The 70,381-nt window shown below is 44.3% G+C and overlaps 4 protein-coding genes across 7 annotated transcripts; 2 read left to right on the top strand and 2 right to left on the bottom strand.

Moving 5' to 3' along the window:
- The first annotated feature begins 4,384 nt into the window (after positions 1–4,384).
- On the top strand, positions 4,385–10,112 carry bud31 (BUD31 homolog). Its single transcript, XM_068002862.1, has 4 exons — positions 4,385–4,561; positions 6,324–6,446; positions 7,439–7,605; positions 9,510–10,112. The coding sequence occupies exons 1-4, from the start codon at positions 4,468–4,470 to the stop codon at positions 9,558–9,560; spliced, it is 435 nt and encodes a 144-aa protein (XP_067858963.1). The 5' UTR covers positions 4,385–4,467; the 3' UTR covers positions 9,561–10,112.
- Positions 10,113–14,577: 4,465 nt separating this feature from the next.
- ptcd1 (pentatricopeptide repeat domain 1) lies at positions 14,578–30,506 on the bottom strand. 2 transcript variants are annotated; one of them, XM_068002864.1, is made up of 10 exons: positions 30,471–30,506; positions 30,239–30,294; positions 28,266–28,834; positions 26,663–26,803; positions 25,565–25,783; positions 23,797–23,898; positions 20,998–21,765; positions 18,752–18,868; positions 16,083–16,265; positions 14,578–14,919 (listed from the first exon to the last, which is right to left on the bottom strand). In XM_068002864.1, exons 3-10 carry the CDS (start codon positions 28,779–28,781, stop codon positions 14,737–14,739), a joined length of 2,229 nt encoding a protein of 742 aa, XP_067858965.1. In that variant the 5' UTR covers positions 28,782–28,834; positions 30,239–30,294; positions 30,471–30,506; the 3' UTR covers positions 14,578–14,736. The 2 variants fall into 2 exon arrangements, with proteins under 2 accessions (XP_067858965.1, XP_067858964.1); XM_068002863.1 differs by lacking the exon at positions 30,471–30,506 and having other exon boundaries at positions 30,239–30,450.
- Positions 30,507–32,613: 2,107 nt separating this feature from the next.
- cpsf4 (cleavage and polyadenylation specific factor 4) lies at positions 32,614–57,453 on the top strand. Of its 2 annotated transcripts, none has more exons than XM_068002866.1 (8): positions 32,614–32,942; positions 38,074–38,124; positions 38,865–39,017; positions 39,877–39,972; positions 48,831–48,924; positions 52,960–53,035; positions 54,020–54,193; positions 56,240–57,453. In XM_068002866.1, exons 1-8 carry the CDS (start codon positions 32,840–32,842, stop codon positions 56,306–56,308), a joined length of 816 nt encoding a protein of 271 aa, XP_067858967.1. In that variant the 5' UTR covers positions 32,614–32,839; the 3' UTR covers positions 56,309–57,453. The 2 variants fall into 2 exon arrangements, with proteins under 2 accessions (XP_067858967.1, XP_067858966.1); XM_068002865.1 differs by having other exon boundaries at positions 32,615–32,942; positions 54,017–54,193.
- Positions 57,454–60,457: 3,004 nt separating this feature from the next.
- atp5mf (ATP synthase membrane subunit f) lies at positions 60,458–67,835 on the bottom strand. 2 transcript variants are annotated; one of them, XM_068003654.1, is made up of 4 exons: positions 67,755–67,835; positions 62,097–62,204; positions 61,825–61,941; positions 60,458–60,624 (listed from the first exon to the last, which is right to left on the bottom strand). In XM_068003654.1, the coding sequence occupies exons 1-4, from the start codon at positions 67,801–67,803 to the stop codon at positions 60,596–60,598; spliced, it is 303 nt and encodes a 100-aa protein (XP_067859755.1). In that variant the 5' UTR covers positions 67,804–67,835; the 3' UTR covers positions 60,458–60,595. The 2 variants fall into 2 exon arrangements, with proteins under 2 accessions (XP_067859755.1, XP_067859756.1); XM_068003655.1 differs by lacking the exon at positions 67,755–67,835 and adding an exon at positions 66,297–66,397.
- Between the last annotated feature and the right edge of the window lie 2,546 nt (positions 67,836–70,381).

Raw genomic sequence — 70,381 nt, forward strand, 5'->3', positions numbered from 1 at the left:
CCCCAAACCTCCGCCCCATCTCCAGCCTCCCTCCCCAAACCTTCGCCCCATCTCCAGCCTCCCTCCCCAAACCTCCGCCCCATCTCCAGCCTCCCTCCTTAAACCTCCGCCCCATCTCCAGCCTCCCTCCTCAAACCACCGCCCCATCTCCAGCCTCTCCCCCCAAACCTCCGCCCCATCTCCAGCCTCCCTCCCCAAACCTCCGCCCCATCTCCAGCCTCTCCCCCCAAACCTCCGCCCCATCTCCAGCCTCCCTCCCCAAACCTCCGCCCCATCTCCAGCCTCCCTCCCCAAACCTCCGCCGCATCTCCAGCCTCCCTCCCCAAACCTCCGCCCCATCTCCAGCCTCCCTCCCCAAACCTCCGCCCCATCTCCAGCCTCTCCCCCCAAACCTCCGCCCCATCTCCAGCCTCCCTCCCCAAACCTCCGCCCCATCTCCAGCCTCCCTCCTCAAACCTCCGCCCCATCTCCAGCCTCCCTCCTCAAACCTCCGCCCCATCTCCAGCCTCTCCCCCCAAACCTCCGCCCCATCTCCAGCCTCTCCCCCCAAACCTCCGCCCCATCTCCAGCCTCCCTCCTCAAACCTCTGCCCCATCTCCAGCCTCCCTCCCTCCTCAAACCACCACCCCATCTCCAGCCTCCCTCCTTAAACCTCCGCCCCATCTCCAGCCTCCCCCCTCAAACCTCCGCCCCATCTCCAGCCTCCCCCCTCAAACCTCCGCCCCATCTCCAGCCTCCCCCCTCAAACCTCCGCCCCATCTCCAGCCTCCCCCCTCAAACCTCCGCCCCATCTCCAGCCTCCCTCCCCAAACCTCCGCCCCATCTCCAGCCTCCCTCCTCAAACCTCCGCCCCATCTCCAGCCTCCCTCCCCAAACCTCCGCCCCATCTCCAGCCTCCCTCCTTAAACCTCCGCCCCATCTCCAGCCTCCCTCCCTCCTCAAACCACCACCCCATCTCCAGCCTCCCTCCTCAAACCTCTGCCCCATCTCCAGCCTCCCTCCTTAAACCTCCGCCCCATCTCCAGCCTCCCTCCCTCCTCAAACCACCACCCCATCTCCAGCCTCCCTCCTCAAACCTCCGCTCCATCTCCAGCCTCTCCCCCCAAACCTCTGCCCCATCTCCAGCCTCCCCCCTCAAACCTCCGCCCCATCTCCAGCCTCCCTCCTCAAACCTCCGCCCCATCTCCAGCCTCTCCCCCCAAACCTCCGCCCCATCTCCAGCCTCCCTCCCCAAACCTTCGCCCCATCTCCAGCCTCCCTCCCCAAACCTCCGCCCCATCTCCAGCCTCCCTCCCCAAACCTCCGCCCCATCTCCAGCCTCCCTCCTCAAACCACCGCCCCATCTCCAGCCTCTCCCCCCAAACCTCCGCCCCATCTCCAGCCTCCCTCCCCAAACCTCCGCCCCATCTCCAGCCTCTCCCCCCAAACCTCCGCCCCATCTCCAGCCTCCCTCCCCAAACCTCCGCCCCATCTCCAGCCTCCCTCCCCAAACCTCCGCCGCATCTCCAGCCTCCCTCCCCAAACCTCCGCCCCATCTCCAGCCTCCCCCCTCAAACCTCCGCCCCATCTCCAGCCTCCCCCCTCAAACCTCCGCCCCATCTCCAGCCTCCCTCCCCAAACCTCCGCCCCATCTCCAGCCTCCCTCCTCAAACCTCCGCCCCATCTCCAGCCTCCCTCCCCAAACCTCCGCCCCATCTCCAGCCTCCCTCCCTCCTCAAACCACCACCCCATCTCCAGCCTCCCTCCTTAAACCTCCGCCCCATCTCCAGCCTCCCCCCTCAAACCTCCGCCCCATCTCCAGCCTCCCCCCTCAAACCTCCGCCCCATCTCCAGCCTCCCCCCTCAAACCTCCGCCCCATCTCCAGCCTCCCCCCTCAAACCTCCGCCCCATCTCCAGCCTCCCTCCCCAAACCTCCGCCCCATCTCCAGCCTCCCTCCTCAAACCTCTGCCCCATCTCCAGCCTCCCTCCTTAAACCTCCGCCCCATCTCCAGCCTCCCTCCCTCCTCAAACCACCACCCCATCTCCAGCCTCCCTCCTCAAACCTCCGCCCCATCTCCAGCCTCTCCCCCCAAACCTCCGCCCCATCTCCAGCCTCCCCCCTCAAACCTCCGCCCCATCTCCAGCCTCCCTCCTCAAACCTCCGCCCCATCTCCAGCCTCTCCCCCCCAAACCTCCGCCCCATCTCCAGCCTCCCTCCTCAAACCTCCGCCCCATCTCCAGCCTCCCTCCTCAAACCTCCGCCCCATCTCCAGCCTCCCTCCTCAAACCTCCGCCCCATCTCCAGCCTCCCTCCTCAAACCTCCGCCCCATCTCCAGCCTCCCTCCTCAAACCTCCGCCCCATCTCCAGCCTCCCTCCTCAAACCTCCGCCCCATCTCCAGCCTCCCTCCCCAAACCTCCGCCCCATCTCCAGCCTCCCTCCCCAAACCTCCGCCCCATCTCCAGCCTCCCTCCCCAAACCTCCGCCCATTCTCCAGCCTCCCTCCCCAAACCTCCGCCCCATCTCCAGCCTCCCTCCCCAAACCTCCGCCCCATCTCCAGCCTCCCTCCCCAAACCTCCGCCCCATCTCCAGCCTCCCTCCCCAAACCTCCGCCCCATCTCCAGCCTCCCTCCTCAAACCTCCGCCCCATCTCCAGCCTCTCCCCCCAAACCTCCGCCCCATCTCCAGCCTCTCCCCCCAAACCTCCGCCCCATCTCCAGCCTCTCCCCCCAAACCTCCGCCCCATCTCCAGCCTCTCCCCCCAAACCTCCGCCCCATCTCCAGCCTCCCTCCTCAAACCTCCGCCCCATCTCCAGCCTCCCTCCTCAAACCTCCGCCCCATCTCCAGCCTCCCTCCTCAAACCTCCGCCCCATCTCCAGCCTCCCTCCTCAAACCTCCGCCCCATCTCCAGCCTCCCTCCTCAAACCTCCGCCCCATCTCCAGCCTCCCTCCCCAAACCTCCGCCCCATCTCCAGCCTCCCTCCTCAAACCTCCGCCCCATCTCCAGCCTCCCTCCCCAAACCTCCGCCCCATCTCCAGCCTCCCTCCTCAAACCTCCGCCCCATCTCCAGCCTCTCCCCTCAAACCTCCGCCCCATCTCCAGCCTCCCTCCCCAAACCTCCGCCCCATCTCCAGCCTCCCTCCTCAAACCTCCGCCCCATCTCCAGCCTCTCCCCTCAAACCTCCGCCCCATCTCCAGCCTCCCTCCCCAAACCTCCGCCCCATCTCCAGCCTCCCTCCCCAAACCTCCGCCCCATCTCCAGCCTCCCTCCCCAAACCTCCGCCCCATCTCCAGCCTCCCTCCCCAAACCTCCGCCCCATCTCCAGCCTCCCTCCCCAAACCTCCGCCCCATCTCCAGCCTCTCCCCCCAAACCTCCGCCCCATCTCCAGCCTCCCTCCCCAAACCCCCGCCCCATCTCCAGCCTCTCTCCCCAAACCTCCGCCCCATCTCCAGCCTCCCTCCCCAAACCCCCGCCCCATCTCCAGCCTCTCCCCCCAAACCTCCGCCCCATCTCCAGCCTCTCCCCTCAAACCTCCGCCCCATCTCCAGCCTCCCTCCCCAAACCTCCGCCCCATCTCCAGCCTCCCTCCCCAAACCTCCGCCCCATCTCCAGCCTCCCTCCCCAAACCTCCGCCCCATCTCCAGCCTCCCTCCCCAAACCTCCGCCCCATCTCCAGCCTCCCTCCCCAAACCTCCGCCCCATCTCCAGCCTCCCTCCCCAAACCTCCGCCCCATCTCCAGCCTCCCTCCCCAAACCTCCGCCCCATCTCCAGCCTCCCTCCCCAAACCTCCGCCCCATCTCCAGCCTCTCCCCCTCTCCAAAGCCCTTCACCCGGTCACTGTTTGGACAGTCGCTGCTGGAGTAGTTTTAATGGAGACTCTCGCTCGCTCGCTCCGCCGAACATTCCTCCCTGTGTAAAATCCGACCTCCACACGGCATCTTCCCCACTGCTCACTGACAACATTAACCGTGAACTTCACTAGAAATAAAACCCACCGACATCATCAACAACAGGCCCACAACCGCAGGAAGACCCCCCCCACCACTGACCAAATAACCCGCCTGTCGTCATTAAAAAAAAATACATAATTGATAGCGGTGTGCTGGGTTTTTATTTCTATAAAATGGTGCTTTGATTCTGATCCTGTATTTATAAGCCAACAACATTAACTTATTTAGTGGCACGTCCCTCATTTCAACCCGGCGGGATTTGGTCTACTTAAATGCGCAATATTTAAGAGAAAGATAAAGCCAGAAAGGTTGCATGATTTGTCTTCCGATGATTCACGTAGAGAGATAGGCGGACTCAACACTGACTGGAAAGGCGAGTTTGAGAGGGTGGCGATTTGTAAAAGGGAATCGGCCGCTGCGACCAGCAGGAGGGCAGTGACGTATTATTTGTGCGACGGCCCGTGGAGGACCCTGGAGACGGCGGCAGGGCCCGGATGCGCGGAGCTCGAGCGCTGGTCTGAGGGAATAAAATGCCGAAAGTGAAGCGGAGCCGCAAGCCGCCCCCCGATGGGTGGGAGCTGATCGAACCCACGCTCGATGAGCTCGATCAGAAAATGAGGGAGGGTGAGTGGTGGGAGCGGGAGCGGGAGCGGGAGCGGGAGCCCCGGGACAGGGGCTGTCATGGTGTCTGTAACTCCATTGGATCATGGACCAGCAGGATGGTAGATGGGCCTTGACCTCCCCCCGCTAGCAATCCGAGGGTGAGGGTTGAGGGTGAGGGTGAGGGTGATGGGTGAGGGTTGAGGGTGAGGGTTGAGGGTGAGGGTGATGGGTGAGGGTGTGGGTTGAGGGTGTGGGTTGAGGGTGAGGGGTGTGGGTGAGGGTTTGGGGTGTGGGTGAGGGTTTGGGTGATGGGTGAGGGTGTGGGTTGAGGGTGATGGGTGAGGGTGAGGGGTGTGGGTGTGGGGTGTGGGTGTGGGGTGTGGGTGATGGGTGAGGGTGAGGGTTGAGGGTTTGGGTTGAGGGTGAGGGGTGTGGGTGATGGGTGAGGGGGGGGACTCAGTGTGGGTTAGGAGACGGGCAGCAGAGCTCAGGTTTACAGAGGGTGGAAGATGGGAAGCCGACCAGGGACTAGTCTAATTTGGAGGTAACAAAAGTATGGATGAGGGTTTTAGCAGCAGATAGGGCGGAGGTGGGTGATGTTACGGAGGTGGAAGTAGGTGTTGGTTGTGATGTAGAGGATCCTCAGCTCGGCATCAAATAGGACCCCGATAATCGCGAACAGTCTGGTTCAGTGGGCAGAGCGGGGGGTGGAACCGGTGACGAGGGAGCGGAGTTTGGGGCGGGGGGGGCGAAGACAATGACTTCAATCTTCACTGAGTTTAATTGGAGGAGATTTCTGCTCATCCAGGACTGGGATGGACAAGCAGTCTGACAGCACGGGCAGAGGTGGTGCTGAGGTAGAGCTGGGTGAAATGGGTGATCATCGATTCCTGGCACTCTGCCTTGTAGCGAATGATAAATTAACATGATGTGGAGATGCCGGTGATGGACTGGGGTTGACAATTGTAAACAATTTTACAACACCAAGTTATAGTCCAGCAATTTTATTTTAAATTCACAAGCTTTCGGAGGCTTCCTCCTTCCTCAGGTGAACGATGTGAAAAATTAACAGTGGAAGGTTGCTGAAAGCAGATTGCCTACCTGCCCTGTTGAGAAAGTTTATATCTGGGAAGTAGAGGAACTAGGAAGAAAAATAATACCTTTTCATTAAAAGAGAAACAGGTACTAAAATGGCATGATATCCTAAGCCTGTACTACCTGCCTCATTCACATACAGTTAGTGTAACTTGTCATCAGTAGTGTGTTTGTCAGTCTAATCACTAGATAGTTACAGATAAGGATGGCAATTTGACCAATTTTAGCTCATCCATGCACCACTGGAAAGTACAAGAGCAATATTCCGAACACATAGAGTGAAGAATAGCTATGTTGCAGTGAATGGGGAACTAGTGATCATAATGGAAGGATATCTGAGGGGGAAACTACTGAGTTTGCCCCTCAAGTTCCTGTCAACAAGTATGTGAGTTTACATGTGGGCCATTCATAAAGTCCGGCAATGCTGCTAGAAGACAGTACAATAATTGTTTTTTTCCCCATTTATATTAGGAATCAGTTTGACATTTTCTAGGTGAATGCTGTCTGCCTGTTGGCTAGTATGATCCCAATGTAAAGTGAGGACTGCCTCAGTGTACTCCAAGAAAATATTCCCTGAATCACTGTTGTTTTCTATGATGAAGGTATTTAATTGGAACAAGGGCTGCGCTAAACATCCAGTCTTGTAACTTGAGATTCTACTAAATTAACTTTCCATTTTTTCTTGCAGCTGAGACAGAACCTCATGAGGGGAAGAGGAAGGTAGAATCACTGTGGCCCATCTTCAGACTCCACCACCAGCGAACACGTTACATATTTGACTTATTCTATAAGAGAAAAGCAATTAGCAGAGGTATAAGTGTTAAATATTACAAGTCTGTTTCTTTGGCATTTGATTGTATTACCATTATTCCTAACTAGTGTATAAGGTTTGGTGTTCTTAAATGGAAAATTGCTGTTAAATCTAAGAACTACAGGGGGTAGTTCCTATTAAACAAGCAAGCTATTTTTGTCTCAATGCAAAATTACCCAATTGGGTCTGTCATATTTTGCTCATAATCACTCAGTTATAAAAATTGATTGAAGGAAAATCAATGTCTACTGTATTCAAGTTAGTTTCTACACAGAATACTTTACAAGATAGGTTAGAATGAAAAAGCCCTTTTGGCCTATTCCAGAATACCAACCCTAACATCTTCTATTTACGGCATCTTGTTGTTTAAGAGTCCAGTATCCATGCCTCACCCATCCAGGCTGGTAACCCATTCCAGCCCAGTTATGTACTTCTTGGCACCTGTTCCTAAACTTGCCCTTCACCACATCTTAATAATTTAAAAATTTTTTTCCATTTGTTCTCTGGATGTGGGCAGGGCTGCATTTATTGTCCATCGCTAGTTGCCCTGAGGAGGTGGTAATTGGCCTTCACCTTGAACTTCTGCAGTCCCTGTGGTGATTGTGCACCCACAATGGTGTTCTGTGGCGAGTGGCTCACCTGACACCCCAAAGCCGTTCCACCATCTACGAGGTACAAGTCAGGAGTGTGATGGAATACTTTCCACTTGCCTGGATGGGTGCAGCTGCAACAATACTCAAGAAGCTCGACACCATCCAGGAAAAAGCAATCCGCTTGATCGGCACTTCACCCACTAGCCTAAACATCACTGGTGCACCTTGGCTGCAGTGTGTACTATCTACAGGCTATTTGCAGGGCATGGTTGTATTTATCTCATTTTTTGAATGAGCTTATAAATGTGAGGTGATCGGTCCCTCAGTGGTTCACCATAAATAGGAGGGCTCTTATAAAGTGTGTGTCAAGTTTAGTAACATCACAATCTTGTTTTATAGAGCTGTATGATTATTGCATAAGGGAAGGATATGCTGACAAGAATCTCATTGCTAAGTGGAAGAAGCAGGGCTACGAGAATTTGTGCTGTCTCCGCTGCATCCAGACCCGAGACACCAACTTTGGAACAAACTGCATCTGCAGGGTCCCTAAGAGCAAGCTTGAAGTGGTGAGTCTCCTCTCTTCTGTAAAATTGTTCAGATTCCCCAAGTTAAGTCAGTTAACATGAGAGACATTTTAGTCTGACAGCTATTTGCTGAAATAATACTAAATCCTTTATACTTCCACTTGTTTGTGACCAGTTAGTATTTGATCCAAAAGTTTTTCATTTGCCTACAAAACAATAATTACACTTCAAAAATAATTTATTAGCTGTGAAGTGGCTTGGGATGTCCTGAGGTTGTAAAAATGTGATATAAATGCAAGTTCTTAACTTTATTTGCAAAAATCTACATACTCCAAAAAAAAACTTCCTCAATATTTCTTTCTTTAATAAAGATATTCTACAGAGATATACTTGCAGGGCAAGTCACTTCCCCATAATACATACTGTACTTCTAAATCTCCTGGTTATTTGTCATCAACACTTCACCACTACACCTTTGACAACCTGACATTCAAGATCAGGTGGAATTATGCAACTCCCAGGAATCATTTACCAATTGGGATTAGCAGATTCCTCAAAGCAAGTCCCCTTACTGTCCTTCCTAGACCCTAGACGAAAGGGATCAAAATATATTGTTCCCCAGGATGACCCCATCAGTGTATCTCAGATCCCATTTACTGCTGTATAAGTACAGACGTACTTTCAGGCCCACCACACCAGTATTTTACTGCATGAAGACGCTGTCGCTTTTTAAACTAGGTGTAGTGTTCATTGGGGGGCGGTTAGATAACTCAAGATTTATGTTTCCTTTCTCTTAAAACTGGAACAGAAATGCCAGTGATATTTGAAAGTAGCACTTCAACTAGATTAGACTTTGCTCAAAAGATAAATATCCATGATTTAGTATATGATCACTTGCATTTATATAGCATATTTAATGTAGAAAAACAAGGCTGTTTGCACAAGCATGATCAGTCAAAGAATGATGTCAAGCCAAATAAGATATTAGGAGGAATGACAAAAACCTTGGTCAAATAGGTGGGTTTTAAAGGGGTGAGAGATTTAGGGAGGAAATTCCAGAGCATAGGGCCTAGATGGCTGAAGGCATGGCTGCCAATAGTGGGGCAATGGGAGTAGGGGAAGCACAAAAGGCCAGAGGAAGGCAGAGTTCTTGGAGTGTTGTAAGGCTGGAGGTGGTTAGAGATAGGGAAGGGCAAGGACATGAAGAAATTTAAACATGAGGATTTTAAATTTGAAGTATTGGGATCGGGAGCCAATGTAGGTCAGCAAGGACAGGTGGATGAGCAGGACTTGGTGTTGGGACAGAATAACAGCAGCAGAGTTTTGGATGAGCTGAAGTTTCTGGTGGTTGGGAGGAGGACCAGGAGAGCATTATAATAGTCGAGACTGGAGGTGACAAAGGCATGGATGAGGGTTTCAGCAGCAGATGGGGTAAGGTGTGATGGAGGTGGGCAATGAAACGGAGGTGGAAGTAGGCAGTCTTAGTCATGGAGAGGATCCGGGGTGGGAGAGCTCAACTTGGGGTTAAATAGGATGCTGAAGTTGCAAACGGTCTGGTTCAACCGGAGATAATAACCGGGGAAGGGAATGGAATCAGTGTCGAGGGTATAAGAGTTTGTGGCGGTGCTGAAGACAACGGCTTTGGTCTTACCAATGTTTAACTGTAGGAAATTTTGGCTCATCCAGGATTGGATGTCGGATTAGCAGTCTAATAAAACAGAGACAGTAAAAGGGTCAACTGGGTGTCATTAGCATACATGTGGAAGCTGACCCCATGTCTTCAGATGATGTCACCAAGGGGCAGTATGTAGAGAGAGAAGAGGAGGAGCCAAGGACAGATCCTTGGGGACTCCAGAGCTGAATGTGTGAACAGTTCAAAATTCTTATGATCACCAATATTCAGCCTGAGATTGCTTTATAATGTTAGTTTATTTTTTCCCCCACAGGGCAGGATTATTGAGTGCACACACTGTGGATGCAGGGGCTGCTCCGGTTGACTTTTCTTTTCTCTTTTGAGTGAAGTTGGGGGGGGATTTAGTTTATGTATAATCAATTTTATTTTTAATCAAGGATGTATGGACTAAAATTAGGACAAGATGTACTGTATATGCTGTAGCTCTCTTCTAACCAGCATTGTTTTTTGGAATGGAGTACAATGGATTAAAACTTTTTTAAACCAAAGGTTGTGAACACTGTCTTCTTCATAAAGTAACAAGTAGCCAACGTCACAAATGGAGTGGCAACCAGGCCCACTCTGAAGCACCCTCTTGTAAAAGCAGGGCAATTGGTGCAGTGTGACTACACTTACCATGTGTAACATAAGCTTGGAGGCAGTCAAATCACTTGCCCTAGACAGCCATTAAGATATGATAACAATCACTTTGGATTGGTTAGTTCTGTTATACTAATTGCATCTATAATAAACTAATCAGAAAACTTGAAGACAACCCTGTTCTATAACTACTTTCTTGACCAAACTCTGCATATTTCAGTAATCTTATTGATCTGTACTATTGGTTACTGTGAAATAAAGTTTATTTGTTCATTTCCCTGCATTGTTTGTTTTATGAGCTTCCTACAAAAAGTGAATACATTTAAGAGTTGGAGTTTCCAAATCAATCCCAGGGCACAGATAGAAATGGATTTTTTTTTGTTTGAGATAGACTGCACTAATCAGCAATACCATATAAACCCTTTAGGCCCCTGTGTGGGGCTCCTAAAGTTGACCTCAGAAGGTCACTGCTTGTTCCTTAGCTGTGTATTTTAAAGACTTCTCCATGTCAATTTAATGCATTTTATTCAGAAGAATTCTCATTAAGCTTAGATCTGGTGCTCAATAAAAGGGAAGGAGAGACTAATGGTTTTGGTAATAAAACCATCTGCAAGTCTAGGACTATCCCTTTTTATCTGAGTACTGGATCTAATCTTATGGTGAGACAATTGCTTTCAAGTAACATACTCTGGGCACTGAGCAATCAATCCTCATGTGGGACAATACCCTCAGACTCCATGCACGTTTTCTTCTGGACTGAATTTCCTTAGTTAGTGAACACTGCGTCTTCTGCTTTGTGTATTGATTTCTTTGAGGGGAATGTGTTTAGGGATCTTTTAAAATCAACTTTTACTGTTTTCCCCACCACTAAAATCCTGGATTTTTTTTTAAGTGGTGGAGAGGTTAAAACATTTGAGGGGAAACCCTGATGTTTCCCACTGCTTTCTTACTAGAATAAAATCAGGTCCAGAGATGCATGCATATTGTATCCATCATGTCACATGGTCTGTATATGTCATGTTGAGGTAACTGATGTGATGTGCATGGATCTCTGGACCTGATTTTTTGGCAGGAGAATAAATGAATTCTATACCATTTTAAGGGGCACTGCTGTGAGGAGTATATTCTTTAGACTGACATTTGCTGCAGTATTTCACTTCTAGATGCCTATGGGGCAAGGGCAATGGTGAACTGATGCAGTTGCCGCACTGAGGTAATCAATCAAAGGCTGACTCAGATCACACAAGTATTGTGGGGATGTTGGCTGATGAAAGCAAGATCACTACTGTTCCCCTGTGCATAATCTCCCAACAACTGTTAATATTCTACCCAGTGGCAGGTAGTGATTGGACCCACAAATATACACCAGTTCTTCAAATTTAAATTAAACATAGTGTACTACCTAGGGGTTAAGTGACAGTCTGATAGAGAGCCCCTAAAATGGGTGTCTGATCACTGAAAATAATTGTATGTTGTCATTTAACAACTACATTTTTTAATTTTTAGTTTTATGTTTTTTCTTTGATTTTTCTCTAAACTAAAGAAAACCTGAAAATCCAAGGTGGTGAGTTGGCAATAAAAGAGGTAGGTTTTTAAGGAACGTGTTAAAGGAGGATAGAGAGGTTTAGGAAGGAGATGCCAGAGCTTAAGGCCTAGGCAGCTGAAGGCACAGCCGCCAATGGTGGAGCGACTAAAATTGTGGATGCGCAAGGGGCAAGAATTGGAGGAGCGCTGATAGCTTGGAGGGTGTTCGGGCTGGAGGAGGTTAGAGTTAGGGAGGGGCGTGGCCATGGAGAGATTTGAAAACAAAGATTGAAGCGTTCCTGGACCAGGAGCCAATGGGCTGATGGGAGAACGGGACTTGGTGCGAGTTAAGATACGGGCAGCAGAGTTTTTGACGAGCTCAAGTTTATGGGGGTTGAAGATAGGCGGCCAGCCGGGAGAGCATTGGAATAGTCGAGTCTGGTGGCTACAAAGGCATGGATGAGGGTTTCAGCAGCAGGTAAGCTGAGGCTGGGGCAGAGATGGGCGGTTACGGAGGTGGAAGTAGGCGGTCTTGGTGATGGAGTGGATATGTAGTCAGAAGCTCATCTGAGTGTCCTAGGCCCAACCATCTTCAGCTGCTTCATCAATGACCTTCCCTCCATCATAAGGTCAGAAGTGGGGATGTTGGCTGATGATTGCACAGTGTACAGTTCCTTTCGCAAGCCCTCAGATAATGAAGCGGTCTGAGCCCGCATGCAGCAAGACCTGGACAACATCCAGGCTTGGGCTGATGAGTGGCAAGTAATATTTGCACCTGATACGTGCCATGCAATGATCATCTCCAACAAGAGTCTAACCACCTCCCCTTGACATTCAATGGCATTACCATCACTGAGTCCCCCACCATCAACATCCTGGGGTTACCATTGACCAGCAACTTAACTGGACCAGCCACAGTCTGTGGCTGCAAGAGCAGGTCAGAGACTAGGTATTCTGCGGAGAGTGCCTCACCTCCTGACTCCACCATCCACAAGGCACAAGTCAGGAGTGTGATGGAATACTCTCCACGTGCCTGGATGACAGGACAAAGCAGCCCGTTTGATTGGCACCCCATCCACCACCTCAAACACTTACTCCCTCCACCACCAGCACACCCTGGCTGCAGTGTGTACCATCCACAGGATGCACTGCAGCAACTCGCCAAGGCTTCTTCAACACCACCTCCCAAACCTGCGACCTCTACCACCTAGAAGGACAAGGGCAGCAGGCACATGGGAACACCACCACCTGCATGTTCCCCTCCAATCACACACCAACCTGACTTGGAAATATATCGCCGTTCCTTCGTTGCTGGGTCAAAATCCTGGAACTCCCTTCCTAACAGCACTGTGGGAGAACTGTCACCACACGGACTGCAGCGGTTCAAGGAGGCGGCTCACCACCACCTTCTCAAGGGCAATTAGGGATGGGCAATAAATGCTGGTCTTGCCAGTGACACCCACATCGCATGAATGAATAAAAAAATATTGGATGCCAAGGTTGCAAACGGTCTGGTTCAGCCTCAGGCAGTGGCCAGGGAGAAGGATGGAGTTGGTGGCTGGAGAATGGAGTTTGCGGTAGGGACCAAAAGACAGTGGCTTCAGTCTTCCCAATATTTAGTCGGAGGAAATTTTTGCTCATCCAGTATTGGATGTCAGACAAGCAATGTGACAAATAAGAGACAGTAGAGGGGTCGAGGGAGGTGGTTGTGAGGTAGAGCTGGGCGTCATCAGCGTACACGTGGAATCTGATGTGTTTTCGATTGATATTGCCAGCGTATGGATGAGAACTAGGAGGAGACCAAGGATAGATCCTTGGGGGACTCCAGAGTCCCACCATAAACTTGCACAGAGACCAGAAAGTCACAGCAATTGTTTAGGTCTCTTGCAGCATTTGAACTCTAGAAAGATCAGTGCTCTCTAGATCTGGGATGTCCAAACTGCGGTCTTAGAGATATGGCAATCTAGCCAGCAAAGCTCAGAAAACACAGTCCTGTGTATGCTTATGTTTCTTACTGCTTTGTCCTGGTTGAATTTTATGGGGCTGAAAAGGGATTTAAACTATACGGGGGTGATTTTAACCCCCAGGAACGAATGGGTTGGGGGCGGGTGGAAGTTGAAAATAGTTGTTTCTTTGGGTCGCAACTGCAAAATTTTCGGACTTTGTATTCCTAGTGGGAAGCCTGTATTTTTACGTGCCCAACTTAAACCCGGAAATAAAGCCGGGTTGCAGTCGCAGGGGTTAAAATCACCCCCAATAAATGGCCCCGGAGGCTCCATGGTATACACCCATATGCCCCACAGACAAAAAAGCCAAGAGATCCCTGTCATAGATGACTTGTACAGTAACAATCTACATAGATAACTTCTGATGAGGTTTAAATCCAAAAATAAATAAATTGTTTATGTCCTCTAGTGTGGTTGTCAGGCTGGACTGCCTTGAACCTTTTCATGCCTTGAAGATAGTAGATGGACTCTGCTCTGCTTCTTGTCACAGTGGCATCCTTAGGATAGGAATTATAGTGAAACCTGTTGAATGGACACACTCAAAAAATGGACACCTGCAAAAAAAGACACTTACTGAGACCCCCAAATAACTTACATGGTAAAATATAAAAGAGGCACTCTGAAACTACGGACACTTGCAAATTACGAAGTACAGAAAGCCTTCAATGCACCAAGCCATTTACAACTTTAAAACATGGGACACAGCCTGTTGCAAAGCTGCTGTATCTGGAACGTTCACTGAATCGAGATCACTGGCACTTCCCCTTGCAGCTTGCTTCCTTTCTGCCCCCAAATTCTCGTGCGAGCACCGTAAGCCGGGCAGTGTAAGGCAGCAGCAGGTTTTGTGAAACGGCTGAGAAAACGCTCTATCTCTGGGATTGAATGCTTGCATGGCTCTGTCCCAGATAGAGATAGAATGGTTTCTCTGCTGCTATGGATGTTGGGCAAAGAACCCTCCATTCTACTGAATTTTTACAGTACATACAGTAGCCATTTTGAAAATAAGGACATCTGCTAAAAATGGACAGCTGATGCTAGTTCCTAAGGTGTCCGTAATTTACTGGTTTCACTCTTCTATTAAGAAGCTCTGGGTATCGTCATTGCTCCTTGTTAAGAGTTTAAAGAGCATTTTCTTTTCCATTGATTCAGGAGGTCCTTATTCCAATGACTTAATTTACTAGATTTGTACAGTCAATTACCTATTTGAGCACATTTACAGAATTGACTATGTATTTTTATTGTGATGTCTGGTGGACAGCTCCACCAACATCCAGGACTGCAGTACACAGAGTCTGCAGTGAATGAATGCAGTGGAAATGAAGGGCTGAAAGTTGATACTGCAAGGTTCTGTTACGTTAGCAATCTTCCACTTTATGCTGGTTTCCCCGGTTCCGATGTTTGCGTTTGGGTTAATTCTCTTGCTGGGACACGGCTCTTAATTCTGTACTTTTCCCATGGATGTGGCGTCTCTGCTGCAGGCATAAAGTTTAACCAGCGATAGTAATACCCACGAAAGCCATCAATCTTTTCCAGATACGTATTCTTTGACTTGTACTGGGAAAAAAGGGAAGACAAACCAGATTGTGAGCATATGAACTTCTTTATCAAAGCTTGTGTAAAATGCACAGTCGAGGATACTGTACTAATAACCTTCTACCCCATATGCTACTTGTAACAAGTGAAAGCCAACAGAAAGTTGGACGTAATGGGTAATCTAGCAGTCACATGGGTTTGGCTCATTGTCTCTCGCACTTTTAATTATAACTTTAATGTAGCTAAAATGATTGGGATAAATAATTTTCAACTATAGCAGTGGGTTACAGAAAAGTAAAAGACTTGTAGTAGGCAACCCACATCCTCTTATGACTGACAAAACCTTCCAGGCCCTAAAGGATATGTTACAGTCTTGAATAAATTTCCAAATATTCATTTCCTATTACTTTTTTTATTTAACTGCTCAGAGAATTCCCATAGGAATGTTTTCTATCACTGTTGCTGAGTTTTTCCCTAAAACCCTTGTGATTGGATGAGCTGTTAAACGAGGTCCTGTCTGCCTGTTCCAGTGGGACATTAAATATCCTACTGTTCTAGAGCAGGGAGTTCCCTCTATTCTGGCCAACATTTCTCTCTGAATCAACATGACCAAGCTCCAGATCAACTTACGTTTGTCTCACTGTTCTTTGTGGGATGATGCTATATTTCCTATGCACACTAAGGCACTTCATAAGCGTGTGATGTGCTTTGAAAAGACATTTCTGTGTGATAGGTGCTACATAAATGAGAGTTTTTAAGTCTGTCACTTTTACCTTCCAGTTCTGTCTCCAACCTACCCTTGCCTGATGCACTACACAAATTAAAACATACAGCATCGATGCTACTGAAGGCAGCAAAAACCCATGGGAAATATGATTTCAGCATATGCCTATGACACCACTCTGTCCCCTTTTGATGATATAAACTCTTTGTGTTGGCTATGGCACAGGTAAACTAGTGATCTCACAAAGAGCCAGTTTCTAGAGTTAGCCATGTTGCCAGAGGGAATGAGAGAATGTCTGAGCTATTAACCCTGGCTGCCGTCACATCCCCTCAGTGATCGGCTGTAGAGCACTTTGGCCTGGGAGATGGTTGCCTCCCCTTTTCTCTTTGCTTAAGAATAGTAGGTGCTACAAGAAAACCTCTCTTTTAACAAGAAAAACAGATTAATGCTCAGCACATACCTTGTCAAATTTTGGCGGGTACTTGACTACAAATTCCAACTGCCTGAGGACAACCTCGTTGGGCGGTACTTGATTTCTTGCCATGTCTTGTAGGATCTCTGTGAGGTAGACATAGTCCAGCTGCTTTGCTGCATTGTTGATCAGGGTGCTGTACACATTGACATTGGGGGTTACTCCAGACAGCTGAAATAATGAGAGTGTTTCAATGATCACTGCAATATAGATACTTTTGAAAAACCTGGGTGAAACATTAAAGGGGAAACGAATGTTCCAGAAGATGAGGTTAATCAAGCAGTAGTGATTCGGTGACGCCAAGGCAAGGATTTTTTTTTCCTTAAGACCCCTTGTGTTCTTTTGCTTCCGTGCAGGCAGGGCAGCAACTGACAGAAACTTCTCCATGGTCTCACGTCACCACTGGAACATAGGAACAGGAGTAGACCATTCAGCCCCTCAAGCCTGTTCCGCCATTCAATTAGACCATGGCTGATCTGTATCTTAACTCCATCTACCTGCCTTGTTTCTGTAACCCTTAAACCCTTGCCTAACAAAACTCTATCAATCTCAGTTTTGAAATTTTCAATTGACCCCCAGCCTCAACAGCTTTTTGGGGGAAGAGTTTTCCAGATTTCTACTCCCCTTTGTGTGAAGAAGTGCTTCCTGACATCACCCCTGAATGGCCTAGCTCTAATTTAAAGGTTGTGCCCCCTTGTTCTGTACTCTCCCGCCAGAGGAAATAGTTTCTCTCTATCTACCCAATCAAATCCTTTAATCAGCTTAAACACCTCAATTAGATCACCCCTTAATCTTCTATATTCAAGGGAATACAAGCCTAGTCTATGCAACCTGTCCTCATAATTTAACCCTTTTTGTCCCGGTGTCATTCTGGTGAATCGGCACTGCACACCCTCCAAGGCCAATATATCCTTCCTGAGGTGCGGTGCCCAGAACTGAATGCAGTACTCCCGATGGGGTTTAACCTGGGCTCTGTATAGCTGTAACATTGCTTCTAACCCTTTGTACTCCAGCCCTTTTGAGATAAAGGCCAACATTCCATTAGCCTTTTAAATTCTTTTTTGTACCTGTCCACTAGTTTTGTGATTTCTGTATTTGGACCCCTAAATCTCTCTGCTCACCCACAGTTCCTGGCTTCTTGCCATTTAGAAAATACTCTGATCTATCTTTCTTAGGTCCAAAGTGGATGACCTCACTTATCAGTTCAGCTGCATGGAGGCCCAAGGCCAGTGTGCCCCGTTCCCTGACTCATGTCAATCAGTAGTAGGGCACAATCCTACCATCCTCTCTGCTAAAGAATGTTATAGGGAGGGGTTGACAGGAGCAAAATTAGTGGGAAATTAGCTATATATTTTTTAAAAAATCTCTAACGGGTCAGTTAATTCACACTGAAATTTCTTGGCAATTCTTTAGAGTAAGTGGGTTCCATATTGTGTTACAATATGCTGACCGTGAATTTGGGAGCTGCTGACAAGGGAAGTCTCTCAAAACTTCATGGAAACTAAACTCTCACTGCAGCTTAGGCAAGCTCCTCTTTTGCTGCATTCTCAGTTATAAAACTAATATTTGACCCAGTTGGTGTCCTTTAATCCAGCTGTGCCTTTGTCCAGTTGTGAAACTTTTAGTTCATTGTTCATCCCAACACCTTAACTTTCTGCTAGTCACAAGCATAGCAACAGGATTATGTCATTCAGTCCCTAAGGCCTGATCTGCCATTTTATTTGTTGGGCAGTTCTTTTTAATCCCACTTTTTTTCTCCATATCCCTTAATACCTTAACTGTCCAAAGAAACATCTATCTTCGCTTTTGAACATCTCAATTGACTTTGCATTTATGGCCTTCTGGGATGGTGTATCCACAGGGTTATGATATTATAATATATTTTTGTGTTCTTGTTTTAAAAGAGCTTATGCTGCTGAATTATTTAGAACTATAGCCAAAGATGTATGAAATATAGCAATTTCAACAAAAATCACTTAATAAAGTAGGAACCATTGATTTTTTTGCCCTCTGTGGGATTAAAAAGGATATAGAAATTTGATTAAACCGAGTCCAATAATCTGATATTAATATACATTAATTGTTAACTCTGGTTTCTATCAATTCCACTTTTTATTATCTGGTTACCTGTCTGAGTTTGGATGACCAACTAGTTTAATTGCACCAACCTTCTCCAGTTTCAAAGAAATTAAACCTTTTTTCCTTTAATAATGTCCCCCTCTGCCCCTCCCCGATCACATATTGTTAACCAAATGAAATGTAACAGGGCTCTGCCATTCCTGTCTTAAACCAGCCACTTGGAGGTGCTCAGGAACAGTAGGGGGACTTGGCCTCTGATTTTCATTCTATTCCGGCAGGGGAAGTTCCCCCTCTTGCCTCCCTCCTCTCGTCACCCCCACTGAGATAAAGAATTCATCAAGACACAAACCTGACTCACCCAACCCAGGCCACTGGAAACTCTATTTTCTGTTATATATATTTTTTGACTATGTCGTCCTGTACAAACTATCTGCCCACTATTACAGAATCTAATCTGCACAAGACCTGGAAGCCACCAAGAATCTTTCCATTTACTGGAGGTGCTCTCGGGATATTTTCTCCTCTGTTTCATGCAAAAATGCCCCAGCTATTGTCAAGAATGAAGCGCCAGAGATTACCTTCATATCACGGAGAAGCTTCAGTCCATCACTGTTCTTTATGCAGGCTATTGCCAGGTTACAGAAGGTGTGCATGGTTGGCGATAAGCCTCGCTCAACTAGCACTGGCAGTAGCGCCTATAGAGAATAAACATGCATCATCATTGGGCTGGAAAAAGAGGACGACTTATAGCTCTGCTATAAACTCAACGGAGAAAGGGCTAGTGATCAAACGTGTAACTGGGTAAAATAAAGCTGTACTCTAGGTTCAGGGTTCAAATCCAGCCCACCCTGATGGGATGAGTCTGCTTCCTGCAAGACACTCACGTGAAATGAATTTGAGTACAGTAGTTTCAATCCAGTTTCTGGTGGCTATCAGTCCACACCACAAAACTGCCCCTAATTCAGCACTAATTGGCAATCTGAATTAGTAAACAATTTTACAACACCAAGTTATAGTCCAGCAATTTTATTTTAAATTCACAAGCTTTCGGAGGCTTCCTCCTTCCTCAGGTGAACGATGTGCGTTCACCTGACGAAGGAGGAAGCCTCCGCAAGCTTGTGAATTTAAAATAAAATTGCTGGACTATAACTTGGTGTTGTAAAATTGTTTACAATTGTCAACCCCAGTCCATCACCGGCATCTCCACATCAATCTGAATTAGGACACAGGATGGCTGTGGGTAGAAATGAAGAATGTCAGGAGGGAGTGCTTTTCTGAGATTGGGGCAGACATTGGCTGGAGAGTAGAGAGAGCTCGACGTTACACATAACCAATCTGTAATTGACTGGGTTTGCTTGATGGTGAAACTGGATGCCTAAAATTGGAAGCATTCCACTCCCCAGAACTAACATCCTCATCCTGATCTACACAAAAATTAATACTTCATACAGAGTTGTGTATTAATGAAGTGGACCAGTGGCGAAGGTTCTGGGTGGAATCATTGTGTGAACATCTGTACACTGTGAAGTGTTTTTGCAAAGGGCACGAATTGGAGGATCCCACTGTAACGTCTGTTAGGGTGTTTATCTAGATCCCAGTGGATCAGTTACTGTGTGCTGGTGTCAGGATTTCAAATATAGCTCCTATGAATCAGAATACTACAACACCATCAATCTTTAAAACAGCTTGGGGGAAAGAGACCTAACCACGAGAAAGAAAACATTAATATCAGAGTTGTGGGTATCAGTGCAGCTTTTACAACCTTCAGTTTCCCACAGAGCTTTCATATTTATATCCCTTGTAGTCAATAAAATATTGATTAGTAAATAAATAGCCCACACAATAACATGACATGAATAATTTCTAAGAAAATTACTCCAGAGAACCTGAAGAACAGCCAAAACTTTAAAAGCTGCACATAATAAAAAACATTAAGCAACATTTCCAAAACTCAGTTGCTCTTGATTAAAGGTTTAACGTCCGAGTTGGCTTGGAATATTATAGTTTGGAGGGGATGGATGTGGGTTTGCTTCACACATTTACCTCCTGATTTTAGCCATTCCATAGTCCAGAGGCTTGACACTTTCCTCACATGGAGGGAAGGAACAGCACAGGGAGAGTCAAACCAGTTACAAACAGACCTAATCTTGAGTTAGACCCAATTCGCTAACAAAATCACATACTAATTACTCACAAAATGATAATTTCAGCATTCAGCAGGGATGGCAAAGGATTGATTTTCTATTTTGAACAGTTGTGGATTTTTACTTTAATGTAGCCTTTAGTGTCTTTATTAATTGCTACCCTGCTATTTGCCTTTAATAGCTTTGCAGCAATTCCAGATGAAGTACCGTTTGGGCTCAGATTGCAGGCAACTGGTAAAGTGTACATCATTGGGGCTTCGACACATCTATCGCTTCAAAACAGTGTAATTCCATCAAAATCAGTCTCATTTATACCCTGCCACAGACATGTAAAGGACCGTCAGGGCTAATCTTTTTTCTCACAGACCTGTGCAGATTCCATTAAGGTTTCAGTCTCCAGGGGAGGGAGTAAATGGTGGTACATGTCACTTGATGCCACTCAAACATGATTTTCTGACTCACACGTTCAAGGGAAAAACTAGGAGATACTGGATTTGCAGAGTTTCCCAGCCATGTTTTGTTGCCGCTGGTTACACTACAAGCAACTCTGACAGTGCATGTTGTAAGTTTTTTGAACCTAATGCCTGCCATTTTTGTGCGAAGACTGTAAAACAGACACATTCTCATTATTGTGCCAATCTGTTATTAGCCTAAAGCTGGTTAGCCACACAACCACTTACCTTTGCACCCTCCAGGTCACCCAACTTGCTCTTTTTTCTAATGAAGGTGTTAAAAAATGAAATGTCTGGTTTCACACCATGCTCATCCATGAGGGCCAGCAAGGAGGACTCAGACTGGCTCTTTGCTTCCACTACGTCAGCCAACAGTGTGAAAGTTTTAATATCTGGCAGCACACTATCTTCCTTCATTTTACTTAGAAAGCCACTCAAATATCCCATCAGTGCCAGTCTATCAGGCGGTGTAGCTACTGATCCCAAAGAAATGATGTTCTTCTTGTTGACCTGGATATGGAGTAGATTAGGTAGGAGGGCACTTTGAGGAAGCTTGCTGGAGTCTGAATCAACCGGAAGTATTTGATTTCTGAGAACTAGTTCCAAAGATTGCTCTTCGTCATTATTGGATGGCAGGTTTGGTGCTTCAATCAGTTTTGATAAAGTTTCATTACTGTGCTCAGCCTCTGGTTCAGAGACGCTGCAGCTAGTTGGTGCATTCCGCTCAGGTTGGTCAGAAGCTAGTCCCAACATCTGTTCTTCCAATAAGCCAACAACCAAAGTTGTTGTGTTTTTGCTGCTCTTTGTCCCTTTTTGGCCTTTGAGCTTCTGAACTCTTCTGCGCTGTTTCAAGTGCAACATGCCATCCTCATCATCTAACAGCAACCGAGAGGCCACTGTGGGGTTCCCAATCCCACAGTCTCTTGCGGCCCGGAGCAGCAGGTTGTAGCTCTTGGCATCAGGCTGCACTCCAAGTCTTAACATCTGTCGCCAAATCTGTAAAAGAGAAAGAAAACTCATTTTAACATTAAAATGGACTCTCTGGTAAACAGCCTGTGACATTCACAATGGCATCATCAGCCAAATTGGAGACAGAGAGCAGCCATTAGACTGGAGCTGCAGTAAAAACTTTGGTTTTAAACTGGTTTGCTCAGTCCCACGATTGGCTTACTGAAGAAAGTTTCATCCTCTCAAGTGTTTGGTCCAGTTTTCACCTATCCAAGCTTGGCTCAGTGATAGAACGCTCATCTCGAGTCCGAAGATTGTAGATTCAAGCCCCACTACAATTGGAGTACATATTCCAGGCTGACACTTTAGTAGGGTACCGCAGGAGTGCTGAGTCGTCATAGGTGCTGTGTTTCAGAGGAAACATCAAACCAAGCTCCATCTCCCTTCTCAGGTTAGATTCAGACAATGCCGTGGCACTATTCGAAGAAGAGTAAGGGTTCTCCCAGTGTCCAGGCCAGCAGACCACCCCCAGCCAATTCCACCAGGACAGATTATCTGGTCTGCGGAGCCTTGGTGGGTGCAAATTGGCTGCCTTATTTCCTTATATAACAGTGACTGCATTTCAAAAGTATTTAATTGATTATGAAGCTCTTTGGAAGTCCTGAAGACGTGAAAGGTGCTATATAATTGCAAGTTCTTTCTATTATTCATACTTCTTGCAGGGTTTTATCTGGGTTCGGCATCCTCCTCTGGCCTCTTGACAATCCTTGTCTCTTTCAGTGAGCAGACAATACAGGAAGCCCCTTCATGCTTTGGTTCCTCTCTCTCTTTTCTCTTGGGGAGTCTGTGACCCACTGACCTTGCCTGGTTTCTTGGATGCACTACTGTTGGCTCTTACTGTGGTACCTTAGCTGTGCACAGTTTACTGCTGAGTTTATCTGCTGCATTACCCCTTTGAAGAATTGCTCGTCGTCTGTTCCTTTATTAACTGATTATTTTATAATATATAAATAAAATCAGTAAACACCAAACTACAAAAGAACATACCACAGTATCCACCTGATGCTGTGCTTCAGCTAGAGCTGTGACATTTAGCACGACCACTGTTCCTTCATAAAAGTTATACTTTAATTTTTTGAAAACTATCGAGATAATATAAGGAATTGACCTTTAAAGAGCACATCAATAGAAAAAGATTAGCACAAGCTATAATTGCCCACTGGTACATGCTGACTCACTAGCGTGCTGCACCGCTGAGCAGTAGGATTTGGCATCAGTATGTCATTATCCCACATGGGAGGGACAAAAAACAATTCAGCCTAAGCACTACTCCACAAGGAGGGAAAATCATATAGTGACCAGTTAGTAGAGGACCAGTCAACTGCTTAACTACTCAGGTGGAGAACTGAGAAAGGGAGACCCTTGAAGTAATTTAGTCAAACATTTTTCCTCATCAATACATTCAACCCTCCTACTTACAAGATGGCACAGCAGGTTGGTGCTGTAACACGGAGTGGTGGGGCGTGTCCTCGAGTCCATGATTCCCCTCTGTGAGTTCCTAATCTTGTAAGTAGCAAGAGAGAGAAGCAAGGTGCCTCTCCAACGGGGAAAGGGGGAAATCAGAGAGGAGAAGTGACCCCAGGCTGCTTCTTGTGCCTCCAGTTTATCCTGTAAATGTAAAGACTGGGGGCTTGACGGGGTAAATGCTGAGAGGCTGTTTCCCCTGGCTGGCGAATCTAGAACAAGGGAGCATAGTCTCAGGATAAGGGGTCGGCCATTTAAGAGGAATTACTTCACTCAGAGGGTTGTGAATCTTTGTAATTCTCTACCCCAGAGGGCTGTGGATGCTCAGTCGTTGAGTATATTCAAGGCTGAGATCGATAGATTTTTGGACTCTAGGGGAAAATCAAGGGATTTGGGAGTCGGGCAGGAAAGTGGAGTTGAAGTCGATGATCAGCCATGATTTTACTGAATGGAAGAGCAGGCTCGAGGGGCTGTATGGCCTACTCCTTATGTTTCTTATGACCGGGAAGGTGGGTGGCGGGGGGGGAGCAGAGAAGAAATTGACGCTATACTTACCTGTAACGAATATCTAAAGCCATTCTCTGTGTCCTTGATGCAGCCAATCATTAAGGTGCTGAATGTTTCCACGTTCATCTTGTGACCACTGTGAACTATTTCCTGAAAAATAAACACAAAAGGCAGCAACATTGCATATTCTGTTTAAACACACGCACACCCCATCCCTGGAAGAACTGGCTCAGTCACAGCAACGGAGGAGGCAGTAGCAGTGTCTGCAGTGGAATCACTGCAGCTTTCAAAAACACTAACTTATAGAATCACAGAAATTAGACCAATGGAGATGGCCATTTGGCCCATCATGCCTGTGCTGGTGTTAGTTCTTCATCTGGAGCTATCTACTTCAATCCCATTTCCTTGCCTTTCCCCCAATCCTTTTCAAATACATATCATTTCAGTTAAAGGAATTAGATGTTATAGTCTCTACCTCAATAGCCACTTGTGCTAAAGAATTCCAGGTCTAATTAACCTTCTGTATGAAAATTTCTTCCAACTGCCCCTTCGTTCTTCCAGTGATATTTCCGAGGTGTGTTACCGACAATAATTCACTATTTACCCCCTCAAAACCATTCATAATTTTGAAAACCTCTATTTCAGTGAGAAAAGCCCCAATTTTTCAAGTCGTTCTTCATAATTTTTTTTTAAAAATTCGTTCATGGGATGTGGGCGTCGCTGGCGAGGCCTGCATTTATTGCCCATCCCTAATTGCCCTTGAGAAGGTGGTGGTGATCTCGATCCTGATACTTTAGTGAATCTTCACTGTACCCTTTGCATGGCTCTGATATCTAACTGCACACAATGCTCCAACTGTGGACTAGCCAATATCTTGTAAAAATTCAATATCGTTTCCTTTCTGTAGTATTCAAACAACAACAACTTGCATTTATATAGCAACTTTAACAAAGAAAAATGCCCCTAAGTGCTTCACAGAGGTGTAATCAAACAAAATAGTTGGGAGCCAAAGGAGATAGGAGGAGGATTAATTAAAAGCTTGATCAAAGAAGTGGGTTTTTAAGAAAGGTCTAAAAGGAGAGGGAGGTGGTGAGGTGGAGGGGTTTAGAGGGAGAATTCCAGAGCGTAGGGCCCAGGTGGCTGAAGGCACGTCCACTAATGGGGGCTGGGGGCGGGCAGAAGGCAAAGGGACGGGAGGATGCACAAGAGGCCATGGTTCAATGTTGTGTGGCAACTTATGAAACTCTCTAATAATCCATACATACAACATCTACTGCATCCCCCTTATCCGTACGCCCTGCGATCCTGTCAAAAATTGCAACTGGTCAAGGGCAACCTGCGCTTTACAAATCCACACTGACTGCCCCGAATTAGCACTCTTCAAACACAAACATAAAAATGGCATTTAAAGTGAATAGCAATGCGAGACTTGTCCTTGCAAGGATATGCAAAAAATATTTTTAGGACTCTGCAGTCACTACACTCCAAAATTAATTAATTGTCTGAATTTTTTGAGACATTTTGCTGTAATAAGGTGCTATATAGATGCAAGCATTATTTACTTCTTAATGACCTAGTTGGAGAAATCATAATTTTAATCTTATTCCTCGTCTCTTCAATTCAGAGACCCAGCCATGGGCTCCATCAGTGAGTGGTTCCATAGGAGGTCAGTGGGTAAGTGACCTTTCTTGTCCTGACCAGTGAGCAGACAGGTGCTGACATGGACCAGGACCTCAGTGTGGAGAGATCAAGAACATTTCGCTCAGTGCTGACGACATCACACACCCAAGTGTCAGTTCCCTGTGCAAGCATTTACCCGCAGCACTTCGAAGCAGGCCTTCAGATCGGAGCAGACAGTGTACGCCTTCAGCATGGCATGGTATGTGATCAGGTTAACCCGGATACTCTTGCTGCTTAATTCTTCCCGGAGCTTTGTGGCAAATTGCAGGCCAGACTCCTTCCATGGTGACTCCGCGCAAGCGTTGAACAGAGCGGTATATGTGGCTTCAGAGGGGGTCACAGCTCTCTTCTTCATCTGCCAAGGAAAAAATTATTAATTCTAATTAAAATTCTATAAACAACAACAAAGTGTATTTATGTAGCAACTTTAACATAGTAAAACGTCCCAAGGCGCTTCACAGGAGCGTAATCAGGCAAAAATTGACTCCGAGCCAAAGAAGGAGACATTAGGACAGGTGACCAAAAGCTTGGTCAAAGAGGTAGGTTTTAAGCAGCATCTTAAAAGGTGAGAGAGGCAGAGAGATTTAGGGAGAGAATTCCAGAGCTTAGGGCCTAGTTAGCTGAAGGCACAACACCAATGGTGAATGCAATGCCCAGTGTGGTACAGACCCATACAAACCTCCCAAGCCTTATTCGATGTGTTCTGGGTTATGTGCCGGGAACTGGGATTTGAGAGTGTCAGATGTCAGACTGGCTGTGCTACATTAACTGATTCCAGCTGGGGGTGGAAGTAAGATGTTACAACTGGCCTCAGAGGTTCTTTAAAACTCATTCCCACATTCTTGCACAGAGTAGCATAGGTGCGTAACATGGTATCTCAGGGCCACACTTAAAGTATAAATCCATCTTTCCATATGTTCGCATGGATCTCAAGTTGCTAAGGATCCAATAAGGAGGCAGCAATATTAAGAACAGCTCTTTCCAAAGCTCGAGACCCACAGAATTCAACAGAACAATCCGGCAAATAAGAAAGATATAAGTGCAAATAGGATTCAGTGACCTGGGCTTTGAGGGTTGTATTGCCAAGGCTCAAGGTCTGAATGTTTCAACATCCCTATACTAGAATTAAGTTCCCTTCCTGCAGCATCCTCCCCTTCCATTCCCCCCTTCCCCCACAAAAAAAAGGATATTGTGACTCTTTCAACAGAAATACAGCACAGTCTCCAGTACTCACATCGCTGTACAGTTTAAAGGCTTTTCTCAAGTAACCTGCTCGCCCACAGCCCCCGATCAGTACTGTGTAATTGTACTCCTCTGGGACCAGCTGCTCTTCCTTCAGCATTCGAGTCTCAAACATGTCCAGAGCCTCAGCTAACTAGAGAGAAGAGAAAGACATCAGTGTGAGGATTACCAATGGAGAGAATCAGTGTCAGAACAGTCACGCAGTGTACTGACCAAGAAAGGGATTTGATCATTCAATCCATCAGACTATCAAAAAAGGCAATGCAGTTACTGTGTAAAATACTGGGTTGGTCCCAATCCAGATTACCATGTACAGTTCTGGTCACACACCATTGGAAGGATAATATTGTGCTTGAAAGGGTGTAACATAGACCAACAAAGATGATACCAGGTCTTGGGAGCCTTAGTTATGAAGAAATATTACAGAAGTTATACTTGTTCTTGTTGGGAAAAAAATACATTGAGCTGATCAATTAGAAGTTTTCAGTTATGAAGAGGATTGATAGAGTTGATCAAGATCCATTATTCACATGATCAAAAAACTAACAAAGTAAAAAGAAAATTAAGATAAAACCATTCCACACTTATGGATCAAGTTATTGGGGAAGGCCATTGAAGTAAACAGTATAAATAGGATTACACCACAAACGATGGATGCGTTTCTGGATGAAGAAGGGATAAAGGGATGTGGTTAGGGTTGAGCTGCACGAAGGCATTTCTGTTCCTAAAAGTTACACTCAGGTCATAAAACCTACTTCAGTACAAAGTATGTGCGTGTCTTAAGTCTTACATATCTGGTTTTATTAAGGCACGTTTCGGAGAAATCACAATTTATATCCAAGGTGAGCCTGGATAGCTGTACAGTGAATAACAGTCACAAGTCAGTCTGGGGGATTCAGTGTTTGGAACGATTGGTCTGCACGGTGCTCTCGACTGTAAGGTACCACGTCCTAAAAGAGTGAAGGGCCCCACTATTCCATGACTGTGGAGTTTGCAATAACCAGTTCACCATCACGTCATACACCTCACCAGAAGCCATTCTACGGACAGTATTTCTGGTGTGTATTCAACTGGAATTAAAAAATTAACAAATGTTTGTCGTTTTTGTAAAAGTCCCGGAAAAATCTACTCAAGCTACTTTGTGATCTGACTTTGGTGATCACTCTGTGGAATTCTCTCCTCTGGCAACATACACATTCATTTGAAGAATGTTAAAAGCCTTTTTCTTGACTTCAACATGTAAATGGTAAAACTGGAGCTAGTCTCCTGTTTGATGTAGAGTGCACTTCTCACAGATCTCCTTCCCACCAGCGTTTTCAAATTATCTTTGTGTGACTGCTGGAATGATCCTGAGGGACTGTGCTGTGGGAAGGCAGAATTGAGTGTATAAGGCAAGGCTCAGACAATTCCAGGGAGAGAGGGGTGAAAGGGTATGTGCTGCGGTGTCTGTCCCATTCGTCAGTAAGCACACTCTGCCCTGTATATAAAAGTGCCTGGAGTTTGCTTGGAACAAATTGCTTACTGTTATCTGGTGCTGCATGTGGATCTTTACACTTTGTAAAACTGGGAAAAAAATATTTAACCGAACTTCAGACCTTATCTTCCTTGATGAGTTTTTTGCACTGCAGGAAGTACCAGTAGGTGGTGTTCCTTCTGCCTGGCTTCCATCTCACTTTGGGATTTTTAAGCTCCTCGTTGTTCCGATCCTCGGTGTCACTGTATCTGGAATCCTGCAGCTCCAAAGAGCTTTTACGGAAAACTCTCCTCGCAAAGTAAACTTTGCCCCGTGCCCCAAACCGTTCTGGGTCAGCTTCTTCCACGGCCGAGGCAGGTGACGTTTTCTGCCCCGGTACAGCTTGGCTCTGCCTGCCCTCTGCATCGCTGCTCTGGGAGCTGTTGATCGACCGGGACAAACTTGTCCACCTGCGGTGCAGAGACAGCAAATTCCTTGTGTGTGTTGCACTTGTAGGGAGCGCAGTTCCCACAGGACTGCTCCTCACAAAAGCACTCAAGTGTCTGACCGGGGACAGTTTTGGATACAGGGAAGAACAAAGTCTCAAGGAGATGTACACCTGGTAATGCTGAAGGTGGACAAATCCAGCCCAAGTCATGTTTTGCAAAATCTTCTGGCTTCAGTCTAGATTCTGCAGAATGGGTATCTCTGCTAGAAATTTCAAATGAAAAAAAATCAGTATCATAGATAAACTTTTTTAGCATGCAAGACTAATAAAATTGAATTCACTGTTCAGAGATTATATGCAATTATAGATGCTGGGGTGTGATCAAAATTAAAAGCTATAACACAATTCAAACTTTCTGATAACACAGGTCATAATAACAAAGTTCAAGCAGTACATGATGGGTCATGGGAGCCATGAGATTGAATTAAAGCCTGCAGCTCATTTCTGGGCAGTATTTTATATCATAAAGAGACAACCCCTGTCACCAACTGCCAGGAGACACTGTGGCTCCAAGTTTTAATCCATCTCAGTGTCACTGACATCCACATACATGGCAATCAGCGGGTACAGAGTGTGGATGAGGGGCAGAAGCAGGGAGATAGGCAATAGGATCTTAAACACCGGGTAAAAGGTGCATCCTGTTTACAGTTAGACTGTTAGTGATTAACACACGATTGGGATAATGGAGATGTGAGTGGGCTGCAGACTTTGGCCAGGCTTGCTTCAGTTTTGAAGGTTTTGCTTCAGTCTGCATCCCTGGGGTCTACCTGCCCTTCTTCCTCCACATTCCTGCACCACAGCAGCTTTCTCTTTGCCAGATTTTCCATGCTTCCCTCCCCCTCTGCTGTTCTGCTGTAACTATTTACACCTCCTCTGGACCCATCCTTTGCTTCTATGCTTGTCCCATTATCACCTCCTTTTGCCTTGCACCATCATCCCTTCTGTCATTTCATCACTCCTGCCCTCCACCCTATCAAAGGCCTTTCCCTTTTGTCCTTTCCCTGCCCCCTTTCCCCTGGCTCTGAACTTGCTTAAAAGCTGTTCATCACTAACATCTTCCAGTTCTGCTGAAAGGTCATTGACCTGAAACATTAACTCTTGTTCCACAGATGCTATCTGACCTGCTGAGTGTTACCAGCATTTTCTGTTTTTATTTCAGATCTGCAGTATTTTGCTTCACATTTACTCTTGCTGTGATCTCACAAATATTGTATCACTACCACTCGTACTAACCACTGTGATAAAAACATAGACGGCAAATGCTTGGAATGTAGGAACATATCAACAGGAGGAGGCCATTCAGCCCCTCGAGCCTGTTCCGCCATTCAGTTAGATCATGGCTGATCTGTAACGTAACTCCATCTACCCGCCTTGGTTCTGTAACCCTTTTGTACCCTTGCCTAACAAAAATTAATCTTCAGTTTTGAAATTTTCAATTGTTTAGGTCAAGGCATTAATTCAAACTCAGGAGTCCAGCTGACATCCTCAGATTGCTTGATTTCCACCCAGAATATTTCATTCTCACAGTTTTACATCAGAACCATTCAACCCATTTGCCAGCTTGTACTTTCTGTCCCTCTGTTACAGTGTGTTGATACAGCACATACCTGACGGTGCGGTCTGCATCCTTCTACTGCATACAACTTACAACATCAGCCAGTGTCTGCAGAGAAAGACATGGTCAGTGCTTAGATACAAGAGTACACCAGGCATTATTCCAACAGCACCACAGTGCCCATCAAAACTTAAACATGAATTAAAATATCCCAGGGGAGTTTCACTGCGATGCAAATTAAACAATCTCTATAAGATGCCCAAAGATTACTGCAACACACAAACCTCCTGGTCCCCATGTGCTTCCGGTTTAGCTCAGCTGTTCACACTGGATCCCCGCCCACCTGCAGCACGATTGGTGGGCGTTCAGAGGTGGGCGCCATGATTGGAGAGTTCTTTTGCCGAACTCGGGAAGCGATTGGTCAATCGTGTTGTCAATCACAAGGAGGCCTCCTCCCCCCCCCCCCAGGTTGGCCGTGGCTCGTGTAAGCGATTGCCGAGTAATCGATTCCTCTCCATCAAGTCAATCTGTAAGGACTTGCACAACACCAGCTCATAGTCCAACCCAAGGAATCTCAGACTTAAAAACTGTGAATGGTTTTTCCCCCCCCCCAACAGTAAAAATAAAAAAAGCAATAGCACACAGATTGGAGTGTGCAAAAAGACAAGATTGCACCCTGAATTCTAAGAGGAAGGCTCACTCTGGCACCATGCTCTGGAATTCCCTCCCAAAGCCCCTCTGCTCCCTTTCCTTCTTAAGACCCTCTTTTAAAACCCCCCTTTTTGACCAAACTTTTGGACACCCTTCCTAATATCTCCTACGGCCTGGCACCCATTTCGTGAAATGCCTTGGGATGTTCTTTTTGTTAAAGCGATTATATAAATGTCATTTGTTGTTAAATAATTTATCAATTGCAACATGTTTCCTCCTCAAAAAACTAGTTGGTGTTATTTATAATGATGCAGCTGCAGGATTACTTATATTTTCAGCTTTTTTTTTGACTGTACGCACACAACGTCTTTCTAACTCTTTAACTTGCCCACAAAGTCTCAGCGTTCTTTCATCCACCCTTCCTTCCTCGGTGAAGCCCTTAGGGATAGTTCTCTACCTTAAAGGCACAATATAAATACAAGTTGTTATTGTAGTTGCGACAAAAACAGAAAATGCTGGTAACATTCAGCAGGTCAGGCAACATCTGTGGGGAGCACAGACGAGTTAACATTTCAGGCATGGCCCCTTTGTCAGAACAGGAATATATTATAGATGAACAACACTTAAAAAGCAACAGAACAAGGGGAAAGGGGATAAAACAAAAACATACGAAGTCACAACATGAAAAGATACAGAATGTGAAGTGCTTAAGCAGAAAGCAGGAGACGGTTAAATGGCAGAAGTGTTATGAGCATGAGATAATAGGAGGCATAATGAGAGAAATCAGATAAAATTAATACAGGAGACACAGAATAGCTAAAAGGGTGTGTGGAAAGGGAAGCATGGAAAACAGGCTCCAGTGGCCCATGAGCCTGGTAGAAGAAAAAATGCCAACCACCAGTTCAAATTGATCCATCCTCTACTCTACCCGACCCCAACCATCAATCTGCTTCTTTCCTCAGTCCCACATTGCCAGCACTCCCTTCCTGAGAGAAAATGGGACCTGATAGTTAGAACCTGAAGTTGTTAATAGTGAGGCCAAACATTTCCTACATTACAACTGTGACTACACTTCAAAAGTACTTCATTAGCTTTGGGACATCCTGAGGTCATGAAAGGCACTATATAAATGCAAGTCTTTCTTTTCTTTTCTAAGGGCTGCAAAGTGCCGTGCACAAAGATGTTGTCAGAAGCAAAATACTGGGGATGCTGGAAATCTGAAATGAAAACAGAAACTGCTGGAAATACTCAGCAAGTCAGGCAGCATCTGTGGGGAAAAAAAAGAGTTAACGTTTCAGGTCGAAGACCTTTTGTCAGAACTGGGAGACGTTAAGGAGTTAACAGTTTTTGAGCAAGTACAGAGTCAGGAGAAGGGAGAAAAGAACAAAAGGGAAGGTCAGTGATAGGGTGGAGGGCAGGAGCGATTAAATGGGATGATGGTGCAAGGCAAGGAGGGTGGGAATGGGACAGGGTGAGAAACAAAAGATGGGTCTACAGGAGCTGTAAATAGCAACAGTAGAACCATTACCAGCAGCTGCAGTCCCACAAAACCATGGGAGCAGTGGTTGTGATCTGAAGTAATTGAAATCAATGTTGAGGCCGGAAGGTTGTAAAGTGCCTGATGGAAAGATGAGGTGCTGTTCCTCGAGAAGATGCTCTGGTTGCTGGAGTTAGTCGGGTGTCCTCCTGGACACCAGGGGGCGTTGTAGCCGGCGCGGCGACACGGTGCCGGCTCTTGTTCCGGGCGGCGGCTCCTTGTTGCGGCGCGGGGGTCAGGGTTCGGGAGCACGGTTCCCGGGCTCGGTGCTGAGGCGGTGGTTGTGTTTGAATCCTCGGGCCGGGGCCGGGGAGCGGGGCCGCTGGTTGTGTTTGAATCCTCGGGCCGGGGCCGGGGAGCGGGGCCGCTGGTTGTGTTTGAATCCTCGGGCCGGGGCCGCTGGTTGTGTTTGAATCCTCGGGCCGGGGCCGGGGGTCGGGGCCGCTGAGGCGGGGGGAGCGCAAGATGCAGGAGCTCATTTCCAACGTGGAGCACATCAAGTTCGAGCTGGAGATGGCGGTGGAGCAGCAGCTGGGGGCGCAGCCGCTACCCTTCCCCGGCATGGACAGTGAGTACCGGCCGAGCCCGGGGCCAGGGGCCCGCCCCCCCCCCCCAGCACCCAGCCGCCCCCCCCCCCCCAGCACCCAGCCGCCCCCCCCCCCCCCCAGCACCCAGCCGCCCCCCCCCCCCCAGCACCCAGCCGCCCCCCCCCCCCCCCAGCACCCAGCCGCCCCCCCCCCCCCCCAGCACCCAGCCGCCCCCCCCCCCCAGCACCCAGCCTCCCCCCCCCCCCCCAGCACCCAGCCTCCCCCCCCCCCCCCCCCAGCACCCAGCCTCTCCCCCCCCCCCCCCCCCCAGCACCCAGCCTCTCCCCCCCCCCCCCCAGCACCCAGCCTCTCCCCCCCCCCCCCAGCACCCAGCACCCAGCCTCTCCCCCCCCCCCCCCCCCCAGCACCCAGCCTCTCCCCCCCCCCCCCCCCAGCACCCAGCCTCTCCCCCCCCCCCCCAGCACCCAGCCTCTCCCCCCCCCCCCCCCAGCACCCAGCCTCTCCCCCCCCCCCCCCCCCAGCACCCAGCCTCTCCCCCCCCCCCCCCCCCAGCACCCAGCCTCTCCCCCCCCCCCCCCCCCCCAGCACCCAGCCTCTCCCCCCCCCCCCCCCAGTAGCCGGGCTCATTCATTAAAGTTAAAATTGCCCGCTGTCGGTGCGGGCTGAGTGGGTCCGCTCCGCTCCGCTCTGAAGATCCTGATCCTCGTCCCTGGGTCACAGACATTTGGGTCTCTGCTGTCGGGGGAGGGGCTGATGCATTCCTGGTTTTTAAAGCATTTTGGCTCCACTTGGGAAATTCCTGCAGATTTTTAAATGTGGACTCTCTCTCGCTCGCTCTCTGTATCTTCATCTTCGTTGTTTTATCAAAGGATTTTTTTTCTCTGTTTCCTTCTTTCCTGATTCCTTACTGTGGTAGTTACACGGCTGCTGCGACCACCTGATACTTTGCCCTGATGTCCATTCTTCCTTCATGTGTAAGCCTTAACTGGGACTGTTGGCCGGATATTGGACTGTGGGGGGCATCACAACATGAGCCCCAGAATGTCCAGTAGGGGCCAGTGGATGGTCATTTTTTTGTGTCTCTCCCTAGCATCAGGGTGCAAAAGCCGGCTTGTAGCTCACTCACTGCTACCCCGAGCTCAGATCAGCTAACTTGGTAAACACCGAGAACTGAATCTAGAACATTCCTGGTCTGTATGGCACATTTTCACATCAAGTGGTACATTTACTCACTAACCATCAAGGTAGATCCGTGGGGCCATTTTTTCGGTGTTGAATTTTGCACTGACAGCTGGCTGTATTGACTGCAGGTGTGCCTCCTTGATCCAGTGTACATATCCCACAGGTTGCTTATGTGAATGTTTACAAAGCCTTTTTTCCCCATCATTCTCTATATATGTGATTCTTTTCATCTGGTGTGACAATAAAGAACTGTGCCCAATTTATTACCAATAATTAAATTCTCAATGAGTGAGCTGTGATAAAGATTGCCTTGGTGACATGGAGGTCAAGTATATTGAACGTCAATTCAGCTCACCAGATTCAGGGCTCCAATTTTTTGAGTTGTAGGACTCCATCTTGTGATGGTACAGTTGGGAGGTTGTTTCACTACATTAACTGTAGGCTGGCTGGCTGGCCTCTTCCTGACTTTTTTTAAAGCACCTGGAACTTTAGCTTATTATAGAACAGACTGCTGGGAGAGGAATCTGTTGAAGCAAAAATGAACAGACCCATAATTATTTGAAATATTGGCAGTAAAAATACCACCAGTGATTCCTTTATTGTATAATTGTGAAGAGGGGAAAGATCGGAACACATGAATCAAAAGATGACCGAATGGGTAAATTCTTGGAAAGCATTCTGCACAGTTTGAGATTCCGAAATGAATTTGTGGGGAATGATTGCACTATGTATCCTAAACAACAGCAGCTTGTTTTTCCATAATGTTCGTGAACCGAATTGACTGAGTTCAGGGATGGTACTCACTTGCCCTGGGGAAGTAAGCTGTGATTCGTGTAGAATCCTGGAACTTGTCAGGCTTGTAGATCAGCGGGGACAGTGTACTGGAGCTCTAACGTGCTGCACACAGAATGGTGGGATAAAGGTTTTGTTGTATAGTCACAATAGTATCCATCATTATCATCAAGATGGCATCATTGCAGTGTTGTCATTTTTGCATGGAAGTGTTTATTATACCTGCACTAGGAAACAGAGCAGTTTTCAGGTATTCTGTGCTTGTATCTAGTGCTCACAGTTGCTGGGTGGAAACATTGAGTTTAATTTTTTTAACCATTATCATCTCCTCAAAGTAATTGTGATGGGGTTGTTATCGTGCATAGAATAAATTCGATATTTCGCCTTTGTGAGAGAACAATTTATCACATGTTGTTATTGGCCACGGATTGAATCATACAGCACAGAAGGAGACCATTCGTCCCATCGTGCCTATGCCACCACTTTGAAAGAGCTATCCAGTTAGTCCCACTCCCCTGCTCTTTCCCCGTAGCCCTGCAAACTTTTCCTTTTCAGGTATTTATCCAATTCCCTTTTGAAAGTTACTATTGAATCTGCTTCCACCACCCTTTCAGGCAACGTATTCCAGATCATAACAACTCGTTGCATCAAAAAAATTCTTCTCATCTCCCCCTTGGTTCTTTTGCCAATTATCTTAAATCTGTGTCCTCTGGTTACCGACCCTCCTGCCAGTGGAAACAGTTTCTCCCTATCCACTCTATCAAAACCCCTCTTAATTTTGAACACCTCTATTAAATCTCATCCTACCTAAAGTGTGGTGCCCGGAATTGGACAACATACTCCAGCTGAGGCCTAACCAGTGATTTATAAAGATTTAGCATAACTTCCTTGCTTTTGTACTCTTTGCCTCTATTTATAAAGTCAAGGATCCCGTATGCTTTATTAGCAGATTAGCAACTTATGCTGCCATCTTCAAAGAGAAACATTTATACTGTTATATAACAGAAACTCACTGGAATTACGTTAGTTTCAATGGGTGTCTTGGAGTGATACTAGTGGAACAACACATACTGGTGAGAATATAAAATCCAGGCTGAACGTGCACAAACACAATATTGCAGTGTGTTAGAGCTGAAATGCATTGCGCTCACACTTGTGATTTGCCGCCACAGTAAGTTACCAATCTGTACCATGCTATTGTGGGAAGGGGCCGAGCTGAGGGAAAAAAAACTAAGGAGAGATCACCACCTCCTGAGCCCCACATATGCACATTCTGGGGCCATTGCAGGGGCCTATTTACAGAAGAACCTAGACAATACTTGTAAGTGGGCAGAGCCAGGGTGGAAGAAATCAAATACAGTTAAGTGCAAAGTCTTCACATTGGGAGAAAAATGGGAAATATACTTAACGAGTCATGTTGAACAGCTAGTGGAGAGGCTAAAAGAGATCTGGGATTGATCATGTCTACAATGACCATGTCCAGTCATTGCAAAACAGCAGATGCCAAAGTGAACAGAATGCTGAGCAAATTGCCAAATCGGTAGAGTTTAAGTCCGAGGTTCTCGTGCTGAAGCTGTATAGTGCTCCAGTTAGGCCATTCCTGGAAATACTGCATTCAGATCTGGTCACCGATCCAAAAGAGAAACGCCAAGCTGCGGAAGTAGTACAAAGAGGCTGATCTCTAATATGGGGTGAATAAGTTGTGAGGAAAGATTAGAAAACTTGTATACTTCAGCCTTGAAAGCAGGTGCATGAGAGGAAATCTTTTAGATTTATATAAGCAACTACATGGAATAAAAAATATTAATGCTGAGCACTGTTTCAGGTCAAACCATAACTGCAGCACAAGGGGACATAGGTGCAAACTGAAGGCTCTAGACAGAGTAGATGGAGAGAAACTGTTCCCATTGGCGGAAGGTTCAAGAACCAGAGGGCATAGATTTACGGTGATTGGCAAAAGAACCAAAGGTGACATGAGGAAAAACTTTTTTACGCAGCGAGTGGTTAGGATCTGGAATGCACTGCCTGAGGGGGTGGTGGAGGCAGATTCAGTCGTGGCCTTCAAAAGGGAACTGGATAAGTACTTGAAACGAAAAAACGTGCAGGGCTATAGGGATAGGGCGGGGGAGTGGGACTAGCTGGATTGCTGGTGCATTATGCGGACTCGATGGGCCGAATGGCCTCCTTCCGTGCTGTAACCTTTTTATGATTCTATCCTCCTGACTGGGGAGAGTGCACATAAAGGAAGATTTAGTAAGTATATTCCAGAATGTTTGTGTAGCGATCATGGATAATTTTGTAAAGTCTGCTACTTGGGTATTGTTTATAGCGACAAACTGATCACTTTCTACCACTGTTAACAACTCCCATCCCCAACTATATGCAGTGCTTAAATCAATCTGCACAATTAAGCAACACCAGGATCCTGAATCCCCACCCATGGATACAGCATGACAAATTGGCATCATTGTAAAGAAGACGTCTCTCAGCTACTCTTACTAGCGGCAACTAGCAGGCTGAATCGTTCTCTCAAGCGATCTTAATTATGATCAAGACTTTCACTCAGCTGTTGAATGGTTAGAACACTTAGACTACCTTGCTTTACTCAACAGTCTGTGTAAATGCAATCGCAATTCAAAAAAATTGGTGCCACTTTGGTTACTGGGCGATGCCAGCCATCAGGACCAGCATATGGATCCTGATGTATTCGTCATCCTACCTCCTGCCCGTCGTTGTTCCTCTCGTACCATCTGCTGAAGTTCTTTTCTTTTTAAGTCTATGTATGATACATTTGTATTGATTTTTTTAACAATGCTGTATTTCGTGATCCTAACCACCAGTGTAAATAGGGTAGGTGTTCTAAACTCACTTGCGATCATTCCCGTGCCCAGCCTGCATTACACCACTGAGTCTCCGCATCAACTATGGAGGCAATTGTCCACTTTGTCAGTAGTTTGTGCGTTTTGTACTTGTGCTCACAGGAAATATTTTGAGGCTGCCCCAAACTCAATTCATTCTGAACCCTTGATTTCATATAGAAGAGGGAAATAAACAACTTTCAGGCAATCGGTCATGAGGTATAAATGATAGCCTCAACCTACTTTCATTATAACAGTGACTTTTCAAACCTAGTGATCTTTTTATTGAAATATGTGCTTCTTATTATTTTTCCCTCAGAGTCTGGGGCGGCGGTCTGTGAATACTTTCTGAGGGCGTCATGTGGGAAAGGTAAGAGATCCGGGCTGAGCCGTTTCCATCTTCAGTGGTCTGCTGTTGTTTTCCAATCTCTCTTAATGCGCTGGCGATCTAGTTTGTTTGGTGACCGTAACTCTTATCACTGAGATTCCTTCAGATGCAGTTTCCTTGTGTTTCATGATAATTGTGTATGAAGTATTCTTGAGGGGCATTAGGGCACTAGTTTCCTCCTGTGAGTCCCCTTTCTCCACCCCCCCCCCCCCCGGCTCATTCTCAGCCCTGGATTCGGGAGGGGGCGAACGCGCAGAGGACAATTATTTCCACCGAGAGTGAAGAAAAGTCATGGGGCAATTAATTTCCCTCCGTTCTTGTGCGCCTCCTATTAGAGAAGGGCATTGCCCTCTTGGCTGGGGTGTGCTGCATGTGCACAGAGAGGGGAAGGGAGAAAATATTTTGAAAAATGTACATTAGAAAAATATATCAAATTCCATCCTATGGATGTGCGGAGTTCATTCCTGATATTGAATGAGTCGCTATTCCCAGAAACCTGGAGGTCTCATTTAAAATGTATAAGCTACTATTCTTCAAGCTTTCAGCATTAAGTAACCTGTTGATTTCTACCTATGCACCCGGAGACTATGCCTCTGCGTACCCTCCCCCTCTGTTCATTATGTGTCTTTTCCTCCCTCCCCACCCCTCCTCATCCCCCCGCATCAAGAAGTGTGGTGCGAGGAGGAACCGCTCTGGTGATTTAGTCTGATTTTGTTGTGCAGGTGGAATGTGCCCGTTTCGCCACATCAGCGGCGAGAAGACGGTAGTGTGCAAACACTGGCTGCGAGGGCTGTGCAAGAAAGGAGATCAGTGTGAATTCCTACATGAGTACGACATGACCAAGATGCCCGAGTGCTATTTCTATTCCAAGTTTGGTGAGTGCCACCTGTGTTTGTTCCCTGTTTGCAGTTTCCAAACACGCCTGGGTGTCTGATCACAGGCAAAGGTGGGAAGGGCAGGCCGTGCATCACAAGTTGTGACCGGGGGTTGACTTACTGAGATGGGATATTAAAGCAGCAGCACGTCACAACTCCCCAATGCGGTAGAACTATAACATTGTGATTTTACCGTCAGCAATCTGAGAATTAAAAACATTTAAGAATAACTTTATAACAAAAGTCTTTCCTTCTTAGGCAGTGTAACGTGTATTATTGAAAGCTGGAAATGCGCCACAGGTTGGTTGAGTTTTTCGGAGCTCTCACCATCTGAAGTGCTGCCCTGCCTTTCTCTTTCAGAAGCTGACCACCTGCTGTGTATTTCCAGCACTTCGTTTTTAATTTCCATTTTCTGGCATTTGCGTATTTTCTTTTTGTTTCGTGCCCTCCTGCTACCTCACCAGGGCTGGGTTTAGGATTTGAGCATGTTGCGCACACTGTACCTGTGTTTACTAATGCTTTCAGCATCACCTGTTTCCTAGGTAATGCATGGAACAGGTAGCGTCACAGAAATTGAACTGAACATAATTTACGAACTAATTTCTTTGCACTCGGAGTTAATTTCTCGAATAGACTGCTATCAGAACCGTGAAAGTTGGTTCAGTCGAAGCATTCAGAAAGCAGGTGGATTGATTCCTGAATCAATTGGGAGTAGCGGGCTATGAGATGGCATCAAGGCAGAAGGGAAATTGAAATGGTTAAAGCAAGTCCTGAATATTGGAGAGAAGTCCTGAATGTGTGTTTCATCCTCCTTTCTCCTTACGGTCTATATTCTAATTTGTTCATTATGTCTCTGCAGGAGAATGTAGCAACAAGGAATGTCCGTTTCTGCACATTGATCCGGAGTCTAAAATCAAAGACTGCCCCTGGTACGACCGAGGGTTTTGTAAACATGGTAAGTGTTGAACTTTGGAAAGGAAAAATTGATGAATTGATTGCCTTTGGGTCACTCTCATGTACATCCTCCTGTTATTGGCAGAGACCTGGGAGCAGGTCACTTTGCTCCACTCTCAATCGGGGAATATTATATGACATGGAAAGAGCTCAGGTTAAACGAATGGGAGAAAAGGTCCAAAACAGCTTGGGGGGAGAGATACAATATTCTTTTTCTTCTCTCTAATTTTATTCCTTCTCCTCCCACCCCTCTCTTAAAGTCACTAATTCATGCTAGCAAACAGTTCTATGGGTGCCATCCATTCGCTGGTACCTTGCCCATGTGATCATTCTTCATGCGAACCTAGTGAGTGTTGACGGGCTGGTCGACCATGATTGGGAGCTTGTGTCGAAAACTTAATTACCTATTATACACAATGCATTAACTCCAAACACTTATTTTAAGACAAGTAAGAATTTATTAAAAGAAGCTTGTATACAAGGGAAGCTGTGTTCTAAGACAATGGTTAGAACCACCTCTTCGCTGAGCAGAGGAAACGGTTAACTTTTATACAGTTCAATTAGTAATGTCTGTCTATCATTGAATATGGGCGTACATGTACACTCTCATTGGTTCAAGTGGTTAGTCAATCAAAAATAGGGAACCCACCCTCTAGTTTCCCATGACTGTTTAACATCACGAGACAATGTCTGGGGAAAGTGCCTTTCCCCTAAGAAACTGTCTTTATTATCAGTTCTGTACTCAGTCTCAAGGCTATATGGTCATTCATTTTTGTTAAGTCAGACAGTTATCTCATAAGCAGACAATAGCTCTTCTGTGTGTCTTTGCTGGGACCGTGAACACATTAAGCTTCTCATTATATTCAGCTGGTCAGCTAACATGGTCAACTTATTCCATCATGCTTTGCTTCTTTTATGGTCAAGTATTTCTACATTAATACGGTCAGCTTTATGGTTTAGGTGTATTAGAAGGTTAATTTAGTCAGGCATTTCTTTATGGTTTTCCACATTCCCCCCTTTTGTCCTATATATATATATGGACAATACTCTAATAGAGCATTATTCCACCCAGACGTTCAAACTCCTCCTGCATCACCTCATCCTGTGTCACCCCTACTTGCACCATCAAATTTGTGGGCGCTATATGTGTACCCAGATTGGACATCATAACACAGCAGCATTTGACATAGCAATAGGCTATAAGAATTATAACAATAAATATGACTAGTCCCTGAACTAGAGAAGTCCCAATAGAACCCAGCCATCCTGTTGCCCAGCCCCAAAGAGTGAATGAAGGGGGCTGCTTGAATTTCTCAACTTCCCTTTGGATGTGATCGGCCAAATCAGTAATATTCTCTGAACTATCAGGTATGTAGGTACAACATTCAGATCCAATTAGTGCGCATGTTCCTCCTTTCTCTGCCAATAGGTAATCAAGGGCCATACGGTTTTGTAAGGTGACCGTACGAATGGCTATCATTTCTGCGCTTATTTCCTTTAAGGCTTCTGCCGTATCATTAGCAACTATTTCCCAGATATTGGCTAATTTAATAATTTCTCTGGTGGCCATGCTCACTCCCCACCTAGGGAAAGCAATGGCCCAGGATCGGTCAGCCTCAGTAATTACTCTTTTTACTCGTTGCCCAGCAAGATATTGAGGCAGGGATGATGAGTGTCGGACATATGGGATCACATATCCCAAGTAACATGATCCTGTCCATTTTTTAGGCAACCATGGGTCTGCCTTGTGGCCACAATAAAGTAGGTTTCATTATACGCAGTAACTGCAGGGGAATTCTTTATGTTTATTCTATCTATGTAAATTTGGCCACCTGTGCAAGGCTTCCATCTGATGGTACTACTGATGCTGGTTACTGTCATATTTATATACTGAGTGCAATTACTCCATCCCATTACATCACCCCCTACTGAATTCTTAAGGATTAGAAAAGGAGGTTTATGGGTCTGATCGTAATTAGGTTGGTACCACCCCCGAAATCTGGTTTCACATTTTGTTGTGATTGTGTACTCCTTCCATTGCTTTCTCACAAACATTGTCTTACTTGTTCTCGCACTCATCCAGCCACTATCTCGCATTCTGTTCCCATTAATTTCAATTTGATTTATTACCCACTCCGCTATTTCTTGGGAAGTTAGGGGGACTGGTCTGAGTGGAATGCCTCCCTTGGATTGAACTGGGATATGTGAGCACACCCAGCAACTAGAGATACCTTGACGCTTTGCATACATATATGACGTGTATAAAAAAGGATTGACATGCAGTTCCCTTGAAACACGATTGAGTCTGCTTGCAGCAGGGGTTGTAGCAGGTTTTATGCCAGTTTCCACCCACACGATCATGCATGCCGAGCCAATTATTCTCATATGATTTAAAAGTTTAGGACATGCCATGCTGCAACAGTCTCTTATAACAGTTTAATTAATCAGTCAGTTTTTTTTTACGCCACTGCTGGGGTCCTTGTATGGGGATTTATGGGTTAATTAATCAACTACTAGGTCTGACCTTTGAACTCGAGATTGGGACCCACCCCTTTATATCCCTTAATCCAAATTTTATCCCTACAATATCCCATTAGATGCTGTACCTCATCTTAACTAGGTTCCCTTTGTGTTGGCCACCAGTCCGGGTGGAAGAGAGGCAGAGCATCTGATAATCCTATCAAACTATGATTGTCTTCCCTTTTACATGCACCTTACCCCAGCGGGTGCTACTCCCGGTACCATTAAGATGTTTTCTTGGTTGAAATCACAGAGACAATGGGGACATTCTCACCCAGGCTCTGTTTTACTATCTTTGCCAAACCCTTCATCCTCTACTTACATTTATTACATGCCATGAAAATCAAGACATATTACAACAAACTGCACTACGACTAATACATGTGAAATTAATCTAATCTGAGGATGGATTTGTATATTCAGTCCCCAATTCCAGAGGTCATCCCACCAAGTGGTGACTTTAATTTGGTCAATGTCATGTTTAATATTTTTATTGTCCTGTTGTAGGTTATAATAAACCTTCTGGGAGAGGCGTATCTCAAGTATTTAGGCAACAAGGGTGTCAGATACCCAAATGTGTCCTGATATTCTTTTAAGTCCTTTTTTTTTACATCTTCAGAAACTTGTAAGGTGGTGAGGTTATGCCGGTGTATCTCTACCAGTTCCTCAGGTCCATTCCGAACCGGGACTTCAGGAATGGAGTAGAATTCTGGACTTAAAATATCACAAGTTAGATTGGCATATTTAAATGTTTTCAAATTAGTTGTAACACAGTATTCGCCCTCTCCGGCATATGCACCTTGAGTGGGTTTTAGATCCGCCTCTAGGGCCTCCATTGGTACCAGTATTGTTAAACCCACACTGTGCTTCTGGACTGTGTCCAACACTATGTGGACATACAGTGACAGCATGTCTCGTAACACATCCCTTTAATTCTGTTCTAGCCAAATTCCCTTCGATTTTTTTTCCAGCATATGGTAACATATTGTGATGCAATATGTGCATTCCGTCCTTCACTACCCCAATATTCTGTACTTGTTACACCTCTCGTCCCTGGGTTTCGGGTGCCATCACCAGTATTACTAGTACCAACCCTAGGAGCCCTCCTCTGTCAGGTTTACACTCCACTTGAGTGGGGTACACTCGCACCATTGCCCTGAATTGGCAAGGGGTGATGTTCTTGTTTGCTAACAGCCGGTTGGAGGTACCACCTCCATCATGCCCACAGGTCAGGTTCACCCTCAGTTTGTTGATTCATTATTCATAAGGGTACTTCCCCTGCCTGTATCTGGGCTAGGTTCTCTCGTGTCTGTTCCACAATCCAGTTACCATATGTACTGCAGATGTCATTAGCAGTCGCCTGCTAAGATACATTATATTCCTCTTTTATTAATTTATTAATGGTTTGGGCATGTGTTTCTAGCACTGTAGCTATCTTTTGCAAATGTATGGTCAGCATTTGATCCTCAGACAATTCCTTATCTGTATTTTCATTTATTTTTTAAATATATCTTTAATGCGAGACCCTAAATCTCTGACCTTTTGATCTAATGTTGCCAAATCAATGTTACTGTCCGATACAATATTTACAGTCAGCTCCAATATCCCAAAATTTGTTTATTTTACGTAATTTCTTCTTGAACCGCTTTTCATTTCCCAAAATATCCCACTACATTGTGCCCGAGTCCCTTCTATCATTTCACAATTATCCTAACTTGAGACCAGTATTGTTGGACTGACAGGACTTGTCAATGTAAAATTTTCTTCCCTCTCGAAAAGAATTCTTCCTTGATACACAGCATTCAATAGGAACCATTTAGACTGGACTTCTTTTATTTTAAAATATAATTTGATTATCCCCTTAAATTACAAGTAAATTTTTCTTTCTCGAGTGCTTGAATAGCAACTCATATAAATTTTTCTTATCAATTCCAATTTCAGAAACAAATTATGTCCAGGCTTTGTGGTTTTTATAGTAGAGATGAAGTGATCGTAATTACTTTTGGATATAACTCCCATATCTCCCCACCTCAAGCACTCTGTCTCGGAAGACAATAAATGGGTTAAAACAAAACAGATCAAAAATGTTTTCAAAAGAAGAGAATCAGGTTGATATCACCACGCTGTGACATTTGGTATCTGCTGATGTCTGCAGCTAAAGTCTTAAATTTTTAACACCACTGGATCGTTTCCTGCACCAGATTTCTCCAGCAAAGGTTGCACCGTAACTTTGTAAAGCCATTTTATGTCAAAGAACTACTCTTGGTAGTCCTGCACCATCAACACTTACGTGGTCCCAAAAACCAGGGTCACCTGTTTTAAAAGAAACACAGAAAATCCATTGCGGCTCTTCTTGAGAGCCCAAGGGGTTAATTTGTCAAATCATCATTTACTATTTATTTTGTCCAAAGGAATAATCCTTTTACCCGAAACAAATCCAGAAAACAAAACAGGAGAGAGAAATTGCCTAGTCTCTCTCTCTCTCTCTCTCTGGAGCACGCAGCCTGTCTGAAATAAACCCTGTCTCTCCCACATACAGATGTACGTAGGACTGCGGACTGGAATTCCCAACTCCAAGTCCTAATCTCTGTGTTTTCAAGATGTCCAAATCAATGGTGTTAACAACTGAGGCACCCGTATTAAGGGCAGTTGCTATATCACTTATCACAGATCTTTACGTCTCCATATTTGTCTATCTCTTTTACGATGTCCACCTCCATTCCATGTCGCGCTTTGTTTTAACACTTGAGTTAGAAGGTGTTGATATAATTGTTGAGCTTTCTTAGTTATATAATTTGTCAGGGAAGGTCTCCCCTCTTTGGTCAGATCTTGTATTGGAGCTACTATTCGTGAATAGTTTCAAATAAAATTGAATAGCCCCAGAACTTGTCGAACTTCCTTGTCATACTGTGGCGGGGTAAAACTGATAGGCGTTTAGTACCCTGTGTCAGTACATAGCTCAAGTAATGGACTTCCAATTGTCCAACCTATGCTTTCTCTTCATACGATTTGTTTTACATTCCTTTCTTATCAATTTTTTTTCTCACTGTAGCATTGTCTGTGTGGAAACTTATATCTCAGTCAATTGTAGCCTTTGGCATTTCCGAGTAATTGGGTCAATTTTACTAATATAACCTATACCAATTGTTACCTCATGTTCACCTGTGTTCTGGGCAAGCCTCAGACAGTTCTCAACCGACTGGGTCATTTCTATCTGTTTGAACTGCTCTTGGCATGACAGTCTGGCTTCTTGGGATGGAAGGGGTTAATATTAACTTGCTCTTGTGGTAGGAGTAATTTGATACTTCTCCCTTTGAGATTAAATTTCCACTTCCACCTTCAAAATTTCTCTTCACACAGGTTTGACTGACTTTTTTTTCACATTTATGGATTGCTTTATACTATATATTTTGCACACTATTTTTGAGATTTATTTTAATCATAGTGTTTAATCAATCACAATAGCACAAAATGCTTCGAAGATCAGTTTAATTTATAACCAGAGATCGTTCTGCAACTGTAACTTGTAATTCTTTAAATCTGCACTTTATCTTTTCTTTTACAATTAAACCTCATTTTGTCTTGGTGAATTGAAAACAGATGTCGGTGTCCTTGGAAGGGGTTAACCTTTTTTTAACAAAATGACGGAGTCAGATATCAGATTCACGCAGCGTTCTCAGCATACGTCAACGTAATTTTCACATACATTCTTTTTTTTTAAAAAAATTCATACCGGGGAATAACATCTCCCATCGTACATTTTAGTTTATATCAACTTTTGTTTTAGGTACCCCTCAATTTTCACATTGCTTCGTAAGTTTTATAATTTGCTGTCCAATTCATTTTTTTTTACATACTTTTCGTGGGTATGAATATAACCAACTCTTCGAGTAAACCACAGCCAATCACAAGATAAAAATTCAAAATGCCAATTTTTTTTTGAAGATCCCATGTCTGGAATTTAACATGCTCACGTTTTATAAGAACCAGAATTTAATAGGTCACTTAACCTCAATAACTCCAATTTTAATTCAGCAATATCAGAATTAAACACAAGACAAAACATCACACAAAAGAAGAAAACACGTAAGACGCAGTAAGAAGGGGGCGTGGCCCACAACACTGACAGAAAACACTGATCAGGACAGGCTTTTTAAAGGGACAGTACACTGAAACAAAAGAACCTTTCTTTTTCGGGTCTCTGTCCTTTAAACATTTTTCTAGTCACTTAATTCTATCCATATTAAATGTACCGTCTTCGGGAAAGGGATATTTCTTAGTTTGGTCCAAATGGACCAGAACTATCAACTCGTCAGTTGTTTCTTTCCCAAAGTTTCTGTACACGTAAGCAGCAGGTGTTCCCTTTGGAGGGATTTTGCTTATAGTTTATACAATCCTCCACACTGTAACTACACAACAATCAAGACCTATCTTAACTATCACAATTCTATACTTGATAATTCAGCTGATTGGACAAGACGTCATGTGTTCTCCACACCCACTCCAGGGTCCTGGCTCCAATAACCAGCCCAGGCTAGGTGCGTGAGAGAAACGTCTGCACTTAGTTGAATCAGCTGACTTACGCAAGATTTTTTAAAGTGCTCCTTCCCTTGAGCAGGGGGAGCACTACCAGTGTTTCTACCTAAACACTTAATTCAGGTAAACCAGAATTTCACACTTTTCCGAAACCGCAACATTCACACCAGCCTGCGTTTGTCGCCACTACAGACTTGTAATTTCACACTTTTCCGAAACTACGCAACATCTAGTCTGCGCTTGTCCAAATTACAACTTTACACTAAGAATTTTTTTTTAAACAAGTCTGTAAACTGATTACCTTTTCTGTTTTCCTAGCGCCTCTATCCACTAGTAGCTGACAGTCTGTTGGTTCTTACAGCAACCTCAACTTCACTCTAGTCACCGGTATCACAGATCTACTCCGTTATTGCTCTCTCTCAGCCCGTTACTACAACACCGCAGCTGACAATATCGAGTAATCTGTCGCGCGTGTCTCTTTTTTTCTGTCCCCTTTTTCTTTCCTTGTCTATACGAAATACATTTCCTATGATCGCCTTCCAATTCCTAAAGGCAAACAGAAGAATTAGTCACGTCAGTTAATGCATTCACTTATCAATCGCAGTGTGTCTGGGTTCATACAGACAACTTGTGTCCGTACTTACCGGAGATCACAAGCGATCTCGGTGGGACCTCCAAGAAACTGTCAAACTTAATTACCTATTATACACAATGCATTAACTCCAAACACTTATTTTAAGACAAGTAAGAATTTATTAAAAGAAGCTTGTATACAAGGGAAGCTGTGTTCCAAGACAATGGTTAGAACCACCTCTTCGCTGAGCAGAGGAAACGGTTAACTTTTATACAGTTCAATTAGTAATGTCTGTCTATCATTGAATATGGGCGTACATGTACACTCTCATTGGTTCAAGTGGTTAGTCAATCAAAAATAGGGAACCCACCCTCTAGTTTCCCATGACTGTTTAACATCACGAGACAATGTCTGGGGAAAGTGCCTTTCCCCTAAGAAACTGTCTTTATTATCAGTTCTGTACTCAGTCTCAAGGCTATATGGTCATTCATTTTTGTTAAGTCAGACAGTTATCTCATAAGCAGACAATAGCTCTTCTGTGTGTCTTTGCTGGGACCGTGAACACAATAAGCTTCTCATTATATTCAGCTGGTCAGTTAACATGGTCAACTTATTCCATCATGCTTTGCTTCTTTTATGGTCAAGTATTTCTACATTAATACGGTCAGCTTTATGGTTTAGGTGTATTAGAAGGTTAATTTAGTCAGGCATTTCTTTATGGTTTTCCACACTTGATCCTGTTTTAATCTGTCATCAACACAAGCTTACTTTCCAGCAGGAGTGGCTGAATGGCGATCAGATGCAGCAACCCTGTCGTTTTTGATTTCCCCCATCTTCACCCAAGGTTCTGGGGGAATTGTAGTGGAACAGCTACCACCCTGCCTGAGATCAGTTAACTCAGTACAGACTAGGAACGGTTCTAAGGCCTGAGATTTCTTCTCTATTAAAATTTCTTTTGTTCCTCACGCTTGCTCCAAATTACAGAAGGTTTGTAAGCATTCCTTACCAGCATTAGTTGCATCTATCGCACAGGTATTGTTTTAACAAAGTTAAACATAATTATAATGCCTTTTAAGCAGGTGCAGTTGTGCACAAGTAGGATTGGTCAGACCCTTTTGACTCGAAGACAGCTGAGTCCTATTGTACTACGTGTGCCAACGGTGTAAGAATGTTATTTGCTGAGTATTAATTTTAGCACATTACTGATCTTAAGTCCTGTCTTGTTGCAGGTCCCCTATGTCGGCACCGCCACACACGGCGAGTCATCTGTGTAAATTATCTGGTAGGGTTCTGTCCAGAGGGCCCCAGCTGTAAATTCATGCAGTAAGTATACAGTGCTCACGTAGGAACATAGTAACAGGAGTAGGCCATTCAGCCCATCAAGTCTTTTCTTCCATTCTGCCAGATCATGGCTAACCTGTTCCTCAAATCTATTCAAACGCCTTTGCTCCGTATCCCTTGATACACTTACCTAACAAAAATCTATCGATCTCAGCCTTGAGAATTTCAACTGACAGATCAGTCTCCTCTTCCCATCATTCCACGTATAGTGTACTGGTAGGAAGAAAGATTGATCAGTGATTTTTCTGACTGGTTATTGGCCATGACATCTGTAAAAATTGGTGTCAGCATTTCTATGACTGGTCATTGCTATGCGAACTGTGATAAATCTTATTTGGATTTAACAGGCTTGTATTCAATTTCTTTTCTCACGTTCCAGTTGGACCTGACTAGTGGCTATTTATTATTTTTAGCTTGAACTTAGAGTTGCATTTTACACTTTCATGTACAATAATGTCCTAGAGAAACTTTTCTTTGAACTTTGTCTTGTCTTTTTTTTCTCTCTGTTTTCTCCTTACTTTCTCCTAATTTTCCTCCCTTTATTTGGGATTTCCTCCGATGCTGCACAAACCTCTATGACTGAAGTCTCAGTCCTGGGTTAGCTTTGAGGCCTATTGCTGGGTCAGGCTGAAGGCCCATTTCCAGGCCTCTGAAGACACCACTGAAAGCACCAGTAATTAGTGTATTAGAATAACCTCATTTTCTTGTCTGCCAGAAAGAATAACTGACACCCTGGAGTGATTTAGAATTTAGTTTTTAGATATAACTAGGTGATCGGCTGTGGCATTGGATATAGAAAGTCCAGACCAAGTGCAGTATGAGATGAAGCAAGGCGAAAAGATGCCGAGCGGTGGAGAATATCTGGACCCAGGCAGGGCAGGGGGTCAGAAAAGAGTGGAAGAGGTGGGAGAAGAGGGAGCAAATTGTGGAGGAGGTGAATGGATTAGGGAAGAGAGAGAAAATTGGAGAGGATAGGGTGGATCAGGGAGGGAGAAGATGAGGAGGACTGGTTGGAGGACAAGGGGAACAGAGAAGGCAGGGAAGGGAATTGGTGGCACTGGGTTAGGGTTGATTTTTCTTTTGGTTGCACTGGGCCGGGATCTATTTCCAACTCCATGGGAGGACGGAATGATTTTCTTTTCAATGGAGTTGCGGAGGGCAGATTGTCTTCTCCGTTCAGGGAAGGGTCCAGAGGTAGGTTTTCAGATCGGTGGGATGGGGGGGGAGGTGCGCAGGAGAAGACAAGCTCCAATTCCTTCTCAGTGTGGGGTGGGAGAGGGCATTAGCTCAGGAGAGGTTACCATCTCAGCAGTAGAGGGAGAGAGGCCTGAGCTGCCTCTGGTGGGGGGTGTTGGGGTTTGGTAGAGATCGACTTATTTCTACTGGGGGGGGGTGGGGGGCGTAGCATGATGCTTCTCAATGGAGGGGAGGAGCCTGCAGTGTCTTCTCATGGGAATGGCCGATCACGAACACCTATTCAGTGTGGGGGGGAGTAGAATGATTGTTGCAACAAAAAAATAACATGTGGCAGCTGACTTTTGACTCTTGACTCACCAAAGTACGGCCAGCGTTGCTCGGATTCATTCGGCTATGGCAGTGTATGGATCCATTCCCAGTGAGCGAATGGCTTGTTCTTGTGCAGTGTCTGTTGTCGAGGTCTACGCACTGGGTGCCTGCCCCTTGAAGCTCGGCCTGTTTATCCCGCTGGACCGTTAGTGTCTGGCCGGTGGGCCTATGTGTGTCCACAATTATCGCAGCTGTTGGGGCAGGCACTTTCAATCACTACCATCGAGTGCGGTTCCAAACCCGGTGGAGAATTCGTGTTTTTACAATTGGTTGAGTGTGGGAATACGGTAATATAGTCAGGAATCTTTACACGGTCTTTGTTGATGTCAGGAGGGAGCTCAGCCTAAGTTGGGGCTGTCATGCAACATTGGGGGGTGTTCCCGAATAACTTAATGGGTCGCATAACCTGGCCCTCACAACAATATTAATGGAATGGTGTGGCCACTCACCGTTTTAATATATAATAGATGTACTCTAGGATATGGGCCAGTTTGTGATGTAATAATCTGTATAATTTCATTGAGCAATAATTTCCCAGTCGTTAGCTGCAGATTAATACAGTCTGGAAGTTTGAGGGGTGAACTAATTGAGGACTTACAAATGATAGAGATTCAGTAAAAGCTGTGGGAATAAAAGGGAGTCAAAGGATATGGAGAACAGGCGGGAAATGGAGTTGAGGCCAGAATCAGATCAGCCATGATCTCATTGAATGGCGGAGCTGGCCTACTCCAGCTCCTGTCTCTTATGTTCAATAGGGTAGATACGGAGAAATTATTTCCTGTGGTGGGAAATCCAGAACAAGAGGGCATAATCGTAAAATTAAAGTGGGGCCATTCAGGAGTGAAATCAGGAAGCACTTTTTCCACACAAAGGGTAGCGGAAATCAAAACTGTTCCCCAAAAGGCTGTGGATGCTGGGTCAGTTGAAATTTTAAAGACTGAGATCAATAGATTTTTGTTAGGTATGGGGATCAAGGGATATGGGGCAAAGATGGGGAAATGGAGTTGAGGTATAGATCAGCCATGATCTAAAGTGAATGACAGAACAAGCTCGAGGGGCTGAGTGGTCTCTCCTTGTTCCTAAACTCCTACGGTCAACATGTGCTCTAACCAGGTAATGTTTAGCAGTGCGTTCTACAGTTAGAATGCACTCAAAGGGTTTGAGTGGCTGAATGAGCTGCTTAAGCTGGGCTCTTGTGGTTCATGGTGTCCTTTGAAGCCGGAGAGTATCACAGCTTGTAACACCAAGCCATTTATTGTTCTCTATCTGTTAAAATAATAAATGGAGTGGAGCAGCCCCACAGCCCTCATAGTCTGTCAGTAAACTGATTGGATTTTATACTTTGACTTAACTGAAGTGCTTTACAGCCTTTTCCCCCATGCTGGTCTCTTTCTTGGTTTGCCTGCCGCAATTGAGGCTCTAGAGATTTGTTCAAATGAAAACTGACGAGGCTGAGACAGGAGAAATTATAATGGGGAATAAAGAAATGGCAGAGACGTTAAACAAATATTTTGTATCTGTCTTCACAGTAGAAGATACAAAAAGCATAGCAGAAATAGTGGGGAACCAAGGGGCTAATAAGAGTGAGGAACTTAAAGTAAGTGGGCAAGAAGGTGGCAGATGGAGTATAATGTGGGGAAATGTGAGGTTATTCACTTTAGTAGGAAGAATATAAGAACAGTATATTTTTTAAATGATGAGAAATTATTAAATGTTGGTGTTCAGAGAGATTTGGCCATGAAACACAGAAAGTTAACATGTAGGTACAGCAAGCAATTAGGAAGGCAAATGGTATGTTGGCCTTTATTGCCAGGGGGTTGGAGTACAAAAGAAAAGAAGTCTTGCTGCAATTGTACAGGGCTTTGGTGAGATCACAACTGGAGTACCATGTATGTTTTGGTCTCCTTATCTTAGAAAGAGTATACTTGCCTTAGAGGCGGTGCAACAAAGGTTCACTAGATTGATTCCTGGGATGAGAGGGTTGTCCTATGAGGAGAGATTGAGTAGAATGGGCCTGTACTCTCTGGAGTTTAGAAGAAGGAGATGATCTCATTGAAACATATAAAATTCTTAGAGGGCTTGACAGGGTAGATGCTGAGAGGCTGTTTTCCCTGGCTGAAGAGTCTAGAACTAGGGGACATAGTCTCAGGATAAGGGATGGGCAATTTAGAACTGAGATGAGGAGGAATTTCTTTGCTGAGAGGGTGGTGAATCTTTGGAGTTCTCCACCCCAGAGGGCTGTGGATGCTCAGTCGTTGAGTATATACAAGACTGAGGTTGATAGATTTTTGTACTCTCGGGGAATCAAGGGATTTGGGGGATCGGGAAAGTGGAGTTGAGGTCGAAGATCAGCCATGATCTTATTGAATGGGGGAGCAGGCTCGAGGGGCTGTTCGGCCTACTCCTGCTTCTGTTTCTTATGTTTCTTGTGTTCTTTATTCTCTCCATCAGCCCTCGGTTTGAGCTGCCAATGGGTACCGGTGCTGACCAACCACCAATACAGCAACAGCAACAGATACTACAAAAGGTGAGGCAGAAATTCTTGCTGTTACTTTTCCAAAATCTTTTTATTTATTTGGTATGTTACTTTTTACAAATCTTTTCACTCCCTTTCCTATTCGTTGAATGCTGCAGGCCTCTGCATGTATTCGAGTGACTTGGACTAAGTTGTTTTACTTTCCCTTCCTCATTATAGAGGAAGTACTTCAGCACTGCCAAGGATCTTTCTCCTCCCAGCCTTCACCTGCAATGTGTCTCCAGTGTTAACTGGCTTATCACAGCATGTTGGAGGGAAAATATTTAGACACTTCATGGTGTGGCACTAAATTGTTAAGATCAGAAGGCCCCAGGCTTGATCCCTAGTCTTTGCTGAGTTAGGATGTTTCAAACGGGACAGTAACTATGGTACTACAATTGGCTTCAGTGACCTTAGGCTAGGAAGGCAAAAATCAGCCAAGTTTCCCACTGCTGTTTGCTGTCTAGTGATTGTTGCTGCAAAGTACGTTGTGTTGGGCAAGGACAGGATCGCGCTTGACTGGTTACCATAGGTCACGTAAGCCTGTCTACTCACGGTTAAAGCTCCCGTACGAAGAAGGGTCAGTTGTGTGAGGTAATGTAGAGCTGCCAGCACCTACAGAATCATTCTCCAGCAACAGTTAGTGCCTTTAGACGGTGGGAGAAGAGGAATTGTTTCATGATCCAAAAGTGTTATAAAATAAGATATCGGTGTTAGCCTTGGCACTCTAATCTCAAAGTCAGAAGATCATGGGTTCAAGCTCCACTCCAAAGACTTGAGCACGTAATCTAGGCTGACACTTAAGTGTAGTACTGAATGCAAGTTTGTAAATTGACTTGAGGCAGTCGTTTAATGTGTTTACTTTGAATTCAGCTGGTGTATTGTAATTCTTTATATGCTACCCTTGAGACTCCATGGTACACAATCAAATAGCTCACAAAGATAGATAGTTTTGATCGTCCTGTGCTAATGTCTTTCTTTCTCTCTTCATAGCAGAATATGAACCCATTTCTGCAGCGATCGTCCTCTCTGGTACAGATTCCTAGTACGAACATCATTGTCGGGCAGCAGAAGCCAATTACACAATCCGGGGGACCAACGCAGCAGTCCCAATTTCAGACGTTGTCGAATCGGGGCCCCAGACCGTTGGAACAAGTCACGTGTTATAAGGTAAATGGAGGGTACTTGATGGTTGGCTGTCATAGAGAAATGGTTCCATGAATGAGAGAGGTTTACGTAGAATTACATAGAATGTACAGCACAGAAACAGGCCATTCGGCCCAACAGGTCCATGCAGGTTTATGCTCCTCCCTCCCTTTAAATGTGTTCATGCTATTCGCCTCAACTACTCCTTGTGGTAGCGAGTTCCACATTCTAATCACGCTGGGTAAAGAAGCTTCTCCTGAATTCCCTATTGTATTTATTGGTGACTATCTTATGTTTATGGCCCCTGGTTCTGGTCTCCCCTGCAAGTGGAAACATCTCTACGTCTACCCTATCAAACCCTTTCATAATCTTCAAGACCTCTATCAGGTAACCTCTCAATCTTTTTTCTAGAGGAAGACACCCAGCTTGCTTAATCTTTCCTGATAGGTATAACCTCAGTTCTGGTATCATCCTAGTAAATCTTTTTTGCACCTTCTTCACTGCCTTTCTATTCTTTTTATAATATGGAGACTAGAATTGTTCACAGTACTCCAAGTGTACTGTTCAATTACATAGAAATATAGAAAATAGGAGCAGGAGTAGCCCATTCAGCCTGTCGAGCCTGCTCCGCCATTCAATATGATCATGGCTGATCCTCTCTCAATACCATATTCCCACTCTCTCCCCATACCCCTTGGTGCCTGTTGTGTCTAGAAAGCTATCTATCTCCTTCTTAAATATATTCAGTTTTGTCACAATTACTTTGTCACACCTGAGTTATGAATATCATTTGCTCTGGTTGGAGTTCTTTATCCCAGTTTACTTGAATCTATGAATTTTAAAAATAAAAGATATCTTTTAAATTTGAGTGAGAACAATTGTAAACATGTAGGGTACATTGCATAGTGTTGTCCGAGCTCCATTGTTGTACTTCATGGCGCAGGATAAGACTATAAGAAAAGGCAAGGGTGAGAAAAAGCCATTGAGTCCCATCGGAGCTCATTCCTTTCATACCCTAACTCTCCCATTATAGCAGGCAGCTGCATTTTTAAGATCTCTACTGTTTAAAACCTCTACTGTTCTGCTTAGGAGATTATTTCTATTAATTTGTCTCCCTAGTCTTACTTTCCTGGTTTAACTTGGAAGTAATCTGGATTTTTCCCTTCTGTACCATTTAATATAGATGTGGGCTCAGATATGATTACCCACATGCTGAGTTCTTTATCGGAACCCCGCTATCACGTAGAGGTCTGAAGCAGAGGTACATGTCAGAGTGGTAATACCTAGCTAGTTTCAATAAGAATGCTAGTGGAGGGTGAAAGTATTTGTATTCATAATGTTTATGATACAAGAGAGGACAATGAATTTCAAGAGGACATTGATAACGGTTTACTTTGAATTAGCAATAAACTTACTCTTTTCTCCCGGTATGTATTTTCCCCAACAGTACAGGTCTGGTACATGTTTGCCGTTAAAGAGCATTGCTGCAGTGTTTCTCTCACCAGCCTGCTGCAGGAGACTCCATAGAGCATATATATTTGTTTTTGTGATTATGGTGAGGGTAAAATGGCACATTGGCTGGAACATGTTGACCTAAAATGATTTGGATAGCAGTGATGGGTTGATATTTCACTTTGTAGTCAAGGAATACAGTAACCTGGTACTGTATGTAGTCTAGCATAGTTACATACACTGTATACATTCAAATAGGTTTTACTTCATTCATAGTACATTACAGCATTGTATTCTGGTATATTCCATATAAGGAATAAGGAGTTTATATTCCGAATAAGGAGTACATGGATTCTTTAGTTAGTACAAAATGAACAGGATTATCCCAGAGTTTTTGCTTCATTGCCTTCCAGGATCAGGGAGAAGTTTGAATTTTTTCGTTATGCATCTCTGAGGATGTATCACAGTACAAATCTCATGGTGTATTGGGTGTTTGGATGGGGGGGTGGGGTAGTGATGGCCCAACTGCACCTCTCTCGTTCCATACTTTAACTGACTCTGTAGTTTGTAGAATTGTGGTATTGAAACAAATTCTTGTGCTTTTTTTTTTCCTCTCAGTGTGGTGAAAAAGGACATTATGCGAACCGATGTACCAAAGGACACTTGGCATTTCTTAGCGGTCAGTAGTAGTCTCACCGGTGAACAATACTCCAATAGAGAACTCTCAAGTTCAACTGATGCCCCAGATGGAATGTACATTGTTTCTTGGTTGGGAGTTGGAAAACTTAATTTGTCTTGTTTTTTTCCCCCTTCCAAGTGCACTGTGACAGTTGCTACTGTAGTCTGTGCCACTGTTTTAAGGTTTGGTATCAGGAAGAACTACACTCTGAAGAATGAAAAAGCGACAGAGAATAGCTACTGTAGCTTTTATTGTACCTGTTTCCAGCCATACCGTTTAATGTCTTCTAGCCCATACTTTCCAATGAAACCTGTTACACGATTGGCAGTGGATTAGTAAGAAACTGAGGGAGGAAAAAATGCAGGCTCACCAAATCACTCGAAGATACTATAAATTGTGATATTCCTATCACAAAGTTTGTGCACATACTTCGTTTTTGTTTTGCTTTTCTAAAGTGCCAATTGTGAGGGCAGTTTTGAGATTTCCTGTGTGTCAGGAATTGAGCTGAAGCTGCTCAAATTCGTTTTAATTGGAGCCCTTGCAGCATACCTCTCAACCTGTGATGTGGGATTCAGTTCAGTGTTTGGGGCAGGTGTGCAGTTCTCTGCAGAACCAGTAAATTGGCTGATCTTAGTGTCTTGCACAGGTAACTGCCACTTTTCTCAGCGGAGCTGTTTGATGTTGGGATGTCCTGATTAAAAATGAGACACTTTGAGAGGTATGCTCACACATGAAGGTGGTTGTGGGGGGGGGCATTGAGGACATTCTTAATTCAATTGGATGGTGTCCAAACCAGGTACTGGCTGTAAAGAATAGCGTTCTAACACACTGCCACCCAGATTCCCCACCTTCGTAAATTGATATAACAACCAATAGAAAATCCTGGTCTGTTATCAACATGGGTGCAAATATCTGTTGGATTTGTGAAATAATAATTGACGAGGATTACATTAGGACATGTAGGATTACTTGCTGGGGTGTCTTATTAATTTGCCTGCGCATTATCACATTTTATAGGAAAAGAAGCTTTTAGTTTTGTGGCAGAAGACAAATGCAATGAGTTTTGCAGAAATTCTACTCTTGAAGCCTCAATTACTGTATGACTGTAAAGTGTTCATTTTTATCCAATTTAATAAATATTTTTTAACAAAGACCTGCCTTGTTTTGTTGCGTTTATTCGTTCTCATTACAGGTGTGTTCTGCAGTATTATCCTCAAGCATTTCACTGAGAAATTTAAAGTGGAACTGGGGGTTTGAGAGGTTTTGTTCTAAGGTTCCTTTCAAAGGAAGAGTATCAAGTGGATAATGTTTTTCAAAACAAAACGAGGTCTTCATTGGGCCATGAAGAAGGATTTGGAAGGGAAATAATCAACACATGTAGGGTAATCAATTTAGTGGAAATGTGAAGGTAAATTTTTCTTTATTATTGGGGAAACTCAGATGAAGGGGCAAGACCCATAGTGCAGCATACCAGCATGGCTGAAAAGAGAAGACTCTAGGTGGCTCTTCCATATCTCGTAGTGGCTGGTTATTGAGCAGCATCAGTACATACTTGGGTTAAGCTAACCCGTGCTTACCCCTTCGTCCCAATGTGTGTGTGTGTGTTGCAACAGGGTGGGGTGGGGGGGGGGGTTAAGGAAGGAATAAGGCTGAGGTGAACATTCTATAGTCTGTCTGAAATACACTTTTTATATTGCACCCACACATCGCTCAGATTTTTTTTTCTTTAAAGCAAATGTCCTACATGGTAGTTAATGAATTAGTATTGTAAAAGCACAGCAGTCAGATGGGGTCCTGACCCACAGAGGCTGCTTTCCTACACAGGACTGGGGAGGAATCAATTTACTTTTCTGAATATATTATCATTGCCTCAAATAATATTTGTTTTTTAGTACTGCACTTGTGCACACTTTCATATAAACAAATACGGCTAAATGGCAATACACATATTTTGATATACCAGCTATTTACTTGAGCAACTCAGGACTCATCAAATCAGTCTCATCAGTGCAGTGAACCCGGCTAAGCTTCCTGTTCTGAGACTTGTAAAGAAAGAGCTTGCATTTATATAGCATCTTTCACAACACCTCAAAGTGCTTCACAGCCAATGGAGTACTTTTGAAGTGTAGTCACTTGTAGGGAAACGTAGCAGCCAATTTGCACACAGCAAAGTCCCACAAACAACAATGAGGTAAATGACCAGATAATCTGTTTTGGTAATGTGGTTGAAGGTTAAATATTAGCGAGGACACATAGTCATCTTTGAATAGTGCTATGGGATCTTTTACATCCTTCTGAGAGGGCAGGCTGTTTAACATCCAAACGACAGCACCTCCGACAGTGCAACATTCCCTCAATTCTGTGCTGAAGTGTCAAAATTAAGTGCTCAAGACACCGGAGTAGGGCTTGAGTGCTACCACTGAGCCAAGCATTGAGTATTATAAAGTCACTTCAATTGTCTGCTTTCCTAATTATTGCCAGAATTACTGCAAACAAAAGTCTTGGCCTTGCTACACAGCCAGCCAACTCCAAGCTCACAGCCCAAGAAAGATTAAATTCATGTTATATGTATTGTACTTGTCTTCATTCCCATCCATAGGGTATTTCTGTACCATGTGTCAGACCAAAATTTGGGGATTCTTGATTATCTTCCAATTTCCACTGGCCACCAGATGGCCCACTCCATTATGGCAAATAACGTGGGTTCCAGTGTAATACTGCATAACTGTCTCAAGTGATTTTTAAAAAAAATGTTTTTAAGGAATACATAAATGCTACATTGAAGAAACTGCTGAGTTATTGGAAGAACTATTACATCAAAAATGTTGGCATTCTTCAGCAATCCAGTTTTGAAGTGAATTTGTTGGATGATTTTACTGTGGACAATGAAATGATTTGTCCCTGGCATAAACATCGCAGAGTCAATCATTTAAAATATCCATTTATAGATTGCTGCAAGATCTGCATAGCTAGCAAACACACACTAATTCCCAGTACAGTCTGACTTTAGTAATGGCAATTGTTGCCTCTACTATTTAAAATTATATTTGAGTGCTATTATCTGCTAATGCTTTTTATCTTAATGGCATTCAGAAATACCTGAATAAGGTATAGGGATCTGATTCCATACAATGCCTGAATGGGCAAGTCATATGCTGCAATAAAGTAGACGGTTCGTTGCAGTAAAGGTGGTCGAAGTATTGTGGTTTGATCATCTATGTTGCTCTTTCAGTACAGGCACCTACACGTGTCTTCCTCAGTCAAAGAAGTTGCCAGTGAAAATTCCTGAGAATTAAGTACCAAGGAATTTTTCTTTGTGAAACTGAGATATGTAATACTCTGATCTTAAGAGTGTTTACCTCACTAAGGGCAGTTGTGTTCTCAACTAAATGCTTGCTTCAAACAATAGAATTTTTTTTCTCTTCAATCATTGAACACTTAGCAGATGGGAGAAACCATGTTCTGATGCCACAGCCATCTCAAACATCCAGTGATCCATTCAGGAGGCAATTCAACAAGTTGCTAAAACAAGAGACCAAGTGTTGCAACTGTCTGAATACGAGATCTGGTTGGGCAGGAGACATGGACCATGATTCTGTGCTCCTAAATAACTTAAAAGATTTTCTTGGTTTGGAAAATGCCAGGGTCAAAGCAAGGAATACCAAAGGCAGTGATGTTGGTACAGTACTAGACAGGACAGAAGGAGGGCCAATAAAAGTGCTGGCAAAGAAGTAGGATCCCATTTTTGCGGTTGCTTTTTATTGGGTGCAGGTCTGGGGCAGTGGGAACTTGGGCAAATATTCAGTGTTTGATATCATTCAACATTACTTCAAGCACTGCTTTGAAAATCTGTAGAAAGAAGTCAATAGTAGCATAGATTAGGATAGGCAAGGTAACCAACAAATAAAAGTACTAATTACAGAAAAGGGAAAGTGTAAACTAAGACTTACATAAGAACAAAGTGATTTGGTTTACATTCAGGAATGTGACGAGAGTCCTCTCTGGAGTGTTTTATATTCCTTTAATAATTATACCTCTAATGAAGCCAAATTCAGTAACACATCACCTTTAATTGTAAAAAAACCTGGGCTTTTTGACTATTCGCATTTTCACAAAAATCACTACAGGACAATAGAACAAAATAAAAGACACTCAAACAATACACAATGGGTTTTATTTGTCACCAATTTGTGTAAAACAAAACAAAAACAAATGTAAATGTTCAATAACAACAGTTTCAGCTGAGGTTTTGTCACCTCTTGTAACTCTGAGCTGTGACATATTAACAGAGTCATTTAGTGGTACTTCCTCCAGCGATCTTGCTCTGCAATACAAAGGAATAAAATCCATCATTATACATTTGTCCTTGATTTTCTGTTGCAATAGTAGGTCTAACTTCTTTTCACTTTGAATCTCTGGCATACCAGAAGGAGCAAAACCATCTGCACATCAATGTGTCTAATGCAGTGCTGATTGTGTTTGGAATTTTCAAGTGACACTGCTCTCCTGCTGTGCTGCATTGTGTCGTGATTATACTGTATTTCAGAGGTTGGATCAGACAGGAACTAGTCTGACGTTTGAAATCTGGCCTCTGAAATAGACACCAGTGTAAGAAAGATCCACTGAGGGCTTTCTTGTCAGTACCAAATTGGAAGCATATCAACTAAACCTATTACCATTGCAAAATTAAATTCTCCCATCCCATGCGATGGTCACATTCTCCTCTCCCTCCCCAAGAGAGGCAGTGAATGTTGTTTTAGTTGACTAAAATGATCAGGGAAAAAAGTCAATCAAAATTATTGTATTTTCCTCAAAATTAAAATTAGAACTGAATTTCTAATGAAACAAAAAGAAAACCAAAATTTGGAATAAAATTTAAATTACTGCTAGAGCTAAAACCACACTGGCCAGTAGCCCACAACTTTTGGAAATGAACTTGCACATTGAAATACACAAATAAAGTCTTAGTTTCCATTTAAGCCTCAGTTTATTATTTCTCAACAAAGACTTTATTCATCTTGTTACAATTTCCAAAATCTGTTTCTAAAGTCATGGCCTTGTGAGATGTGTGAATGTGAAAGAACAATTGTCACATTTTTGAAAAATAAACAATGGGGAGAAAAGAAATGCTGGAAGTTCCAAGACAAACTTAAACTCTGATTAAAAATTTTGAAAATAATTAGTCTAAAACTAGCACTATTTCTTTCTGATAGATTATATAATCTAAAACTCGAGGTCCAAAAACAAGACTCAGATGAAAATTATAATCATTTCTACGATTAAACATTTCAGTCGATTGTGTGCAGCAATCCCCACTTGCAATGTCATTGCACCAGAATTTCATGATGTCAGGGACTGGCAGTGGAGGAGAGTTGTCTCTAACCACCAAATGGCAACAAGTGACCGAGGGACACCTGAATAATGTACAGGTCCTTTTTATAATATTGTGGATTATAGGACAAATTCAGTGAAATACAAGTAAATGAAAGTACACGTCTGGGGGAGTCTGTTCAGTTTTACTTACTAATGTGGCTATATCCCCAAATGTAACTCAGCACAACATAACCCATCAGGAACATTGCAACTCCGCCAATACCGCCCTTCTTCACATCGATGTACTTCTTGTGATATGCATCATGACCTGCATGGCAGAATAGAGTAGAACAGGGTGAAAACATCTGCTACACTAAAGGGAAGCTTTACTCAAAAGTGAATCCATGCTATACCTGACTAATGAACTTTCAGGGTAACACTGGGTGCTAATGTGTAAAGTTACATTACCTGCATCACACTTACCTCTGCAGATAGCATGAAAGATGGATTTTGGAGATTGTAATCGACTTAAAGTCCAGCTAGGAACCTCTACCAACTTCAAATCCAACAGCTTCTGCTTGACAAGTGGCACTACAAGGCAATCACAAGTTACTCAACAGGAACTCCTAGTGCGAAACTACAAAGTGGAAACTTGAAGGAACATGGGTATAATGCAGTGCACAATTAAATACTTCATCTCGCGGAGAAAATGTAATCCTGAGTAAATCATGTTGGCCTGCACAGTGTGCACAACATATTTCAACCACAGAACTATATAGATTTACCACATGTGCAGACCTGAACCAACAACGGTTCATCTCTGAACACTAATCATTTCTAACTGATCTCAAGTTTAATTCTGTCTGACAACTAAAAAAGACCTGTCCCAATGGCTTGGTGGATGAGAACACTACCCAGTATGGTACGAAGACCTACAGACCAGAGCTTTCCCAGGTTTGATAACTCAGCTTATATTGAGTCAACTGACAGCCCAACTAGCAGTAGTAATGTTATAAATGATCTTAGTCTCCTTGTGTTAGTGAAGAAAGAAAACATATCAGCCAAGCTTTGTACTTTGGATCACTATCCAGTGGAACCTGCTAGAGAATGTGTGCACTTTGGTTGAGATTAGGACCAGGCTTGGCTGGGTGCCCTCTGCTGTCCAACAGCTTGCAGAGACTCACTGTCAGGTTCACATGTGGAAAATGGCCATGTTACATGGGGTGCCAGGCAGCTAGTGGTGCCTAGGGGCCTATATCCAACAAGAATTAGTACCTACAGGAGGGAATAACATTTTTGGAAACAGAAAAAGCTTTCATTTCTTTCAGTGTATTACTGCATTAGAATAACTGAATCGATAATGTATAAAGTCTTAGTTTGTACAGGTCTCAAACGGAATATTGATTAACTGGTAAAATTGTACTAGATTATTCATGTTTGTTCAGAAAAAAAATTAAAATTTACACATGAAGGTGAAGGATGTCACTGCTGGGCAGAGGGACATCATCCTGTTTTTCATTAAAATGTAAGGACTTCTGGGTCACGGACAGCACTGAATCCAAGGGATAAATGGGTCTTGCGCCATGTTTCTGTGCCTGACTAACTCAACTACCACGGATGCTGTGTAACTGCGTGACTGTCTGAGTGACAGCTGCAAAGCTAATAGCATTGGGGGCAAAAATGTGTCAGTCTCTGTGGAGCAGTGTTCAGCAAAAATTCTGTGGCTCTATATCTGTTTATATGAGGTGGAAGATGTCACTGTATATCAGATTAAATTGCTTACAAACTCTGTGTCTGTAATGTACTGCCTTTGTGGTTACTTTTAATTCAAGCAAAAATGTTATGAGAAAAATGTGGTTGTTGTAAATTCTATTCCAGGCTGATTTAATCAGTCAGGCTACATGTTGTCCTATTCTCTTCAAAAGGTCGACTTCAGGTTTATTATTTCATTTTCCAAGCTAAAATGCACCAAAATCTCCAATCTGCACAAAAAAAGAGAAGTTAAGCCCCTTTGCATTTACCGGTAATTTGGCTGTGGAAAAGGGGGCCATCTTCTGGTTATAGGAAGCTATTCTTTTCTGTTTAACCAACAGCGTGCATTTATGTGGTGCTCCTCCAAGACATCTCACAGCGCTTTACAATAAGGAGGAAAAAGATACGGTGGACACATTATCGACCACTTGTTACATGTTCTGTCTGATTTTCCTTTCCACCTAAGTCAATGGAAATGAGGTTCGGGCTGGATCTATAACAGGTGGCCGATCCACATTGATTCTGTGAATTGATTTGCCCGTGCTGACCACATGATACTGTTTGCATGGCCAGCACCGACCAATCAGCAATGGAAAAAGATTCTACAGTCATACATCTGTAAAGGTCATAATACAAAATAGTCAGTAATAATTCCAATAAGGAATTCAGGAGAAACTTTACCCAGAGAGTGTTTAGAATGTGGAACTTGCAACCACATGGAGTAGTTGAGGTGCATTTAAGGGGAAGCTAGATAAACACGAGGGGGAAAGGAATATAAGTATAAGCTGATAGGGTTAGATGAAGTAGGGTGGGAAGAAGCTCATGTGGAGCATAAACACCAGGCACAGACCAGTTGGCCTGTTTCTGTGCTGTAAATTCTACGTAAGTTTGGGTGGGGAGATTTAAGAACAAGAATGAGAATTTTGAAATTGGCACCTCTGGGCACACGGAGCCAGTGGAGCTAGGATGTCGCATGTGCGGGACTCAGTTGGGTGAGGACATGGGCTGTGGCATTTTGGATGAGTTGAAGACTTTGGAAGTTTAGCCTGGGGAGTCCAGGTGGAAGGACGTTGGAGAAGTCAAGCCTTGAGGTGATGAAGGCATAGGCAAGGATTTTTGGTGGAAGAAGAGGAGAGATAGGAACGGAAGGGGTCAATTTGGTGGCCAAGGAGGTTGATGGACTTCAGGCCAGAACTTCAAAGGAGCTGATTGGGTCAAAAAGGATTTTTGCTGACAATCAGCTGGAAGAAGTTTTGGATGATCCAGGTCTCAATATCAAACAGGCAATTAAGAAATTATCTTTGGGTCAAGGTGGAGCAGGCTTAAATCTACATACGTATGGAAGCTGACTCCTTACTTTGGGATAATGTTTCAAGGAGTAGAATGTGGATAGTGAAAAGCTGAGGGTGAAGGATGGACCTTTGGAGTACACTTGGGTAGTCCCCAAAGAGAAATAAACCCATCATTTCAGACTACAAGTAACATAATTACCAACATCCTATACCAAATGGAATTAACGGTAACTCTCGGAGGTAATAGAACAAACAGTTTTATCCTGTGTAATCCCTGCTTTTATAAACCCCTCCTACTATGTTCTATGTGCCAAATATCGATTAATTCATGGGACTAATTGGACTTTAATCATTTTTGACACTTTTCCAATTATCTGAGAAAGGATTATTGGTACAACTGATGAGATTGCATAAAAATACAATAAAATGTATATCTGGCAGCAACTTGACTGAATTTCAGGTGGTTTGTAGTCATTGTGAGAACCTTTACTATTAGATGACTGTATTTAATAGGAACCCCAGCCAAAATGTAAATGTTGGGTGAGGGCAGGAACGGGTTCAGTCTCTACAATTCAAAACAGGGTTCCCCTTTCAGATTGCTAGCCAGTGATCCATGCTGAAAGTGCGTATGTGTAGATGTTTGATGAGGATAGGATGGGGCTCAAAGGTGATGCCCCCCATGAATGAATAGCTGTCAACACTCTGGTTAGAGTAACAAATGAAGAGTGGCAATTTGGGCACAATACCAGTGGGCTGCTGATACTCACGGAACAATACCCAGCAAGAGTTGGTGCCTTCACAAGATATGGGGAGACAATTGGTAGATGGAGGAATGAATTCCAGGACCTGTCTTTTCCCGCAGACTTTCAGTTATACCAGCAGCAACCACACTTCACAAGCTCTAAGATTTGAGATTCTTCAAGGAAATAGGCACCCTACATGCGGATTTTCTTAAAAGAACCTCGGAAATCATTTTTAAACTGCCGTGTTCAGGTCTAGCAGTGCAGAGTGGACAAGCAAAGGTGATGGCTAATACTGAGACAAAGAAAGTTGATGGGATAGGACAGAGGTAAAAGAATGCTAAGGGAAAGAAAAAGCACAAAGAATGATAGGAAAAGCAACCAGACTGGGAAACAGAGAGTGAAATATGTAGTCTGTATCCCATGTACAATTACTGTACAGTGAGCTGTGAGTTATTTACTACCTGTGTTTGTGTGGAAACATAATAAACAAGGCTGCGTAATTCTTGGATCTTTCCCTTGTGAATTGACAGCAACATTGATAACAGAAAAAAAAATTGGACATTGAAATAAAGCACAGAGAATAAGTTTGCCTCCCACAAACGGTAGAATATAACCCCACGTACATGGCAACAATTCCCAGATTCATACTTTCTTTGGTTTCCTCTGCCTTTTGTGTATACACAGGGAAACTGACTAGGAAACTAACTAGCTAGTCTCATCAGGCTATTCAACCACAGAGGGCACAGTATACATATAAACACCAGTGATGATTTGGGAGCATGGATTGATTGCAGCCTCGATATTAGTCCTTTTTTCGCTATTGAAATGTAAGAAAAGCTTGCATTTATTTTGTGTTTCTCAGAAATGTCTTAGGTGTTTCACACATAATGAATTACCTTGAAGGGCACTGACTCTTGTTTTGTAGGCAAATATAGCAGTCATTTTGTGTGCAGCAAGATCCCCAATAGCAATCAGATGAATGACCAAGTAATCTGTTTTTGGTGGTATTGGCTGAAAGAGGAATATTGATCAGGGCACTGGGAGAACTTCCTACTCTTCTTTGAGTAATGCCATGGGATCTTTAATGTCCAGCTGAACATGTAGACAGGGCCTCCATTTAACATCGCGTCCAAAGGACAGAATGTCTACTGCTCCACTCTCTCAGTACTGCATTGGAGTGTCAAGTCTATTTATCATACTTGGTTATACAGTTTCAATTTTATTTAAGAGTTTTATTCTATTTTTTCATTTGTTTTTGTGCTAACAGCTGATGATATGCTCTGAGTCTGATGATGTTAACAAGAGAGATAAACAACTAACATAATTCCAGCATGTTTATTAAGAAAAAAATCTGAATTACTGTCCTGTATATACACGTAGTAAATTCCAGAAAATGATGGAAATGTTTCAGTTAATAATCCCGATTACTTCAATGTGCTGAAATATTTGTTTTGAAACCAGATTGGGCAGCATCCACAATAAACTATCAGATCAGTACCATTTAGGCAAGATTTTAATAAATGGGAATTGTCTGAGTGCTTGTCAGGTTAATTTAAAAGGGAATTTACAGGGAGTGGATGTCTACACCTCGGATGCCCCATTCACATCAAAGAAAGCTAGCACTTTGAGGCCAGCTTGGGAGGCAATGCAGAGTGCTTGACCTTGACAAACACACAATTGGGAGTGATGTTATGTACTCAATTGCTATAGATTTTTTTCAGGATTGGATGCCTCCTGGAGCAAAAAGATCCTAAAAGGTAGTTACCCATTAAGCATCAAATTCGAAGATTTTTTTTTGACACAAATAAGTTATAATATTATCTTCAGTATCTATTGTGGCAATATGTTGGATAAAAAGTATTCCGCCTACACATTAAAAAGCTTACCCTTTGAAAGTACGGTTAACAATCAACAAGAGTTATTCAAAATGAATTAGTTCTCCATCACATTAGGTTATGGTGAGTTCCTGATCTCAGTCTGGGGTTGGGCACAGAGCAGGGGGAGGGGGGCTATTGGAACTCCCCCACTAGGTGTTGTCACCCTCCCCCCCACCACATAGTTCTTATGTTTCTAAATATGGAGGAGGAATTTTTATAAAATGAGGCAACAGTGAAAACTGCTGCTATTTTGTGGTGATTGTCTGAACTGCGTTAATCACCAGCTATGTCTCCCTGCGGATGGGACCAGGGGCCATGTGCAAGGGGCTGGTTTCCATGGCAACCGCGGCTGGGCCCAAGGCATCGTCTCATTTACACCGAATTCGATGATTCCCGCCCCCTTTTCACACTCTCACTATTGTTAGTGATTCCGTTACTAACAGTCAGTTAATAATTTCCTCCATTATAGGCTCTGACCTGCTGCTTTACCCATCGTTGGTGGTACCGCAGGCGCGCCAAGCAGCATGGGAGTGAGGTCAACAGGCTTGTGCAGAGCAGGGTATCATGGGAGCGAGGTTACCTTGTGTCCGCCGATTCCGACCCTGGGATTCATCCGTGCGGAAACAAGCGCCGTTATCGTTCAAAAAGGTCGTAGCCAAAAATCAAGACAATGCTTTAGTTTGTTTAATTTTCCACTTTTTAAAAAATGAACCATACTGTCACATATTTAACACTGCAGGTTTTTTATGTTCATCATCAGCCCGACTTTGTGACTACTTTTCCATTTCCATTTCCAGGATCAGTCATCCAGTGTCTTTTCTGAGTGAGATTAACAATTTGTGACAATTGTGCCCACATCCATTCAGAGTTAGAATGAGACTGCCAAAACTCATCTCACCAAGGACACTTGCAGCCAGCAGTCAGGTTAGGGTTGCCAACCCTTCAGAATTGTCTGAGAGTCTCCAGGAACTAGAAATTAATCCCCTGGACATTGCAGCAAGCAAACCCAGGAGAAAAAAAACATAAGGGCATTAAAAAAAAACTTTTTTTTTTCATTTTCCTTTGAACAATTTCATTTGTTTTTAAAAAAAATATTGGAGATGGGATGGGGGAAGGTTGTTGGGCTGGGTGGGGTGGTTGGAGGCAGCTGGTCATGTGATGAAACCTCCAGGAATATGTCCACCCAGCATTGACAACCCCTAAGTCAGACAGAGGAGAATTTTATCCCATCGGTCTGGGCTGGATTTGAGCCCTGGTCCCAATGGTTCCCTTTAAATGTAATGCTAGTAACATTGTCGAATTTTATATTTTCATGCTACTGGTCAATCTCCCCTGGTATTGCATACAAGAGAGTCAAGATCAAGTGTAGATTTCAAGTGAAGTGGGGTTAGGGGCCCATAATTCAGTTGTACATTCTATATTTCCATTATAAATTCCTAGGTCCATAGCTTTACATGTTTATGCTTTAATTACACCCTTGGCCAGTGGGTGTGATGTAGTTTTCCTCTGATCCCTAAATGTTAGTGAGTTGGAGGGAGCTGGTGTTGGTCATGAAAATATTCCAGTCAGAAACTGAATAGATAAAAAAATTCCATGAAATACTTTTCCTTCTGGAATTTGATGATCACAAATACTCAGACTTCTAAAAGTCATTCAAGTGGAAACTTTTGTGGACATCTACCTGGTCTTGGAGTTCACTGAGACTTATCTGCAAGCAGTGATTAAAAAAGGGGAACCCACTGAAGGATATTCACCTGTGGTACATTGGTGTCATGGCCAATATTTATCCCTCAACCAACATCACTAAAGAAAAAAAGACTTGCATTTATATAGCACCTTTCACAACCTCAGGACGTCCCAAAGCGCTTTACTGAGAGCTACCCAATACGTCCTTTCAAGAAATGCCATCTGCTGTGATCACAAGTCTTTGAACATCTTCCTGAACATGCTTAGTGGAGAAGGTAGGAATGCTGGGCGGGGTGGGAAGACCCTGAGTTAGAAAAGAAAGCACGCCTTTGGATTTTAACTTTTTTCTTTTCAAAACGGCCATTACAGACGTCAGTCTGATGCAAGGATGCTTCTCACTGGAGGGCCGCCTCGTGGCCACTGTGTGAAATTGTGGATCTGGCTGCGGGGCCCAAAACATGCAATCGTCGGTGGGCTGCCTCCTGCGAGGGATTCATAGATACTCGTTATTGGGGTTGGGGATTACTGAAGAGCCCCCTCTGGGATGCAGAAGAGACCTTGAAAGTGAAGAGGAACGGCAGACAATGGGGGTGGTGGGGATTCCACAGCACAGGACGAAGGCAGTCCAACCAGCTTGAATCTCCCTGAGGGTGGGAGCACAGATCGGGGCTAAGAGCCTAAGGCTGAAGACAGAATCCGAGGAGTGATGGTGAGCTCGGAGGAAAAATGCCCCAAAAGAATGCTTTGGGCAGTTGCAGATCAGCCTATAAGAACATATCAGCATAAGAAATAGGAGCAGGAGTAGCCCATACAGTCCCCCGAGCCTGCTGTGCCATTCAATAAGATCATGGCTGATCATCTACCTCAACTCCACTTTCCTGCCAGATCCCCATATCCCTTGATTCTCTTCAAGTCCAAAAATCTACCGATCGCAGCCTTGAATATACTCAACGACTGAGCATTCACAGCCCTCTGGGATAACATGTAATATATTTTGTGTTGGCAAGATCTCCTTTTAAGCTGCTTTGAATTTAAAAAGTAATAGGTTAATCCCACATTCTGCCTCAGCTACAGAATATGAGGCTCATAAAGTTGATTTTAAAGCCTATGTAGTACTGAGAGAGCGCTGCAGTGTGGGAGGTGCCATCTCTCAGATGGGACATTAAACCAAGTCTGCAATCTCAGGTGGATGTAAAAGATCATATGGCACTATTCGCAGAAGAGCAGGGGAGTTCTCCTGGGTGTCCTGGCCAATATTTATCCCTCAATCAACATCACTAAAGAAAGAAAGACTTGCATTTATGTAGCACCTTTCACGACCTCAGGACGTCCCAAAGTGCTTTATAGCAAATGAAGTACTTTATTGAAGTGTAGTCATTGTTGTAATGTAGGAAATGTAGCACTTCAAAAAATACTTC

Source organism: Heptranchias perlo, chromosome 22 (assembly GCF_035084215.1).
Source record: "Heptranchias perlo isolate sHepPer1 chromosome 22, sHepPer1.hap1, whole genome shotgun sequence".
In the NCBI taxonomy this organism is placed as follows: Eukaryota; Metazoa; Chordata; class Chondrichthyes; order Hexanchiformes; family Hexanchidae; genus Heptranchias; species Heptranchias perlo.

Excerpts from the sequence above, each read along its gene's own strand:
- bud31 (XM_068002862.1), top strand. The coding sequence starts at position 4,468 with ATGCCGAAAGTGAAGCGGAGCCGCAAGCCGCCCCCCGATGGGTGGGAG. Across the intron at positions 6,447-7,438 it reads GAGAAAAGCAATTAGCAGAG|AGCTGTATGATTATTGCATA; the intron begins GTATAAGTGTTA and ends CTTGTTTTATAG. Across the intron at positions 7,606-9,509 it reads CTAAGAGCAAGCTTGAAGTG|GGCAGGATTATTGAGTGCAC; the intron begins GTGAGTCTCCTC and ends TTTCCCCCACAG.
- ptcd1 (XM_068002864.1), bottom strand. The coding sequence starts at position 28,781 with ATGACTTGGGCTGGATTTGTCCACCTTCAGCATTACCAGGTGTACATC. Across the intron at positions 25,784-26,662 it reads CCTTTAAACTGTACAGCGAT|ATGAAGAAGAGAGCTGTGAC; the intron begins GTGAGTACTGGA and ends TTTCCTTGGCAG. Across the intron at positions 18,869-20,997 it reads GTGACCTGGAGGGTGCAAAG|GCGCTACTGCCAGTGCTAGT; the intron begins GTAAGTGGTTGT and ends TATTCTCTATAG.
- cpsf4 (XM_068002865.1), top strand. The coding sequence starts at position 32,840 with ATGCAGGAGCTCATTTCCAACGTGGAGCACATCAAGTTCGAGCTGGAG. Across the intron at positions 38,125-38,864 it reads GAGGGCGTCATGTGGGAAAG|GTGGAATGTGCCCGTTTCGC; the intron begins GTAAGAGATCCG and ends TTTGTTGTGCAG. Across the intron at positions 39,018-39,876 it reads CTATTTCTATTCCAAGTTTG|GAGAATGTAGCAACAAGGAA; the intron begins GTGAGTGCCACC and ends ATGTCTCTGCAG.
- atp5mf (XM_068003654.1), bottom strand. The coding sequence starts at position 67,803 with ATGCTGCTTGGCGCGCCTGCGGTACCACCAACGATGGGTAAAGCAGCA. Across the intron at positions 61,942-62,096 it reads CTTTCATGCTATCTGCAGAG|GTCATGATGCATATCACAAG; the intron begins GTAAGTGTGATG and ends TCTGCCATGCAG. Across the intron at positions 60,625-61,824 it reads TTGGGGATATAGCCACATTA|AGCAAGATCGCTGGAGGAAG; the intron begins GTAAGTAAAACT and ends TTTGTATTGCAG.